Below are 72,089 nucleotides of genomic sequence, written 5' to 3'. Positions count from 1 at the left end.
AACTTGGTCCAAAAAGAATAGTTCTTATCGGGCCAAAGGCCCTCCACCCAAAGGCCCTTCACCCAAGCCCAAGCCGAGCCGAGCCGAGCCGAGCCGGACGGCGGCGGCGGCGCGCGCGTGGGGAGCTCTCTCTTCCTCTGAGCTGTTTAACCTCTCATGTCATGAAGACATATATATACTCCTCAAAATCAACTCTCCCAACCAATGTGGGATGTTGTTAACTTCATTTCATTAAAGCCAACAAGGCTTTTTATAAGAACCCATAGGCCCATTTCATTTTCACATTTTGTCATATATTATTTGAGCCATTAGGCTTAATAATTAGGCCCAACAATCCCCCACATGAATAGAAATGACTCTTCTAAAACATATGCAGACTAAATGCAGACTCGATAGACTCTAAAGAAAAACTATACTTATTCTAATCCTGATTAGACTAGACAGACTTATCGAGAGTGTTTGCGAAAAATTCACTGTGTTTGAGTTGGTGGCATTTTTAAGCCTTGAACCACTCATAGTTAATATCTGTCGGGTTTACTTTACCAGAAGGTGAACATGATGTCTTGAACCAACCGGTGTTTTATGTAAACCGAGACAACAGGCATAACGCAGCTTCATTTTCCGTAGAACTTAGTTCTCTATTGTGTTCATTGTGGCCCTGAACTATTCCTGGTTTTCATGAGTGAACTTAGAGAATATAGCCTTGCATTCATTCTCCTAGAAACGCCCCCATTTCACACTCATTAGGTGTTTGACCATGAAAAGTATTGAGTAATACCCCGCTTAGAAGCTATGGAATCATTAAAAGCTTATGCTTATCCTTCACACATTTGTTAGCACTTTTATCATCTTAGGAGCTGGGAATAGACTACTCTGTCTCAAGTGCTTTGGTTAGATTCTGTTTGATTTTGTTTTCCCCTTGAACCTACGTCTTGGGATCTCCAGTCATGATAGGTAGGGTTGCCATCAAGCATCCTCATTCGTTATAGGCTTTAAACCCATTCCTTTTGATGATTTAGCAACAACATCTTGTGGCAAACCTTTAGTAAATGGATCCGCTAGGTTGTCAGCCGATTTGATGTAGTCTATTGTGATTACACCAGTTGAGATAAGTTGTCTAATGGTTTTATGTCGTCTTCTGATGTGACGAGATTTTCCATTGTAGAGATTATTCTGAGCCCGAGCTATTGCTGATTGACTATCACAATGTATGCGTATAGCTGGCAAAGGTTTCTCCCACATAGGAATATCTTCCAAAAAATTTCTAAGCCATTCAGCTTCTTCTGCTGCTTTGTCTAAGGCTATGAACTCAGATTCCATGGTAGATCTGGCTAACACTGTTTGTTTGGTAGATTTCCATGATATTGCTGCTCCTCCTAGTGTAAAGACATATCCACTCGTGGATTTTGAGTTTTTAGAATCTGATATCCAGTTAGCATCACTGTATCCTTCTAAAACTGCTGGTTCTTTACCATAGTGAAGCCCAAAATCTTTGGTGTAACGCAAGTAATTGAATACCCTCGTTATAGCTTTCCAGTGTGTATGACCTGGATTACTTGTATATCGACTAAGTACGTTTACTGCATGCGCCAGATCCGGTCTAGTACAATTGGTCAAGTACATGAGACTTCCGATCACACGTGCATACTCGTTTTGTGAAACCGCTTCACCTGAATTCTTTGTCAAGTGCATTTGGGGATCTAACGGAGTTTTCGCCGTACTATTAGAGTTATTTTTAAATCTCTCTAATATTGTTTGAGCATAATGAGATTGGGTTAAGATAATTCCGTTTGAATTTCTTGTGACTTTAACCCCGAGAATTACATCTACTAATCCCAAGTCTTTCATCTCAAATGTCCCTTTGAGCATGTTCTTTGTTTGATTGATAATGTCTTTATTCCTTCCAATAATGAGCATATCATCTACATATAGACATATCAAAACATACGCATTTTTGGTAGTTTTGTAGTATATGCATTTGTCACATTCATTTATTTTGAAACCATTTGACATCATTGTATTGTCAAATTTTTCGTGCCATTGTTTAGGAGCTTGTTTAAGCCCATAAAGTGACTTTACAAGTCGACATACTTTGTCTTCCTGTCCGGGAATGACAAAACCTTCAGGTTGTTTCATGTAAATTTCCTCTTCTAAATCACCATTTAGAAAAGCAGTTTTTACATCCATTTGATGGATTTCTAAGTCTCTTAAGGCTGCGATTGCTATCATCAGTCTTATTGATGTTATTCTCGTCACTGGAGAATATGTATCAAAATAGTCAAGGCCTTCTTTTTGTCGGAATCCTTGAACTACAAGCCTAGACTTGTATTTTCCACCAGGTTTTCGTGTCATTATCCATTTATTCCCTAATGCTTTGCAGCCAGGTGGTAAATCCGTTATGTAATAAGTATAATTTTGCATGATCGAATCAAATTCACTCCTGACAGCTTCGTTCCAGAATGGAGCTTCTGGTGAAGCCATGGCTTCTGCCAAAGTTTTTGGAACATTTTCTACTAAAAATGCCATTAGGAAATCTTCTCCAAAAGATTTTTCTTTTCGAGCTCTTTTGCTCCTTCGAGGTTCATCTTTTTCTTCATTTTCTGAAATATCATTTATAGAAATCTCGACGTTTGTCTCAGTTTCCGAGTTCTTGTCATTGTCTCTTTCTTCTCAAGTTCGTTTTGGACCTTGTTTTTCCTTATATGGAAAAATATTTTCGAAGAAAGATGCATTTCTTGATTCCATGACTGTATTTACATGAATGTCTGATATTTCAGATTTATGTACCAGAAATCGATAAAATTGATAAGCATTACTGTTATGTGCATATCCGATGAAGATGCAATCCACTGTTTTAGGTCCAATAGATACCTTCTTTGGTGGTGGTACAGCAACTTTTGCTAGGCACCCCCACACTTTGAGGTATTTATACGAAGGTAAATTACCTTTCCATAATTCATATGGAGTTTTACCAGTTACCTTGTGTGGAATTTTGTTGAGGATATAATTAGTGGTAAGAAACGCTTCCCCCCCACATGTTCTGGGGTAACCCAGATTCCTGCAACATTGCATTCATCATCTCTTTTAGAGTTCGATTTTTGCGTTCAGCAACTCCATTAGATTCTGGTGAGTAAGGAGCTGTAGTTTGATGGATTATTCCACGTTCTTTACAGAATGCATTGAATGGACCATCATACTCGCCTCCTCTGTCGCTTCTAACTACTTTAATAGTTGTTTTAAGCTGATTTTCGACCTCGAGTTTAAATTCTTTAAATTTTTCTAAGGTTTCGTCTTTGCTATGTAATAAAAATACATAGCAATATTTTGTGCAGTCATCTATGAAGGTCACAAAGTACTTTTTCCCACCTCTAGTTTGTAAGTATTTTAAATCACATAAATCTGTGTGAATTAAATCTAGAGGTTTATTAGTTCTTTCAACACGAGGTGATGGCGTTTTCGTGAGCTTAGCCTGTACGCATACTTCACATTTTTGTTTACTTGTTTTGCATTTAGGAATTAGATTTAAATTCATTAATCTTTGTATAGATTTGTAGTTTACATGGCCTAATCTTTCATGCCATATATTAAAAGACTCAACCAAATAAGCAACTGGCTCTTTCTTATTCATTGAAACTTTTGAAGCTACAACTTTCGGAGGGACTGTCATTACATTCAACTTGACAAGTCCACCCTTAACATACCCTCTTCCCAAATACATCCCATTTTTCCTAATCACGAGCTTGTCCGCCTCAAAATTTGTGGCGAATCCATTCTTGCTGAGCAAGGTTCCCGAGACCAGGTTCTTCCTCATGTCAGGCACATGCTTCACATTCGTCAGAGTGACCTCATGTCCAGATGTCATCTTCAAAATCACATTGCCGCGTCCTTCAATCTTGGAGACTGCAGTGTTTCCCATCTTGAGCTTCTCCTCAGTCATGCTTTTCTGATAGGTGCTGAACATCGCCCTATCGGTGCAAATGTGGGTGGTTGCACCAGTGTCATACCACCATTCCTTGGGGTTGTTGCTTTCAACCATGTTGGCTTCAGTCACCACAGCAACGAGATCCTCCTCTGTGAGATTTGCCTGAGCCTTCTCATCCTTGATCTTTTTGCGACACTCAACAGTCTTGTGCCCCACTTTGTGGCAGTAGTGACATTTCCCCCTGAACTTCTCCACATTCGCATTCGCATTGATTTCAATGCCTTTGTTCTTGAAGTTTTTTCCAGAAGCCTTCAGGGCTGCAGCAGTTTTGGAAGGCTTGGCAGGAGAATGGGCGTGTGCCTTTCCTTTGCCTTTGTGCTCAGCCATGTTGACACTGTGCTCCTTAGCAGTGACCTTGTCAGCAATTCGGTTTCTGGATTCCATCTGAAGCCTCATGATGAGCTCCTCGAGCCCCATCTTCTTCTTCTTGTGCTTCAAGTAGTTCTTGAAATCCGCATAGCTTGGAGGAAGCTTTTCAATGAAGCTGAGAGTTGTGAATGTCTCGCAGATGGACATTCCTTCAGCAGCGATTTCATGGCAAATGAGCTGAAGCGCTTCCACCTGATCCATGATGGGTTTTGAATCCACCATTTTGAAGTCGTGGAACTTTGAGACCACATACTTCTGGCAGCCAGCGTCCTCACCTCTGTACTTCTTGTCCAGTGATCTCCATAGCTCTTTCGCCGTGGGGATCTCACAGTAGACACGGTACAATGGGTCAATCAGACGACCCAAAATGTAACCTTTGCAGATGAAGTCGGAATGCACCCATATGTCAACAGTTGCAAGACTGTGAACATCATCTATTCCGTACGGAATCAGGGGCTTGTCCTCCTGGATAAACTTGCCCAGTTTCATTGTTGTCAGAAAGAACATCATCTTCTTCTGCCACATTTTGAAGCCTTTGCCATCAAACTTGTCTGGCATCAGTCCTTCAGTGAACAAGCTAGGTACAGCCGGAGGAGTTTGAACTGCCACCGGAACACTTGCAGATGCTGATACTGAACCCGTCTGATAAAGACCAGCACCAAATAGGCTACGGCGAGTGGTTTCATCAGCAGCATTTCCCGCAGGGAGGATAGTGTTTGTTGTTGCTGCAGCGGTAGATGCTGTGATGTTTGTCGTAGCGGTTGTCATGCCAGTTGCATCAGTTGCTGCAGCGTTGAGTGGAGTCTGAATGACATCCGTGGTGTCAATGGGGGTGTTGTTATCGTTTGTCATTTTTCTGTAGAGAAAACATGAAAAAACGGATTAGTACTCCATTCAACAAATAACATATTATTTTAAAGAAAATAATAGTCTAAAATCGATGTTCATTTTTGGTATTTGAACCAAATCATATCGATATAAGTCTGGAAAAAACGTTTTGCAAACTCGCTTAAAAGCGTTCGCAGAAACCATTTTTATAGACTTAGAATTTTTCACAAACTCGCTTAAGAAAACGGTTACTGAAACGATTCATGTATATAACGTTTGAAGAATGTATCAACGTTTTGCGAAAATGCTAGAAAGCAATCCGCAAAGTGTAATGAAATAAACCAGAAACGTTTCGCGGAAGTGCTCTAAGGCAAATCGGAAACACATTTAGGCAGAAACGTTTCGCGGAAAAGCGTATAGCAAATCGCAAACATCGTTGTGAGATAAGAACAAAAGGTTTCGCGGAAATGCTAGAAAGCAAATCGCAAACACGGTTCCAAAACCCGTTTCTATTAATCGTTTATCAACCCGATTAAAGCTTTAAACATAAAGCGATTTTGAGTTAAGATTGTAAAAGCCGGAAAACCGGACCGATGTAAACGATATAATAAAAGCGAAGTTAAGGAAATAGACGAATATAGAAAAACGAATACGAGGACGATAAGAAACCGTATTCGCAAATAGACATGGAGGCGAGATATGATCTCTTTCCTTAACTCAAAATATTCGCTCCGTTAGTGAGACGGGACTGTACGAATATAGAGTCCCAGGATACAACCATGGCAGACGAATCACGCCTCACTCGTGATCGCCCTATCGAACTATAAACTCTACGAAACACTCTCGCAATATAGACTTACGCAGAGGGATTTTTTGCTGTTGGATTTCGATCAGGAGAAAAAAAAAATTAAGAAATGAAGGAAGAGGAGAGACGATATTTAAAGAGCCGGAGAAGACCCACTTCCCGCAACAGCTGCTGCACGTGGGCGAGAATCTCGCGGAGATCGAGGGAAGTTGAGTTCCGAAACTTTTTCCTCAAGACTCTCTCTTATCTCGTTTTAAATTTTCGAGAGGATAACATGCATGACGTTTTTTAATTTTTAGACAAACTACTTGTCGTTTTAAATAAAATTGTATGCTGTTTTTTTTTCCCGAAATAACTGGCAAAACGTTGAGCTTAACTTGGTCCAAAAAGAATAGTTCTTATCGGGCCAAAGGCCCTCCACCCAAAGGCCCTCCACCCAAGCCGAGCCGGACGGCGGCGGCGGTGCACGCGTGGGGAGCTCTCTCTTCCTCTGAGCTGTTTAACCTCTCATGTCATGAAAACATATATATACTCCTCAAAATCAACTCTCCCAACCAATGTGGGATGTTGTTAAATTCATTTCATTAAAGCCAACAAGACTTTTTATAAGAACCCATAGGCCCATTTCATTTTCACATTTTGTCATATATTATTTGAACCATTAGGGTTAATAATTAGGCCCAACAGTATATTGGGGAGACGCCGATATATTATTGAGTCAACAGGGTAACCGTTTATGCGTGTTCGACACACTAGGTTAACATCTTCTATATGCTCCCGTTTAGGAGATATCACAACGCAAATCCTAAACCGGTAGATATCGAAAGGGATGGTCAAGGCGTTTCCTGTAGCTTGGTATTCGAATTCCCAAGGTATTTCTCCTCCAGGCAGGTATGCACTCATGCGACCTTGTTTCTGGATAATTACACTTCGTGCTTCTGGACACAATTTGAAGCAGTGGGGGAAGAAGAAATCGGTAACTTGAGAGTCAAAAGGGAAATATACTAGTGATAGACAAGTTTCCACTGTTAGTTTTCTCAGCGAGCTAGGAAGCTCTGGCAGTAACGCAAGTTTTGGACAACCCATGAAGCCATGTTAACCCATGAAGATCTTTGATCCAGTCTGGAATTGTTACAATATCTGCGCCTTTTCGCTCTTGCCACCGGTCTAACCAAATTGGTGATATGTTGAGACTGCCATATATTGAGAGCGTCTCAAGGCGAGACCAAAGCCTTACTGATTCAGGCAATTCTTCTAGCATTGTGTCTGCGATTGAGAGTGACGTGATATTCCTGGAAATACCAGGGAGTTTTCTCAGTTTCCAGCATCCCACCATGACTACTGATGTAAGAGATGCCAAGTTGAAGTGATCTGGAACAACTTGTAACTTTATGCACAACAACATCGTCAACTGCTTTAGTTTATGAAGATTTCTAAAAGAGGAAGGGATCTCTACCAAACTCTCGCAACCACTCAGATCCAAACTGTCAAGATTTGATGCATTTGAAAGATCCGGGAGTTCCTTGAAATTCAAGGATCCAAACAAATCCAACTTCTGCAGATTTTGAAGTCTCTGAGTTTTAAAAAAAACACATCAGTACGAATATCTTGAAAACCAAGATGAGAAAGTACATCAACTATTAAAAATAAGAAAATATTTTATAAGAAAAACTAACCTGGGTTCCTTCCCAGAGCTTCTCTAGCTCGTTATCTCTTAAATTGAGTTGAACAAGATATTCAGGATGAAATGTAGGAGGGAGACATTTGTTTGGGTATGCCTCCCAATGTAGTAACCTTAAACGAGGTGGAAACTCTATGTCCTCAGGTATATTCTCTATATCATTTCCACCTTCTTTACTTTTGTAAATCTTGAGGAATCGAAGATTAGGCATTCTTTTAAAAGCTCTACTGCTGATAGATACCTCATCGATATCAGATATGTCAAATAATATGCCAGATACAGCTCTAGAACCCTAAACCAATATTCAAATTATAAAGATAATGTTAGCATGATAGATGTAAGATTTGAGGTTGTTTGTATTAAAATGACAAATGACAAATCCACTATTTTTCAAACATAATTTTTTTTTTTAAATGTATATTATAGGATATTTCTATTTATTTTAAAGTATTTGAGCGAAATTTCTTAACTAAAAGGATAAAAATCCAAATCTCATAAACTTAAATGAGATTTTAGAGTGTTTGTGTGTAGAGTTTTAAAATATTTGATTAGAGTTTCTAAACTAAAAGATAAAAATCCAAATCTCATAAACGAAATGAGATTTTAGAGTGTTTGTGTAGAGTTTTAAAATATTTGATTAGAGTTTCTTAACTAAAAGAATAAAAATCTAAATGAGATTTTATAGTGATTTAACTTCAAGATGCCCCCCCCCAGAAAAAAAGGTCCATATTAGATAATGAAAAAAGGATATCGACATATAGAATACGAAAAAACTTACTTTGGCACGTTCGAGAACATCACAGATATCTGGAGTCTCTATTAAGATCCTGCATTTCCATGGTTCTTCTCTACGAACAGCTTTTCTACCCACTTGTTGTAGTAACTTGTGCATCACTATTTCTCCATCAGTAGATACATGTATGAGAGATCTGCTGACCAGGATTTTCAACCCGTGTTTGATATCCAAATTATTGTCAGCGAACATGGATTTCACAAAATCAACATCATTATAGTTGAAGAAGACAGCAATATGGAGAAATAGAGATAGTTCATTCTCATGTAAACTCTCATAACCGACTTTTAGTACTTCCTCGATGTCTTGATGATCAAGAATAGTATCTAGCTTGAGTATTACCTCTTCCCACTCCTCCTCATTCTTCCCACGTAAAGATGAACCCACCACACGGAGACCCAATGGAAGATTACCACAAAGCTTTGTTACTCTCAACGCAAGCTCTTTGAAACAAATATGTGGATAGCTTTGCCTAAAAGCATATCTACACAAGATTTTGAGAGCTTGTTCATCAGATGGAAACACCACATGGTACGTATAGTTGATACCATGTTGCTGCATAAGCTCATTATTTTCTGTGGTAACTACAATCCTACTTCCAGGGCCAAACCATGTAGTTTCATTAGCCAACGCCTCTAATTGCTTTATACTGTTCACATCATCAAGAATGATGAGCACTCTGTGGTCGCAGAGCCTTTCTTTTAAAGCACCCAGATGGCTTATCCTCATATCATTTTGGTTCAACATCTGTGAAAGAAGTTGGTTTTGTAAATGCAACTTCAAACCGTGCTCATCAAATCCACTATGGTGACTTCCTCTAAGGTTGTTCACAAAACAACTTAGTTGAAAACGGCTCGAGAATATGCTATGTAAAGCTCTGGCAATGGTCGTTTTACCAATCCCAGCAGGACCAGAGATTGCAACCATCTTCACTCCATCATCATCTAAATCTAGCAAAGACAGTACTTTCATCAAATGAATCTCAATTCCTACCATGCCACAAAAATCCCTAGACGGTGTAGCATTCAATTTATCTAAAACATCTTTTGATATCTTCTCAATCATTCTCGCTTCATTTTCCCTAACAAAAGAAAAAAAAATATTACCTATCAAATAGTCAGAGAGATAACATTCCTCTGTTCATAATAATCGGAAATTTGTTTCTATTATTCACTCAACAAAAACATCATTTTTATCATAGAACTAGGTAAATTTAAAAAAAAATAATAATTACAAAAATTTAAAAATATTTTTAAATAATAAGAAAATATATTTAAAATTATTTTAATGATTTGATCAAACTAAAATTGTAAAATAATTAATTTTATCAATCCAAATATATATATTATTTTTTTAAATTGTAATTAAAATATTTGTAGATATTTGTATGGTCAAGTTATATAATCTAATTTGAACCATATTAACATAGGAAATTTTCATGTTTACCACATTGTTGGTACCATTATTCATGTTTAACACTTCTAAAGAGACATTTTTAAAAATATCTTCTTCATTAAGATGCAAAAGACCCTTATATCTTTGCTCTCTATATATATAATAAATAATTATTTAAATAATTATATAAATAAAATTAAATAAATTCAAAAAAAAATATGTTTTCAAATTATACTTTTTTCAAATTCGAACTTTTTTATAATTATTTTTAAAAAATTTCATTTTGAAATTCAAAAATTATTTTTGAAACTATTTTTTAATTTTTTTTTAAAAATAAAATATATATTTATATATTTATTAGAATCCTAAGCTCAACATTCCAAAGTCTAGATTATTTAACCTTAGGATTATAAATGATATTTTTCTCTTTAAAAGTGAGGGTAAAAGTAGTTAAGGTAAAAAAGAAAAATGGTATAATGAATGTGGTATTTTGGCAATTTTCCTATTAAAATAGATAATTTTTAAATTTGAATGTTTATTAAATGAGAATTTATACTCATATGATTTTATGATCATTTATGTTCTTTTTATAACAAAATTCTAAATCATTAATTACAAAATTTTGTGAGTGGGACTTTAATATTTTCAGTAATTCATGGTCGTTTTAAAAATTCTAAATATAACATGTACGATAAAAATCTGAAATTATTATTATATGTATAGTGTGATTGTTTGATTTTTCTTAATATCATAAAAGTAAAGAAAAATAGAAAAATTGTATCAAAAGTGTAGTATTCAGAATCATTAATTTCCATATGTATTTTAAATCATTTAGTAATTTTTTGTGGTTATTATTTAAGGAAAAAGGATAGATATTTTTGTAGATTCCTATTTAATTTTATGGTTTTCAGTAAGATAGATATATTTAGATTTTAAACCAAATAATAAATGACATGTGTTATAATTATTCGACTAATAATTTGGAGACATGAGAATGGCGAATATAAGACAGATTTCTCTTCAGCCCAGACCTGGAACCAAATTCGTATCAGGAAGAATAAGGTCCCTTGGAGTAAACTTGTCTGGTTTTCTCAGGCGGTCCCTGTAGAACCTAAAATCTACACAAAGTATTTGATAGTGATCGGAAGTTTGATCTAGGGAAGACAAATGATGTAAGCAACAATATCTTTATAACACAACGATGTAAACAGTTTCCAGTAGGTAAAAATAGACTTTATTGATGAATAAGATCGAATACAATGAGTTGAACTAGATCGAATGATACAAATGAGATCGGTAAAGAAAGGATCTAAGATTGGGATGAAAACAAGGTCGATGTATGTGTGTAGATCTCTCTAGAGTTTTCAACGTCTCCCTCTTCATGTCGGTTCCTCTTCCTTTATAGTGAGTCGACCTCGTGATCTTCGTAACTGCTCCGCGATCTTCGTGACTGCTCCGCGATCTCCGGGACCTCGAAGTCTTCGTTTTCGAGCTGGATTGCTTGCTATGGGCTTCAGTTCCTTTCGGGTCATATCTTTGATCGCGGTCCATTAATGTACTGACCGAAATTGGGTCCAACAGTCCCTAGGCACTCTTTCATGGTTTGGCTTGCTTTCAACAACAGATTATTTACGGAGGATCGAATGAGGATTTTGGGGATTGAGCAAGTGTGCATGCTGTGTGGAGAAAAGAATGAGACAAGAGATCATCTTTACTTCGCATGCCCTTACTCGTTTACCTATGGATGAACATCACTGGAAGAATATTTGGCCAAGCCATTTCGCCTGACTGGGAAGCAACGATAACAACTCTTATGAACTCCAATAAATGCCGCATGGACACTATCCTATTGAGGCTGAATTTTCACTGCGCTATCTATTTAATTTGGATGGAGAGGAACTCAAGAAGACATGGAGGAATATGGGTCTCACTCGATGAACTCACTTAAAGGATTGGAAAATTGGTTCGTAATCGCATATCCTCTTTACGATATGCATGGCCTCATCCGCTTCAAGGACTACTGAGAAGATGGTTTGAGCTTAATTAAGCATAAAAACTGGGCCACTGTATTCTTTCATTCTTTTTCTAGTTTAGCATAGAATATCTCTTGTAAATGTGCCTTACAGTGATCAATAAATTTGATTTTCAATAAAAAAATAAAAATTATTCTACTAATTTAAACATATTTTTAAAAATCATTCTAGTGAGAGCACATCAAAATAGCACACAGGTAAATAACACATAAGAGAAAAGTTACTTTAAAAATCTTCTCAAATAATATATAGAGGATTCCAATTAAAGTAATCCATCTTGTTCATTATAAAACACCGTCAACTGGTTTATCCGACTTGGCTGTCAGACTGAATTCAACCATGAACTATATATCTAGTTTTTTTTTTTTGATGAAATTTCAAATTTATTGATCATACTAGAAAGAATATATGTACAAACCTATGTGGTTACAATTGAATAATAAGAGCAAACAGCCAAACTAAGTATCATGAGCTCCAAACCACCTTTGCATCAGACCTTGCAACCTTGGCCTTAAGTAATAACACGTAGACATGATGCGGTTACGAACCGTCTTGTCCACCAATCTTGCAATGTGCTCAACCGGCTTTGAAACATGGTTGTGGAGTCTCTCATTCCGTTCTCTCCAAAAGTAGTAGATAGTAACCTGCAGCTCAAGTCTGAGCAGAATAAATGTAAGCCGATCATAGTGACCTGTCAAGAGCCTCGTGATGGTAGTATCCCAATCAGGATCCGGGTCCATGCCAAATAAGTTTCCTGCAACTTTGAGCCAAAGTGTGAACGTGTATGGACAAGCAAAGAATAGATGATCTCGGGTTTCGTCTGGCTCCCCACAGTAGAGACAATATTGTGCTTGACCCCACTGTGCAGTGCGATGTCCAGTTGATAGCCTATCTCTTACAGCCAACCACGTGATGAAAGCAAATCTCGGCACTCCTTGCTGAAACCAAATCAGCCTACTCCACATTACTTGATCCTTCTTCTTTCTAATATTACTCCAAGTGTTCTTGGAGTTAAACCTGCTGCTATAGGTGTCGTCTCCATCTCTCCATAACACCCTGTCTGGCACATTTGCAGTCAAAATTAGTGGGAGCTCTCGAATGTCATGAACCAGATCTTGAAGGAAATGGTCACGACATATACGAAATCTCCACTCACCATCTACGAACACGTCACAGATCCTAGCACTCCTTCCAATACCCAGTTTCTGAGTCCCTATTTCACCCGCTAGGTCAATCAGTCGACCCTTAGGGTGCCACAAATCTGTCCAGAATCTCACACTACAACCGTACTGGATCTTCATACGAATGAAACCTTTTGCAAGAGGACGAAACCGTAACAGCTTCCTCCAAACCCACGACCCTATCACAGTATCTCTTGCGTCCCAAAAGACCTCCTGTCTGAGTAGATAATGATGTACCCAAGTCACCCAGAGCGAAGAAGCCTGAGAGAAAAGCCTCCAGATGAGCTTCAGCACAAAGACAGTACTAACATCCTTTATTCTTCTAATACCCAAGCCTCCTTCCTCATAAGGACAGCACACATCTTCCCAAGCAATCTTTGCGCGAGTAATAATGTTTTGGAGAACAACTCCATAGTGATGCTGGCAATGACCAACTTAATAAGCTGCAGCCTCCCTGCGTAAGAAAGAGCCTTGCTCGTCCAACTGAGTAATCTGTTGCGAATCTTCACAATCAAAGGCTCATAGTCGCTTCTTGTCATAATCTTCGTAGTCAGAGGCAGCCCAAGGTACTTAATAGGTAAAGCAGAGACAGAGAGGCCTACCGCTCCTGCTTCCCTCTCAAGATCAAGCTTCCCTCTACCCGCAGCAAACACTGTTGACTTAGCTACATTTATCTTTAAACCTGATTTTTTTTCGAAATCATCAAACACAGAAAGAACACCACGAAGAGATTCCGGCGTTCCATCCATAAATACAACACTATCGTCAGCGAAGCTCAGGTGAGACAAATTTATTTCCATGCACTGAGGATGGTAACCAATCTTCACTTCAGCAACAGCCTTGTTCAGGAGTTTGGAGAGAACGTTGCTAATAATCACGTAGAGGTATGGAGACAAAGAGCAGCCCTGCCTAATGCCTATATATCTAGTTGGTAAGAGAGAGTATTCGGGTACTTGTTCGGGTTTGGTTCGGGTCTATTTGGATTATGGAGTTATAGATTTAATTTTCATTTAGGTATTTATAAATTTTAGTTCGGGATCGATTCAGTAGTTTGGATATCCAATTAGATTATGTAACTAAAATAAAAAAAAAAATCTCAATATACCTTAAAATATTTAAAATCCAAAACTAAAAAATAATAAAAAACATATAAATTTAAATATTGCAAACTACATATCAAAAATTAACATGAAAATTGGTTTGATTTAGATATCTAGATGTAGAACCAATAGGAATTTAGATTTTTTGGCGTTTAAAGTATTTCTGGATACTTTCAGATATTTTATTATATCTATTTGTCAAGTATGATCTAGATACTTTCGAATATGTTGGATATTTTTTTTTGGAATATTAAATATAAATTAAGTTATTTATTTAATTATTTAACTTTAATTCGAGTATTTAATTTAATACTACACTCTTATACGCGCTATGCATAGAATTTGTTATTTTGCTTTAAATATTTTAAATTATAAGAAAATAATGCATTTATAAAGATATTTTCAGTTTTATTATATATGTAAACGTATAGATATTTCTTAATCTATATTCAGCGTTTGGTTGTATGAAGAGAAATATTTAACACTGTAAATATATATTCATAAATTTTAAATGTTCTAGTTTTATTATAATGAAAACCTATAATTTAAATTTCTATTGTAGTTAAATTTTTGAAAATGTTTTATAAAAAGTTGTATAATCTAAGTTTAATATGTATTGTGAGGATTTAAAATATTTTATATTTTCTTGTAAAATAATATATAATAGATTTTACTTATATATTTAATATTTTCTAACTAAAAATAAATAGATATAATTATTTAATATTCAAATATAATAATTATCTATATAACCCATGAAAATTTTCACTTTTACCTTCTTTGTGGTACCACAATTCATGTTTACCATTATTAAAGTGACATTTTCACAAATATCATCAATAAATAGATATTTTTTTTATTATAAAATTCAGAAAAAAAATTGTATATTTTTTTACTAGAAAATTGCCACAAATACAACATTCATAATATCAATTTTCATGTTTACATTAACTAATCTTTCCTTCACTTTTAATGAAAAGTAAAAGACATTTATACGAGTAGGGTTAACTAATCTTGACTTAGAATTTAGAGTTGAAAAGTGGGGTAGGGTTTTGGAATGTGAAATTTAGGATTCTAATAAATAAATAAATACTTTAAAAAAAAAATTTTAAAAATAAAAAATAATTTCAAAAATAATTTTCGATTTTCAAAAAGAAATTTTGAAAACAAAATCTAAAAAAAAATTCAAAAAAATATATTTATCAAAAACATCGAATTTGAAAAAGTATAATTCGAAAACATTAAAAAAAATTATTTTTTATTTATTTTTATTTATTTTATTTATTTAAAATATCATGTTTACCACTTTCATGATATCATTATTCATTTTTACCACCACTAAATGGACATTTTCAAAAATACATTCTTCGTTAAGTGACGAAAAACTCTTATACCCTTTTTCTCTATATTTAAATAAATAAAAATTAAAAATGGGGAATTTCATGGGAAAATTGCCACAAATATCACATTCATAGTACCACTTTTCATATTTTCACTAACCACTTTTACCCTCACTTTTAATGAAAGGTAAAAGACATTTATACCCCTAGAGTTAATTAATCTAGCCTTAGGGTTTTTAGAATGTGAAATTTAGGATTCTACTAAATATATAAATAAATACTTAAAAATATATATTAAATTTTAAAAAAATAATTTCAAACGTAATTTTTGATTTTCAAAAATAAATTTTGGAAAACAAAATTTGAAAAATTAAATTCAAAAAAAAAATATAAAAAAATTAAATTCGAAAATATAAAAAAATATTTTTCTTTGTATTTATTTAAAAATTATTTATTATATATATAGAGAACAAGGGTATAAGAGTATTTAGTCAGTTAATGAATAAGGTATTTTTGAAAATGTCATTTTAGTCGTGGTAAATATGAATAATGGTATCATGAAAATGGTAAGCATGAAATTCCCCTATTTTAAATTTCACCTTCCAAAATCCACCCCTCAACTCTAAAAGTTTAGATTTGTTAAAACTCTATGATTATAATTGTTTATTTACCTCTTTAAAACTGAGAATAAATGTGGTTATTGTAAAAATAAGAAATAGTATTAGAAATGTGGTAGTTTAAACAATTTCTCATAACCCATTATGCATTAAATCTTTTGACGTTTTCAATATTTCTAATTAAAACTGGTTGATCCATTTTTTATGGGTTAATATATTGGAAATTTTTATGTTTACCACATTGTTGGTACCATTATTCATATTTACCTTCATTAAATGAATATTTTCACAAAATACTCTTACACCCTTGTTTAATATGTATATAAATTTAAATAAAAAAATTAAAATAATAAAAAAGAAAAAACAATTTGTAGTTTCGAATTATACGTTTTCAAATTTGAACCATTTTTTAAAACAAATTTTGAATTTTTTCAATTTTTTTTTTCAAATTTTCTTTTAGAAATTCGAAAATTCTTTTCGAAATAATTTTTTCAAAATTTTTAAAAACTTTTCAAGTAGTTATCTATATATTTATTAAATCTTAATCTCCACATTCCAAAACTCTACCCCACCCATTAACTTTAAAGGATAAATTTCATATTTACCACTTTCATGGCACCACTTTTCATCTTTACCACCACTAAATGAACATTTTCAAAAATATCTTCTTCATTAAGTAGCAAAAGACTCTTATACATTTTTTCTCTATATATAATAAATTATTATTTAAATAAAAATATATATATATATATTTTATGTTTTCGAATTATAATGTTTGCGGATTTGAACTCGGATCCCTTGGAGATCCACGGAACGCCTTGACCATCCGACCACAGACGCGTGGTTTCAACATTATACTATCTTCCTTATAAAACATTAACTAGATTTCTATCCGCGCTTGGAAAGCGCGGGTTTATTTTTGAAATTAAATAAATTCTTGTATAAGAATTTCTATATAAGATAATGTATATGTTTGGACACATTTACCGGGTTGAACTGAACGGTATCAAACTGAAAAAAAATAAAACTAAAATTAAGCTGAATTTCATAACTAACCGAGCATATTCTATATCTTTGGAGCCAAAAAACAGAAACCGAACCGAGAAACAAATGAGTACTTAAAATTTTAAAGTATAAATTATATACCTACAAATATTAATTATATTTAATTTCTAAATAACCATATATCCTAAAAATATTATTTATAAACCAAATTACACAAAAAATGAATTATCTGAATATTATTTATTCAAAATATTAAAAATTATTCAAATTATATTTTATTTTATTCAAATAACCCAAATTCCCCAATATTTAAAGCGCACCATATTTTACATTTGTGAAATTCAATAAAAACGTATGATATGCATTATTAGAATTTGTAAAGTAAATAAACATGTCATATTTAAACAAGTCTTTTTGACTAATTTCATTTCAATCTCCAACCTATTTAGACCCATTTAATATTTTTATGATAAGATTAATCGTTATAGTTCATATATAAGAATTTAATATTAAATCTTAATAATTGATTGCATTCCAATTAATTAAATCAATGTTTAATGGTTGAATAGTTAACATTAAGACTTTTAGCTTCCGTAAATATGTAAAAACTGTTATACACCAGAAGATTCCCCAATGGAACATATATTAAACATAACTAAACCATTGAAAATTTTTTAGTATTAATATAACTATATGTGTGGTAAGGATCATGTCATGGTAAACACGTTTGAGTCATATGTCCGATATTCATGGGGTTATTGTTACGGTGGAATAATAAATGAGTTCATTTGAATTATGTAAACTATTTCTATAGTTAGAGAAATAAAAGGTAAGACCAAATAATAATTAATTTGCTAATGAAAATGTCTAACAACCTTGTTTAAGTAGATTTTTTAAAAATATTTATGTTTTAATAGTATAGATACTCTTTCCCTTATACTATCGATGGTTTAGTAAATATTTGGTCCAAAAAATGTACACCGTTTGAATACTGGATTATGTCTTATATTTTTACAAATAACTAGCACCCATTCATATTTAACCGGTCTTCCTTCTTTTTCTCGAGCAGATATTGAGTTTAACGGTACAGTTAGAGGTCCGCGCTAAATATGAAAAAAAAACTGAATAAAATTAAAGACACATATATAATTATTTTTATAACATAAATATGTAAACTAAATTTCAAAATTAGTATTTAATACTAACTAATACTTTTTATCCAATAATCAAATCCGCGCTTTTAAACGCGGATCAAAATCTAGTTGCTAATTATTCATGAAGCAAAATATTGTGTATATGATACAATTATTAAAAGCTACCAAAATTAAACTAATTACAATTTTTTTTTATCATTACATCATTTCTAAACAAAAAAAAGTTTGATAAACCCCATTTAGAGCCAATTTCGTATACCTCCAACATTGCTAGACTGTGAAAAAGATGAAGGAAATCAAGTAGTACAAAAAAGATTTGACTTGCACCCAAAATAACATTGGCTTCAATTAAGCCAAGCCCAGGCCCATCGTTTTGTCTGGGCTTAAATTAATCGAGTCAAAGTAAACGGTTATTAACCGATTTAAACCGCATAATATGATTGTGCGGGGCACTTAGCTAAGTTCAAAAACAGCGGATGTGGTTGCGGGCGTAGGAGTTTACGTAACCTGGTAGTTGCGGCTTTAAGTGCTATAAAGTATTTACATGACTGACTCAATGTTTGAAAATTGTTACATTTGCGGGTCTTTTTTTAATGGTTTACTTACATATGCAAAAATTAATTAATAGACAAAAAAATTAATTATAAAATTGATAATTTTAAAACCCAATAATAAAATAATAAATAATAAAAATTAAAATTATATATATATACCATATTATTATAATAAATATAAAAATTATATTTATAAAATCATAGTATTAAACTTATATATATATTAGTAGTATTTATATTATCTCAATTTTAAATATTTTTTTTAAGATTATTAAAATTTATTATAAAATTTATATATAAACATATTATTATAAGAAATATATAAATTATATTTATAAAGTCATAATATTAAAATTATATATGTTAGTATTTATATTATCTCAATTTTTAAAAAATTATTCAAAATTACTTATTTTTATATTTATTTAATTTTTACAAAAAAATAATTTTACCCTCCCGCAACTGCCCGCCACTGCAAACGCTAACTCGAACCAGTTTTTTATTTTGAAAAGTTTGGAGTGGTGTAAATTAAGCGGTTTGTAACCTTTTTGTGATTGTTGTAAACCACCAACAACAACCGCTACCAACCACAAAAACTGCGTTTGCGAGTGGTAGCAGAAAAACCAGTCAGACAAGTGCCAATTAGTTATGTCGAATTGGTCGAAATCGCAGTGAATGACCTCTGTTTAGCGTTATAGCGGCAGCAAATTCCATAGGCTGTGCTTTAAATTTTTTACCAATCACCACCATAGTTTTAGTTTCATTGTCTTTTACTTCATCCGTTTCATATTAAGTGTCACTTTGACATTTTTTATTGAGATTAAGAAACTTGTGTAATAGGCTAATATATTTTTATTTAATGTATGATTATTATATAATAAGGTTTAAATAAAAGTTTATTGGTTATTCAAAAGGGTAAAAAATAAATTTAATATACAAAGTTATATTTAAACTGTAGAATGACACTTATTTTGAAACAAAAAATAAATCTAAAATGACATTTATTATGAAACAGATGGAATAATAGATTACATTAGGGGTAGCATGGATCCGAGAAATTTAGGATATCTAGAACCATATATGTGGTTTTAGTATCTGGATCCATGGCTTTTGGATATCTGGATTTTGCATTTTCGTTTAGATATTACACTATATGTGAGTATCTGCATCCGGATCATTAAAAATAATTAAAATAAAAAAAATATTTTAAAAAATACTAAAATTCTAAAAATAGTAATAATAAATTAAATATTCATACAAGATTTATATATATGTATATAATATTTTAAAAACTAAAATATAATATTATAAAAATAATTTTATGTGTAAATATTAATGTATCAAACTTAATTAGTTTAAACATATGAATCTGAATCTGGATATCCAAACTTAAAAATTAAAATATCTGGATCTGGATCTGGATCCACATCCGCTTTTGACGGATCCAAAATTTTACGATCCAAATTAAGATCCGGCACTCCGGATATCCTATTTTCGGAGTGCACCCAAAACCGATCGCGGATCAGATATGGATCCCCGGATAATAAGTCATAACCCTAGATTACACGTTTACTAAAACTTAGTAAATTACTGGGACCAGCTTTCTTCTTAGTTTCATATTATTTTGTTTTAATATAATAAATTTTAAATACTCTTTTTGTCAACTTTGATTTTCAATACTCTTATGTTTTATATCTAATATTTATTTTTACACTTTTATATTTAAATTAAAGTGTATATATATTCTGAACCAAGTTTGACCCGGTCAATCCATATCGAACCATTGCCGGTTCATTATTTGGTGCAGCTTCCGGTTCGTTTTTTGAGATTACTCTAAACATAACTTAAGCAATAAAAACTTAGATTAATTGAACTCAAACCATTTTAGGAAGTCTTCTCCAGCGATGTTGCCCACATCTCTCAACGCTTTGCTCCATTTCTGCCTTTCCTCATCCGTCTTACGTGCACAAGTTTCATTGAAAGCGATCCCAAACTCCCCAGTCTGTTTCCGTACAGCGGATGGCTCCACTCCATAGAAGATGGTCATCACTATCTGCCCTATAGCTTTTTTGCACTCCAGTATCTCCACCAGTTCATCCAAACACCAACTTGATGAAGCGTATTTCTTGGAGAGAATCACTATCGCAATCCTCGATTCGTTTATAGCTTTTGTAAGTGAAGGAGAGATCGTTGCACTTCTTACAATCTTTTGATCATCAAACATAGTGATCCCGTTTCGCTGAAACTGTTCGCGCATGTGACTGAGAAATGTTTTACGAACGTCAGGCCCGTGGAAGCTGGAGAAGACGTTGTAGCTCTAGTTGCGAGACGAGAATGAAGAAAAAGGAGAAGCCATGAGACACAAGATTATGGAAAAGGGTGAAGAGATGTTGAACTTAAGATAATTAGATAAGTATGATTGTATCAACTATATAAAAGCAAAATTATATACATTTTTATAAAAAGGATCCTTCCTTGTATTGAGGCAAAACGCGTTGACTTGAGAGGGGAATCTTCTAATGAAATAATATGAAGGTTTTTTTCTTCGTCACCTAAAGACTTAAAGCGATTTACACAAAATGACAAATAGTCCATATATCTATAGTTCTTTAGTGGTGGTGGTCTTAAAGTTTGTGAATTCGTTAGGAAGTAAAACGATCATTAATATCACAGCCTATGAAGGACAGAATTGGACCGAGAGATAGATGTCGGAAGCCTCTTTGCCTATTCATTCCTTCAAGCTCCGAAAAGTAAATGGATTAAAAAATGTATAAACCGGATCATGTAGATACTCTGAACGATAGAAATTTTTTAGTTACACTTGTATCTATTCTAGCTATTAAAATACAGTCTTTATCAAGAAGTTGTTGATATGCCTTCTCCCCATTAATACAATTGAGATTTCACATTACCCTCTAATATGAGGCAATTGACACTTGCTCGAATTTTCCGGAAGCTTGTCTAGTGGCATGATTGAGAATCAGGGGAGTCCTTGCAGATATGGAGGCCATAAACAAAATGAATAGTTGGGGCCCTAGCAAATTCATGTTTCTCTCTCCTCTCTATTTCTCTTTAGCATCTTTTTAGAACTTTTTTAATTTCTCTTTTGGTCGTCTTTTCCCGGCGACCGCCTTTTTTTCTTTAAACTGCCATTAGAAGCCATAAAAATTATGCGTGTTTTACTGAAAACTGGTCTATCTACCAGTTAAATACGAATTTTTTTTTTTAAAATTAAAATTTGGTTTAACCCAAATTTCGACCAACACAAAAATTAGACCTATATCAGCTATTTTTGTACATTGTTTAGGCTACACTTTCTTTTCATTATACTTATTGGTTTTAGATATTTGAGGAGACGAATCAATATGTTTGAAGAATTTTTTTGAACCATGTCGATTATGCATTATTCACCATCCCTCTATGTTTCTTCTGCTATGTTTGAGTAGTTTATTAGTTAGGTTTAGGTTTTCAAGGGAATTCACGGACTGATTATTATTATTTGCTAGAATTGAGAATAATCTATCGGTTTCTTCATCTATGGTGTTCTTAATACTCAAATTAGATTGATCAACTAGTTTCTGATCTTAGGCTATTTAGCACACTGAAACAGTTTGATTAAATGCTTGAAAGAACCAATAGCTAGAATGAGCAAAATATTCTTAATGAATGGAAACTGATGTTAGGGGGTTTCATGCACTATTAAATGTATTTTTATTGCATGTTTAGAATCTGAAATTCAACAAAATTTAGTCTCTAAGATTCTAATACAAATGGTTTAGTACTGCAAAAGTAGATATGTGTTCTGGAACAGTTCTTATTACGTTGTCTGTCAAACAATCATATATGTTAATGTATTATTTGATATACCATGGATTTTACCACTTTTACACCATGGCATATGACCTATTTAGATTATATTATATGGGTTTGAAGTATGTTTTAGAGTGTTTTCAGGTTCAGGTACGTTTTGGAGAACTTTGGTGCACTACAAGAAAACATCGGTATTCTGACGGACATTCCGACGGAAAATGAAATCCTCGGAATTTCCGAGGAAACTCAAAATTTGGGTTTCCTCGGAATTTCCTCGGAATATACCGACGGAATTCCGAGGAAACATCAATCCGTCGGAATATTCCGAGGAAATTCCGACGAACTAGTGATCGATCGATGCGTTTTTGGACATATACCCATCGATCGATCACATTGTTACGCTTTGGTCCATTATAGTGATCGATCGATGCGTTTTTGGACATAAATACATCGATCGATCAGTTTATAAAAAAAACATTCGAGATTTTGAAACCCCAAACACTAGTTCCTCAGAATTTCCTCGGAATATTCCGAGGAAATTCCGAGGAACACTTGATATCCTTGATCGATCGATGGGATAATCTCATCGATCGATCACATTGTTACGCTTTGGTCCATCTTAGTGATCGATCGATGCATTTTTGGACATAAATACATCGATCGATCCGTTTATAAAAAAACATTCGAGATTTTGAAACCCCAAACACTAGTTCCTCAGAATTTCCTCGGGATATTCCGAGGAAATTCTGAGGAACACTTGATATCCTTGATCGATCGATGGGATAATCTCATCGATCGATCACATTGTTACGCTTTGGTCCATCTTAGTGATCGATCGATGCGTTTTTGGACATAAATACATCGATCGATCCGTTTAAAAAAAAAATTGACGTTTTGAAACCCCAAACACTAGTTCCTCGGAATTTCCTCGGAATATTTCGACGGAATTCTGAGGAAGAAAAGGGTTTCCTCGGAATTCCCTCGGAATATTCCGAGGAAATTCCGAGGAAATAGGGTTTTTAAACCGAAAACAACGTTTTGCTGTTTGAATAACACCTATATAACCCTTATTAAGTGTCTTACGTTCATTATGAAGTCAAAAATTTGTTCATTACCCTATAATAAACACTTTTCCGATTGTATGAACGAAATCCCCACAACATAAGAGAAACACTTATACACTTTAATGAACGGTAAAGGGAATACTTACAATTCGTTTTGAAATTTGTTATTTCATGGTTTATGTTCATTATACAAAGAATCTTCAATGGTATGCATTACAATTGTATAAGAAATGAAATACGGCAAAAAAAAAATTGATGTTTTGAAACCCCAAACACTAGTTCCTCGGTATTTCCTCAGAATATTCCGAGGAAATTCCGAGGAACAATATAAATTAATAGAAATACATGCACATGATATTCTTTTTCCTCGAATTAATGAAAATATTCCGAGGAAATTCCGACGGATATTTAAGTGGCCGTCGGAATTTCCTCGGAATATTTTCATTTAACCGGGCAAACAAGCCGCCAAATATTTCGCGAAAATTGAAATTGAAAATACTGAGGGAATTCCGACGGAAAATATCCGTCAGACCCAAGGTTTTATAAACTCGAACCGCATCTTCTTCCCCATTTCTCTCTTCTTCCCCATTTCTCTCTTCTTCCTCTCCGGCGATCTCTCTCTCCTTCCGGCGTTCTCCACCTTCTCTCGCGACGATCTCTCCGGCGAATCCTTTCCATTCCTTTACAAATCATGTAAGGACCTTATCCCACTCTCTTAGGTCCTATTTGTTAGGTTTTTAAGTAGATTTGATGATTTTAGAAGTTTTTTGATAGATTTTTGTTAGGGTGATTGGGTAGGATTGTGATTTGTTGTGTAATAGGTTTAGAATTGTGATTTGGTTGTGTTGAATTGATTTAGAGCTTTTTTTATAAATTGTTTATTATTTTTGTATTTACAAAACGTTTATATAAATTCGATTTTACAAAACGTTTTTGTATATAAATTCGATTTTTGGATTTATAAAAGATGATTTCATATTTATAAAAATATTTATATTTATTAAAACTAATTTTGTATTTATAAACACTATTTTTTTTATTTTTGTATTTATAAAAACTATTTTTAAATATACAAAACGTTCTTTGTATATAAATTTGTTTTTTGGATTTGTAAAAGATGATTTCATATTTTAAAATTAATTTTGTATTTATAAAACATTTTTTGATTTATAAACACTATTTTATTATTTTTTGTATTTATAAATACTATTTTGTATTTATAAAAAGATGATTTCATATCTATAAAAATATTTATATTTATTAAAACTAATTTTGTATTTATAAAACATTTTTTTTATTTATAAACACTATTTTATTATTTTTTGTATTTATAAAAACTATTTTGTATTTATAAAAAGATGATTTCATATTTATAAAAATATTTATATTTATTAAAACTAATTTTGTATTTATAAAACATTTTTTTATTTATAAAAACTATTTTATTATTTTTTGTATTTTAAATATGTTTTCTATTTCAATTTTAATTTTATATTTTTGAATTTCAATTTAAGAAAATAAATTTATAATTTTTTTTTTGAATTTTGGAAATATTCCGAGGAAGTGTATCCCTCGGAATATTCCGACGACATATTCCTCGGAATATTCCGACGACATATTCCTCTGAATATTCCGAGGAATTTCCGACGAAAAAAGTCCTCGGAATATTCCGAGGAAATTCATTTCCTCGGAATTCCGTCGGAAATTTCCGAGGGATTTCCGAGGAAAGATGAATTTCCGAAGAGTTATTTCCGAGGACTTTTTTCGTCGGTATGACGTCGGAATAGCGTTATTCCGACGACATACCGACGATTTTTTCCCTCAGTATGCCGCTGTTTTCTTGTAGTGGTGATTATGAAGCTTTTGAGGTTCAGAACTGCACAGATGCGTCAGATGTTTAGCTATGAATGGAGACTTTCCCACGGTGCGATTGAGCCCATCGTTTGACACAAGATAGGGCTTTGAGTTAGCTTTCCGATTCCACCGGTTTGAGGTCAATCAGCAGCCTATAGCAGAAGTTATGCCCGTTTTTCTGAAGAGTGATACATCTGCCTCGCGAGAGGAATCTGTCGAGGAGATGAAGGAATGTCGATCGACGGTGCATCCTTGGTGTCGATCGACGGTGATTCCAGAATGCTGACCTGGTATATTTCAAGACCGACTTAAGCCCAGAAGCAACCATAAATTACCAGAAAACCCATGGACGACCTAAAACCCTATTTATGTGTGTGTTTTAAGCCATTGTTGACGACTACGCTTTCTTTTATTCATAGTTCTAGTTTAGGAGAGAAGGGAGGAACTCCTTCAGAGTCCTCTGGGAACTCCATTGGTTTTGATTTTATAATTATTATTATAAAATCACCTGCTAGATTTAGGTTTTTCTAGGGTTTAGATGAACTTGAGATTTATAGAATTGCTAGGGTGATTTATTGTATCCTTCACAGGATTGATCTTATTGCTTGTCTCTAGAGTAATTAACTACATACATGATATTAGGATAGCTAAGCGCACGCGAGAGCTGGTCTACTACCTGAATTGAATCCTGCTCAGCTAGGTTGTTAGATACACGAGAGAGCTGGTTTAGTTAATCTAGTGAACATGTTGATTAGGTCGTTAATGCTTGTCTAATGAAGTGTTGATCGACTCCAAGACATTTGTATCGATCGAAAACTAGTCAATAGTATTGATCGACACTCGATCCTTGTTCGCATGCGAGAGCTGGAACTAAAGACTTAGTCATCTGATTTGTAATTGCTTGCGAGAGCTGGATTACTTGCTTATTGAATTCGAGTTCTAGGATAAAACCTTTACCATCTATATAGTGAGTTCTAATACCTGATTGAAACCCTAAGTCTAGCAACCATCCTCCCATCAAACAACTCATCAATCAATCGAACAACTACCTTGCTCACCATGTTCTGTTTTATTTATTGTTTTACATTATTTGACCTAGCATAGTCTGAAGCTAAAGTCTATTGTGTGAGCTATCGAGTCTCTGTGGATACGATCCTAAAGTACTACAATGAACCTCTTATTTGAGAGAGTAGCTTGAAGGTTAATTTGAGCATATCATGTTTCCTAAGATGTTCAGAGATATGACGCTTTAAACTCATAAGTTTACATTTTTAAAAATCTATATTTATATTCTTGCATCCAAAAACTCCCTTTGGTCTTAGCTTAACTCTTCCCTAAAGTATTTGTAGTCACTACAAGAAAACATGGTAATTTCTAACAAATTTCTGAGGAATATGAAATTTCACCATTCGTCAGTATTTTGTCAGAAATATCCAAAGAATTTACAACGAACAATTTTTCGTTAGAAATAATCAATGAAATACCAAAAATTCCCAAGGAATGTTAAACGATTTGGAGTATAGGTTTGGGGGTTATGTTTTTGTCAAAAATAGGGTTTCAGATATGAAATCAGATATGAAATATTCAAAATAAATGTTAAAATGGATACTTAAAAATTGCCAAGACATATATTAAGTGATAAACAATATGTTGGTAAATAATGCTCAATTATTTTAAAGCTATACATTCTCGTGATGGATGGATCGACATATACATAACCTTTCTCATTAACACTTATATACTTAAACAAATAATTTATGGTGTTTCATCTTACAATCTTGAATTTGTGTGTTTTCAAGTGTTTTCAAACATTTTGTAGATTATAAACCCCTAAAAATCATCAATATATTATCAATGGATATGGTTGGTCTATTTTTTTTATATTTTGAAACCCAATCCACAGTTCGTCCAAAATTCGTCAGAAATTTCTGACGAATTTCTGACATATTGATTTTTCTGGTCAATTACAAATCAGAGAATATACCTTTCCGTCGGAAATTTCTAACGAATTTTCGACAAATAGGTATATCATATATCGTAACTGTCAACTTGCTCATGAAATAATGTTTTCAGAAATTTCGACAAAAAAGATATATTCGAACGGAAATTTAAATTTTCCCGGGAAAAACAACCGCCTACTTTTTCGTGAAGCGTCAAGTAAAATATTCTGTTGGATTCCCAACGAACTTAATCCATCATAATAATTTAACATTAAAACTGAAAAATGTTCTTCTTCTTCATTTCAACATTCTCTTTCTCTAAACTCTCTCTATTCTCTCGCTCTCAACCGAAGAACAGCCGTGAATCTTCTTTTCCCCCCCCCCCCCCCCCAAACTCCCCTTAAATCATGTTAGTCATCTATTATCCTCTCAATAATCATACATGTGTATACGTGTTAGGTTATTTGAATTATTAGATATTAGGGATAAGAATGTTAGAAATCAGTTAGGTTGGTTGATTTAGGATTTTATTTGTTAGATTTGTGTTAGAATTGTTAGTTTTAGGATTTTTCATGTTAGATATAGGATTTGAAAACTTCTTTTATGTTGAGTTAGCATTGTTTTGTCTTCTTCTACGGTTACATTCTAATTTTTAAGATTTTTACTATTTTTAATACATGGCCATGTATGGACTTTTGCTTTTTTTTTTGTCAACTAATACAATATTTTTTTAGAATCATATGGTTATTTACAAGTTTGTTAAAGAATTTCACAAATTTCTTATTTTAATTTATGTTTTTTAAAAATTATTTCTATGATTTTACTTGTTAATCATGTTTGATAACCAAAAAGTTACATACAAAAATTATATGTAATATTACAAATACTTCATGTTTAGGTATATTTCCTTGATTTTTAATTTCATATATTTTAATCTGTTAAATCTAAATTTGTAATACAAGTTATTATTATTAACATTTATATATTTTAAAAAAAATAATACATATTGTAACTAATATATCAAATCTGTTAGCAATCAATTATTATTTTTTAAATAGTAACTTATATTTTTACAGAAAATTTACTACAAAAATTTACAGCCTATACCAAATAATTTTTACTGCGAGTTACCTCAAATTGTAATTTTTTGTAATTTAACTCTAATCATCATGGCACCGGTCGGCGCCGTTAATAACTTTGTCGAAAAGGTAGCGTCATCTTCAAGTAATGCATCTGTATCTATCAGTGAGGCGCAGGCTGTTCTTCTGCCCCCTCAAAGCTCTAGAGAAGTGACTTATGATGATATAGGAAATTTAGGATAGGACTTAGGATAAAACCTTACCTAATAGATAATTATCCTCCAATAGCACTAAAACATGATAAAATTAGCACACAAGAAGTTTTTTTTTCAGAAAGATATTTATTAAATATAAATAAGAAATATATCTCTTATACGTGGGTCAAGGTTTTAGTGTTTACTAATTAGGAAGTGAGGATAGATTAGGGTTTAGGAGTAGTTAGAGTAATTTAGCTTCTTTTTTTCTTAACAAGTGAATGTTTTTTAAAAAAATATATATCGTTAGATGCTGTTTTGTGATAAAATTTGTTTGGAAAATATTTTGGAGATTTTGGAGGTTCCGGATCAAATTTACTTGAATATTAGTGTTGTTGTATTATTTAAATTTGTGTCTTCGTGTAATTTTTTATAGCATTTTTGTTAAGTTTATTCTGTATATTGTTATGTCTAAATGAAGGCGTTCTTGATGCCCGACCGGGATGTAAGAGATCCTGGTGGTAACTGATTAAGCAAGTGCGAAGCATCTCCAGAAAATGAGTACTTGAAGAGTTTGCACAGAGAATAATCCTCAGGGACTCCATTGGCTTTGATAGTAGACACTAGATCCTCGAACCTCTCCAGATGGTCCATAGGATGCTCATGTGGGAGACCATGATAAGGTGTTCGTCCCACTAGTGTAAAGTATGCAGGCTTCAGCTCGAAATTGTGTCTCTGGAAAGTAGGGGACGAATTGCAGATGGACGCGTAAGTTCTGGGTCGAGCTGCCTGGAAATTCTCCTTAGCTACAGCCCGAGCATTGACTGCAACATTCTCAGCATTAGCAGCTTGTGGATTATTTGCTTCAGGATCAGGGATTACAGCCCCCTGATCATCTAACACTACAAGAAAACAGCGATATTCTGACGGACATTCCGACGGAAAATGAAATCCTCGGAATATCCCGAGGAATTTCCTCAGAATATCCCGAGGAATTTTCTCGGAATATACCGACGGAATTCCGAGGAACCAATCATTCCGTCGGAATATTCCGAGGAAATTCCGAGGAAATATGTGTTCCTCGGAAAAAAACCGATGAATTCCGAGGAAATATTATAGCCGTTGGAGAGCCGTTGGGGGATTTTACAAAATTCCGAGGAAATTCCGACGAACTAGCCTTTTCCGTCGGAATTCCGTCAGAATTTCCTCCGTCTTTCTGCAGGATTTAAACTATAAATACAAGCACTCCTCTTCCTCTTCATTCACTCCATATCTTCATCCTCCCTCTTACTCTTACTCTATTTACACACGAATTTGATTCGAAAAAATATGTCTTCTTCAAATTATTTTCGTTCTTGGATCGATCGACCTCATTTGGATCCGAACACGAGATTGCTTACAGAAGAATACCAACGAGGTATAACCGAATTCATGGGGTTAGTTCAGCGACAACCGGAAGCAAAAACAGGTATGTTAAGATGTCCTTGCTCTAATTGTAAAAATAGAAAGGTTATTAAAGAGTGGGATGTTTGGACTCATCTATATTTGAGTGGGTTTACACGAAGTTACAAAATTTGGTATCATCATGGGGAAACTGATTATGAACATGGTAGTACTAGCGAACCTCAGCCAGCGGTTAGATTAGAAGAACCAATTAGAACGGATGTAGATTATGGTGTAGGTACTGAGCAGATGGTAAATGATCATTTTAGAGGGGAAGATTTACCCAATGCAGAAGCTAAGAGATTTTATGATATGTTGGATGCTGGAAAGCAACCATTGTACGAAGGTTGCAGAGATGGTCATTCAGCTTTATCATCTGCTACAAGATTGATGGGCATTAAAACAGATTATAATTTGGCTGAAGACTGTGTGGATGCGATTGCTGATTTTGTAAAAGGTATTCTACCCGAGGATAATGTAGCTCCTGGTTCATACTACGAGGTTCAGAAACTCGTAGCTGGTCTTGGTTTATCGTATCAGGTAATAGATGTATGCAGCGACAACTGCATGATTTATTGGAGGGCGGATGAACAGCGGGTTACATGCAAATTTTGTGGAAAGCCTCGTTATAAAGATACGAGTGGAAGAGTTCCAGTGCCATATAAAAGGATGTGGTATTTACCTTTGACGGAAAGGTTGCAGAGGTTGTATCTGTCTGAACGCACAGCGCAACCAATGAGATGGCATGCGGAGCACTCAACAGATGGTGAGATCAGACATCCTTCAGATGCAAAAGCGTGGAAGCATTTCCAATCAAAGTATCCCGACTTTGCGTATGAGAGAAGAAATGTCTACCTTGGATTATGTACTGATGGTTTCAGTCCGTTTGGCAAGAGTGGAAGACAGTATTCTCTATGGCCCGTCATTCTTACACCATACAACCTACCCCCAAACTTGTGCTTGCGACGAGAGTTTTTGTTTCTCTCGATTCTCGTTCCCGGACCAGAGCATCCTAAGAGATCACTTGATGTGTTTCTTCAGCCACTAATATATGAGTTGCAACAACTATGGGCTCAAGGTGCTGAAACATACGATGTTTCGTGTAAAGAAAACTTTCAAATGCGGGCAGTACTAATGTGGACAATAAGTGATTTTCCAGCATATGGTATGTTGTCTGGATGGACAACGCATGGAAGGCTATCATGTCCATATTGTCAAGATAACACTGATGCTTTCCAACTAAAACACGGAAGGAAAACGTGTTGGTTTGACTGTCACAGGAGATTCCTACCACCTGATCATCCATATCGTAGGAGTAGGAATTTGTTTACGAAGAACAAGAGGGTGTTTGACAGTCCACCTCCGGAAATTTGTGGGAAAGATTTGAAGATACAACTAAGAGATTTTGGTGCAGAAAGGACGCCAGACGTCGGTGGACATGAGCGTTTTCCGGTAGATGCTGTTGGAGAACTACATAACTGGCACAAAAAAAGTATTTTCTGGGATCTGCCATACTGGGAGGATCATCTGCTAAGGCATAATTTAGATGTCATGCATATTGAGAAGAACTTTTTTGACAATCTCATGAACACGATCCTTAATGTTCAAGGTAAAACAAAGGATAATTTGAAGTCAAGACTGGATTTAGTCGATATATGTGCTCGTTCAGAACTTCATGTTGATGAGAATGGTAGGGCTCCTTTTCCCATATACCGACTTGATGCAGAGGGAAAAGATGCGTTCTTTGATTGGATTTCAAACGATGTGGAATTTCCAGACGGTTACGCATCAAATTTGCGTAACTGTATCGACAGAAAGGAAGGAAAGTTTACTGGCTTGAAAAGCCACGATTGCCATGTAATGATGCAGCGCCTCCTTCCGTTCGCCTTCAAGGAACTATTACCACGAAATGTTCATGAAGCAATTGCAGGGATAAGTGGTTTCTTCCGCGATTTATGCACGAGATCAGTGACTCTTGAAGGTATTGAAAATTTGAAGACTAACATAGCCGTGATTCAGTGCAACCTTGAGAAGATATTTCCTCCCTCATTTTTTGATGTTATGGAGCATCTTGTTATTCACCTGGCAAGAGAATTGGAACTTGGTGGTCCTGTGCAGTATAGATGGATGTATCTGTATGAGCGGTATATGTTCCATTTGAAGAAGATGGTGAAAAATTTAAGTAGGGTGGAAGGTTCTATAGTCGCACAGATGATCAATGAAGAAACTTCAAACTTTGCCGAGTACTACTTTCCAGCAGAAGTTCAGACCAAAAACAGAAGACCTGCTCGGCATGATGATAGAGGCGAACGGGCAACATATCATGTTACGGTTCCAGACATTTTCACAGACGTTGGACGACTTAGCGGAAAACCAAAGGACCGTCGACTTACTGAGCAGGAGCGCAGTCATTTGCAAACATATTTGCTCACCAACTGCGAAGACGTTCTTCAATATGAGAGGTAAATAAATGAGCTTACAAATTTTTATTTTAACAAGTTGAAATTTAAATCTTAATTAATTACATTATTGTCATCATATACAGGATTTTCATGGCAGAAAAGCGGTTCGAGTATAGATACGCCACAGAGGACGAACTAGAAGAAATGAAGCAGAGAGAATTTACTGGATGGATGTTTACTTATGTGAGTGCTTTAAACAAATTAAAATATATTTTATCACATATTTATACTAATTCACATTTATTGATATAACATATATATATGTGCTATTAATAGGTGTCTGCTGGTTTGGCCAGAGGTGAAACATTTGACGATTGGATACGTGAGATGGTCGTTGGACCAAACTTTGTTGTGAAGTCATATCCGAGATTTTGTACTCGAGGATATGCATTCACAACTCAGAAGAGGAGACGTTCGAGTACGACTTATGATGCTGGCGTTTGTTCTGCATCAGGAGATGATGTATACTACGGACACATACATGAGATTTTGGAAATCAAGTATTTGGGCATGGTTGGATTGCGCTGTACTGTTTTCTATTGTGATTGGCACGACAACACTCCAGATCGAGGTGTGAGAACAGATGCATTTGGTGTTACATCAGTAAATTCGAGGCGAAAGCTGCAATATTATGATCCTTTCATTCTTGCTTCTCAGGCCGATCAGGTAATTAAATGTTAATTATTCAGAATGATTCATCATCATGTGTATTAATTTATAATTTTTCTAAATGTTACAGGTTTGTTATATCAAGTACCCCCGGGTAAGGAACAGAGATGATCCATGGGTTACTGTTACAAGACTCAACCCGAGAGGCCGAGTTCAGGGAAGTTCTGAGCTGGAAGACCCACTACAACCAAGCACATCCGGCAACTTAAGTGCAGCAGAAGATTTAGCTGGAGTTGGCCTTGTAGTCGATTTAACCGACTTTGGAGAGGAAGCCGTCGTTCACGTAGAGGATGAACCAGTGATTGGAGAGTTTCACCAAGATCCAGATTCAGATTCATCTGGTGATGATGACTCGGAAACAGACTACCATTGATTTTTTTTTTTTTTTTAAGAAATACCGAGGAAATTCCGAGGAACACTTGATATAACCTCTTTCCTCGGATATTAGTTATTTGGTTTATCTAGCAAGGCAAAGCTGAATACGAATTAAAAACTACTCAAAACACAACCAAATAAAACGAAGAAACCATGTAAAAGAAATACGAACTCATAATTAAGAAAAAAAAAACTAAGTTCAAAATTAACAGAAAATAAGACCATAAAACGTTAGAATAGAAAAGAAAATAAAATAGCGCGGTCGGAAATCAAATGGCAATACTGGCCGGTGATAGCTCCTACTCCTCGTCTCCTGCTCCAGATGTTCCTGCATCGTTGGGTCTCTTGGACCTCTTTCTTACCCTGTGTGTACCACTCGAACCCGAACCAGAGCTGGATGGAGAGTTGTCCCGATGAACTACATCATCCTTTTGGCAACGACACGGCCTGATACGTGAAATGGCAGCCCAGATCTTGTGTAGCATGTCGTTGTTTGTCTTTATGCTCTGATCTCTCCAATGTTGTTGCTGGCGCGAAGTGGCGTTCGGTGGAAGCTCTTGCAGCTTGTACTGGCTGGAGTCTGATGGGAGTAGCTGATGGGGTTGTGAATCATCTGGAATGGCTTGTGCAGCCTCATCTTCTCCTTCTTCATCAACCACGGCCTTGCCTTTGGTCTGATATTTTGGCGTGAAGAAGGATGGCTTGTCTACTAGTGCGGTAGCAGGGGGTAGGAACTCAACTGCAGCCTCTGAAAGTAGAGCAGTCAGGCCGATCTGAGGCAGGTGGCAGTAGAGTGTTTTCTTCGCTCGGTCCTGGAATACGTAGACGTAAGGACCATCCCGATCGATCCTCGAGTGGGGACCAGCTATGAACTCCTTACTTACAAGATTTTTGACATCCAGGTAGTTCCAAGCAATGTTGTTCGATCTGTCCAGTGCTACCTGCTGGTTCTCGCAGTCTACACCCACATGTCTAAGGATCCGAGTAATCACTGCACCAAATCCACATGCATTGCTCTTGGATTTGGTTACTTTCCCCTTGTATCCTGCTAAGTTTGCGGCCAGCACCGCTCCCATGTTGAAGGCAGTAGCAGGTGGGAATGTAGAGTTTCCAAATGCCGGTAGCAAATGCCTCACACCTTGGTACAGGAGGCACAACTCCCATTGCGTGACTGATGCGGCTGTGGTTGTCCCGTATAGCAATGAGCCAATGAGGCGTGTGGCATATCTCAGTACTGGGCTCCGGATAAGTGACTCCTTTGCCTGAGAAGATCTATAAACCCCTGTGCCAATCGTTTCCCAGAAGTTCAACAGCTCTGAAGTCCAATAAAGACCAGATGTCCTCTCCCCTGCACTCAATCCAAATAGTCCGCAGAGGTCTGTGAAAGATACCTCATAGTATACTTTCTGCACTACGAATGCCAGAAAACCTTCCTGATGGCTATCATCGGGACGGCTGACGTATGCGGATGCTATGAACTGGCGTACCAACTCCGGATAAGTGGGTTCGTTGAGGTTGCATAGTTGGCCTAGACCCATGTTCTGGAACAGCCCTTCAATGTCTGCTTTGATTCCCAATATTGTCATCGTCTCAGGACATGCTAGTTGTGTAGCCGGAACGGCTACCTTCTTCATGTTGTTGTAGTGGGTGGTATCAGACTTATCCCACTTCTTTGGCCTTTGCTTCTCTCGCTGAGACGAACCCTCTTCTTGTGTGTTCTTCTTTGCTGATGTTTTCGTGCGCTTCATTCTCTACAAAATAGAATCATTGCTCTCAACATGGTTATAATCAATTAAGAACTCAAAGCAACATGAAAATGAAAGGCGAAATCGAGTTGTGATAAAAAAAAAACCAAATTGAAAAAAATTCTCAATCCCTAAATCATCTCAAATCCTGTTCCAAACTCGTTGATCACAGACAATTGTGTTCTATTCCATGTTTAAACATCTGTTTCATGCATATTTGATCAAGGAATCAACACGGAAATAAGAAATTCACAAAACCCAAATATTGCTCAAGAACACGATTTCAGAATGTGGAGATTCGCGGAGTATACCTGTCTTAGGGTGGAAACGAGTGTAGGAATCAGGTAGAGCTCGAAAAATCAAGGGGAATAGAGCCCAAAATTGTTCAAATCGGATGATTATAGAGAGAGAAAGGGGGGCGAATTATAGGGGAAATCGGAGGGGATGAGAGTTCTGAGGTTTAGATCCAAAAAGGTCGGGTTTTGCCTTATAATTCTGTTTCCCGCACACGCATCGATCGATGCGTTTTTGAACAAATACAGATCGATCGATCACATTCTTACGGCCCGGTGCATCTTAGTGATAGATCGATGCGTTTTTGGACATATATACATCGATCGATGCGTTTATAAAAAAACTTACAAGATATTCCGAGGAAATTCCGAGGAATAATTGAGATTCTCGATCGATCGATTGGATGATCTCATCGATCGATCACATTCTTACGGCCCGGTGCATCTTAGTGATCGATCGATGCGTTTTTGACATATATACATCGATCGATGCGTTTATAAAAAAACTTACAAGATTTTCCGAGGAAATTCCGAGGAATAATTGAGATTCTCGATCGATCGATTGGATAATCTCATCGATCGATCACATTCTTACGGCCCGGTGCATCTTAGTGATCGATCGATGCGTTTTTGGACATATATACATCGATCGATGCGTTTATAAAAAAACTTACAAGATTTTCCGAGGAAATTCCGAGGAATAATTGAGATTCTCGATCGATCGATTGGATAATCTCATCGATCGATCACATTCTTACGGCCCGGTGCATCTTAGTGATCGATCGATGCGTTTTTGGACATATATACATCGATCGATGCGTTTATAAAAAAAATTGACGTTTTGAAACCCCAAACACTATTTCCTCGGAATTTCCTCGGAATATTCCGAGGAAATTCCGAGGAAGGAGAGGGTTTCCTCGGAGTTCCCTCGGAATAATCCGAGGAAATTCCGAGGAAATTCCGAGGAAATAGGGTTTTTAAACCGAAAACAACGTTTTGCGGTTTGAATAACACCTATATAACCCTTATTAAGTGTCTTACGTTCATTATGAAGTCAAATATTTGTTCCTTACCGTATAATTAACACTTTTCCGATTGTATGAACGAAATCCCACAACATAAAAGAAACACTTATACCTTTTAATGAACGGTAAAGGGAACACTTTCAATTAGTTTTGAAATTTTTTATTTCATGGTTTATGCTCATCTATACAAAGAATCCTCACTGGTATGCATTACAATTGTATAAGAAATGAAATACGGCCAAAAAAATTGATGTTTTGAAACCCCAAACACTAGTTCCTCGGTATTTCCTCAGAATATTCCGAGGGAATTCCGACGGATATTTTACTATCCGTCGGAATTTCCTCGGAATATTTTCATTTTACCGGGCAAATATTTCGCGAAAATTGAAATTAGAATTCCGACGGAAAATGTCCGTCGGACCCTAGGTTTTATAACCACGAGCCCCTTCTTCTTCCCCATTTCTCTCTTCTTCCTTTGCGCGACTCCTCTCTTCTCTCCGGCGATTTCCCCCTGAAATCCGACGATATCTCCGGCGATCTCCCCCTTCTCTTACACAAATCATGTAAGGACCCTATCCCACTCTCTTAGGTTCTATTTGTTAGGTTTTTGTGTAGTTTTGATAGATTTTTGTTAGGGTGATTGGTTAGGATTGTGATTTGGTTGTATAATAGGTTTAGAATTATGATTTGGTTGAATAATTTGTTTTGTTGAATTGATTTAGAATTTTTTTATAATTTTTTTATTTTTTTGTATTTATAAAATCGAGTTTTGTATATAAAATCGATTTTTGTATTTTACAAATCGATTTTTCTATATAAATTCGATTTTTTGGATTTTACAAAAAAAAGTTTGTATATAATTTCAATTTTTTGGATTTTACAAAACATTTTAAATATCTATAAAACTTTTTTTGTGATTAAAAACTATTATTTGGGATTTAAAAATATTTTTAATATATATATATATATATATTATTAAAACTATTTTTTGTAATTATTAAACTATTTTTATTTATTAAAACTATTTTTTGTTTATTAGAACTATTTTTATATATTTATTAAATATTTTTAATATATATAAATCTTTTTTGTGACTAAATTATTTGGGATTTTAAAAAAAAAATTAATTTATATATTTCTCTATTTTTTAAATATATTTTTTAATTTACAGGTCTCATGATGATCAGATCCGGCCTCGACAGCGTCGTGGTCGTGGTGGTACGGGGAGCCAGTCTCGGGATTCCAGCCATTTTCAGGATTCCCCTTCGCCCCACAGCTCCAACCATACATCTCCCTCTGCTGCACCCGCTCCTGCTCCTCTCGCTCCCGCTGCTGCATCCGCTCCTGTTCCTCCGGGTCCTCCGGGAGTGATGCGTGTTGCGGAGTTGGTTCAACAGCCCGGTCGTGACCATCTTCCGTATCTCACTCCGTATCCACATGGACGGGGTCAAACATGGTAATTAAACATTTTTTTCTTTAAATTTGGATTCATTATTAACCGTTTATTCTTTTTATTAGGTTCAACCGATCCGGGAACGGGATCAGCGCATGGATCAACCGTATGATGTACTCGGCCCTCGACAGTGGACATCCGACTTTCACTCACTTCCCTACCGAGAAGCAGGTTCTGTGGTTTCGTCAGTTTGCGGTAAGTATTCTAATTTTTTACTTATATTTTTAATCTTTAATATAAATTTTCTACTAATTGTGTTTTTTTTTCAGCAAGAGTTCAACTGGAATTCCGATGAGACGATCATATCTATCACCACTTCGTCCATAAAGTTATGGACAACTATGGGAAGCAGATTCACGAGTGGAAGAAGAAGTGGGAAATCAATAAGTTTCGATTTAATTTATTAAACAATTTTTTAATTTATTAAACTATTTTTTCATTTATTAAACTATTTTCTTTTCTTTTTTTATTAAAAGGTCCCAAAGTCGATGAACGACACGGTCTGGAAGGAGTTGTGAGCGCATTGGGATAAGGAAGAGACGAAAGAAACTTCTTCCACCAACTCCACCAACCGCAGGAGCGACCGTAAAGGGAAGGGCATCTACAAGCATAACTTGGGTGCTCAATCTATTGCCACTCTGGGAGATCGCATGGTAAGTTCAACCGTTTTTTCTTCAATTATTTGAGTTTCAGAATTTTAATTTATTGTGCATTTCTTCTAATTTCTAATGTTTCTTTAATTTTTGTTTTTTTTCAAGGCGGAAGAAAATGATGGCGAGCCGGTTGATGATCTCGCCCTAATGAGGAGGGCGTATACCAACAAGAAGACCGGCCAGATTGATGACGGTCTTGTGAGGGTCGTGGTCGACCTGGTCCAAACTTAGGTGGTAGACGAAGTGTCTCAGCTTCAAACCGAGGATGACGCTTCGACGGCTTCGACCAACTTGTCCCGGTTTCGAATCAACGAAATCGTTGAATCCATAAGTTCTTTTTTTTTTAAAGTTCAATTCATTTATTTCTTGGTTTAAATTTGTAAATTTGGCTATTTTCTATTCAGTCGGTTCCAAAGAAGAAGGGACGTTTGGTCGGTTTGGGTCGTCGCACCCGGTCGGTTCCTCCTTCTTCTGCACCACCGCCCTTTGTTGATCCAGAAGTACTTACGGCTCAGTTGAAGGACAAAGATGATCGTATATCTTTGTTGGAGACCCACACGGCGGCTCAACAGGCGGGCTATGAGGCACAGAGGAGGCTGAACCAGCAAATGATGGAGATGATGCAGAGGATGTACCCGAACGAGGTGTTCCCGGACGTGCCAGACCCGTAGTTTTTTTTTTTTCCAAAAACTCTGAATGTTTTATTTTTATTTGTGATACTTTGAATATTAATTAATGTGATTTCAATTTTAATTTTAATTTCATATTTTCCAATTTAAATTTCAGAAATTTTATTTTTTAAAAAAAATTAATATTTTTTACATTCCGAGGAAATTAATTATATTTTTTACTCGATCGATCGATGCGTTTTTGGACATAAATCCATCGATCGATCTGTTTACAAAAAAACGTTCGGAATATTCCGAGGGAAATGTCCCTCGGAATATACCGTGGAACTGTTCCCTCGGTATATACCGAGGGACACGTTCCTCGGAATATTCCGAGGAATATGTCCGTCGGTATATTCCTATCGATCGATGTATAAATGTCTAAAAACGCATCGATCGATGAACGTCCGAGGAAATATCCCGACGAAGTTCTCCCTCGGTATATTCCGAGGACCTTTCCGACAAACTAGTGATCGTCGGAATTTCCTTGGAAGTTTGTTTCCTCGGAATTCCGTCGGAAAATTCCGAGGGATTTCCGATGAAAGAAGAAATTCCGAGGAATTATTTCCGACGACTTGTTTCGTCGGTATATCGTCGGAATAACGATATTCCGACGAAATTCCGACGATTTATTCCCTCAGAATCCTTGCTGTTTTCTTGTAGTGTAAACTCTAACCTGCTGCATTACGCAGATGACCATCCTTGTCATGTATGTCTCCATTCTCGTCCAGAATCAACACTAGAGTCGCAACCATGTCTGCTCGCGGATCGATGTTCGGGAGAAGTGTCGATCAGGTATCGTTCACGAAGTTGAGTTGATGTCGACCGACGTTGCGCACCTCTCTTTTCGGATTAAAAATTCCCAACGTGCAGGATTTGAGAATAACAAATATTTCTCTTTGTTGCTTCTCGTACTGCTAGGTATACAACTGAAAAACAAAACAAAAATCGTAAGTAACTAAAAAGAAAAATTACCTTGACTAAATCAAATATATTGAGTCTAATGGCGATCCAATGCTCCCCAACAACGGCACCAAATTTGATATCACTCAAATTACCCTATGAGCAACTTTACTCTCTCAAATAAGAGGTTCAATTGTAGTACTTAGGGATCAAATCCACAAGGAGCGTGGGCACACAATAAACCCAGTATAATAACGATTAACCTAGGCAATAGATTATTAAAGCAGTAAATAAGTAAAGCAGTTGGTTGTTGGGTGGTTTGTGAGTATGAGAACAAATAACTAGTTCTATGGTTTCAGGCAATCATAATTATAATGATATAGAAGCTAAGGGTATGTGAATGACAATCCTAGAACTCGAATTCTAATGTAAAGATATTCAGATGTCGATGTGAGTCTAATAAAGTGTCTAAATCCAGTGATCCATATTTTTCATGTGAACACGGATCGAGTGTTGATCGACGCTACATTTCTAGTGTCGATCGATACTACCTTAGGCCGGTTTTATTGTCCTATTCGATAATTTCACTAGTCTCCCTCGATCAACTATCGCATGTTTTTATCAATCCTAGCTCAAGTGAATTAATTCAGGTGAAGAACCTACCGTCGTAGTTGTCTACATTCTTGGGTTCTAGTTAGCTACTCTAGAACAAAAACATTAATATCAATTCTCGGGTTGGTTTCTGAACAACTATGAATTTCTTCTATCTTATCCCCAAAATGCTCCATAATCTCCATATATCTCCAAAACATACATGAACCAGAAAAGACTCTAAAAAAACTCCAAAACAAATATAATAGATTCTAAATCAATCATATACCATGGCTAAAAACTAGTAAAATCCATGGTGTATCAGTATTGTCTGTCGTCATCTTCGTAAGCTGCACTCCCTGTCGTCTTGGTGGCTAAGGTTTGATGTATCCTTTTTTGGGCCTTTTTTGGTAATTTTGCTTGTGGAATGTTCTTTACTGATCCCATTAGAGATTTTTGGGGTTCTGTTCCTTTGTTTTTATTTTTCCTTTCTGCATCTTATATTCAAAATCCAAAAAATAATGAATATGAAAATGTTTCAGAAAAAAGATAATTTATTTCCATCTACTAAAACTCCTTATGAAAAAGTACATGCAATGAACTGCAACGTGTTTCAGCAAGTTATGGATGCTCGATAACAGAAGAGTGTTCCGGAGACCCTATGCCAGATAAATTAGAAAAATCATTAAAATTAGAAGATTGAAGATAAACAGAGCTCCAAGTTATGGATTGGGCTAGGCGTAAAAACCAGAACCAAAAACTTGAACCAGCACATCTATATGCAAAATCACCAGTCCAGTTCAGAAATCATTATTCCATTATATTTTTTTATTTTCCACGTATTTTTGTCTTATCTGAAAACTTGTCTTCAAGAAAACAAAAAACTTATAAACTTCTAAATCTTAACATGTTTGTTTCTGACAATACAATTTAAATGTAGCAAACTCTACTAACTTTAAACCCTGATTAGGAGCTGTCAGCAATAATAATACAAACTAATATGATTAATGTCTGGTAAAAATGCAGGACCGCGAAAATCTTGATTGAAAATTACGAAACATAAAGCATATGATTGATAATATAAAGACTGGAAAACGTTTAAAAAATTATAAGGAAATAGACGAAATTCACGGAGTCGAGATTTGATCTCTTTCCTTAACTCAATAAATCGCCCGTAATGTGTGACAGTTTTATGCGATTTTTGAATCCCAGGATACAACCGTGATGAGACTGTTTCGCAACACCCGAAATAGAATCTACGAACTAACTACTACGATATACTCTCGAGACACTTACTTTAAAAAAGAAAATCTAATGAGTATTTTGTTTTTCTTTTCTAGTGAGGGAAAGTGAGAAGAGAGAGAGATCAATGTGAATTATGAGATTATGGAGAGGGCATAAGTATATATAGTGATGATGGCTTGATCACCAAGTTGGCTTAACTTGGTGCACCAAGTTGGCTTAACTTGGTCCCAAGTTTTCATTTAAAAAAAAAAAATTCTGAACCCCAAAACCGTCAATTTGCTCAGTTCATTGGGCTTACAAAATGAGCCCAAAAATCTCCATAACCATTCATATAAACACAATTTTTTACTCAGCACATTGGGCTTATAAAAAAATTTCTATTCACACAACCAATTTATTACACAGCCCATTGGGCTTATAATATCTTGACCCAACAAAAAACGCATAGATTTTGATTGAGAAAGTAAATCTCTTATATATTAATTGAGAAGCATTAAAACATTTTTTTGTAGCCATGCGTCATCACTAGAGTGATTATTAGAATCCCTAGAGAAATATGTTGGTCAATCTAAATATATAATAAGTTTTTTATTAAACTAACCATAAATACATTATTAATGTGCTTCATTATTTCTTTAAATAAAATTACGAAATTGCCTAATGTGGCTAAAGTATATATGACAATTAATGATTTTGAATAATAAAAATTTGATAAAAATAAGTGTATCTTATATTATATTTGTTTAGTTTTAAACTATTAAAATAATTAAACAACCATATTAACTATATAATAAAAAAATTAGATTTTTCTGTTTATGTTATATTTTGAATTTTTTAAACGAGTATAAATTACTAAAACTGTTAAAACTCTCACATTAAAATTTTGTGATCCATGGTTTAAAAATTTTGTTATTACATGATACAAATGATTACAAAATCGTATAAGTCAAAAGTCTCATTTAATAAGTATTAAAATAAAAAGATATATAAATATATATATCATTTTAAATTAAACTATATGTCATATAAAAATACATTAATATTTAATTTTGAAATTTATTTTGAACAAAAATTTTTTTGATAAAAATATATATCATTTTAATTTTTTTTTAAATACTATAAATTACGTAAACTATTAGTCCCACAATAAAATTTTATTATCAGTAATTTAACATTTTTGCTATAACGGATACAAATGATCAAAAAACATACGAATAGAAAGCATAATTTAATAGATGTTAATATTAAAATATACTATATATATGTTACTATCATTTATATTTAATTATGTACCATATCAAATAGAAAAAAAATATTTGTTTGGATTATAAAATTTATTTATATGTTCACACCAATTTAATTATATAAATAATAGTTACTGACTTTTAATTATTAAAAATATATTTATAATTTCATAATATGTTAAAAAAAATATAATACATAAAATAATTTACATATATAATGTTCATTACGCGTTAGGCGCGGATCTTAACCTAGTGGATAACTAAACCCTTTGCAGGAAAATAAGCTGCGTGTCTTTGTGATTCTCAAAAGCTTAGCAAAATTAGAATCAAAGCGATTTTTTATTTTTCTACAGAAAAAAGGAATAACGCTTTTTGGCTTTAATCGAACAAAGCTTATAGCTGAAGCCACTAGAGCTTGTTTTCACATAAAGCCAACCAAAAAAAAAAAGACGAAACTTGTTCGTCCTTTATTGTACATGTGAAAGACTAATATTATGCCCATAATGCTTTCCTTTGCCTTTTTTTTTATTGAAAAAATGGACCCAGATTGTGGAGGGCTCATAACCAAGAGATTATGATTTGTAATCTTTCCATTTATCTATGACGGTGTAATCTCCTATATACGGAACCTCTATGTTATGAATAAAGATAGACTTTTCCATTACTTTTATAACACGTTATCAGCACGAAACTCTAAATCTCTAAGCTAATACCCAAATCGAAAAACCCTAAAACCCTAACCCTAGCCGGCGATCCGACGAACCCTAAACCCCGATAGCGTCTCTTGTTCCCGCTTCTGTTCCAGCTCGCGTCCCCGATCAGCTTCAGCCCAAGACGTTCCTGATCCTAGCTCAGACGTTCGCGACCCGAGAGCAGCTCCAGCACGCGGCCTCTTCCTCGTTCGCGACAGCATCAGACAGCTCGCGTCCGACGATCAAGGCGTTCCTGATCAAGCAACAAAGGACGTCCGCGACCCGATAGAAGCGACTCGATCCATTCCAGCTCGCGTACCGTTCGTGTCCAGCTCACGGCTCAACTCCTTTGGTGGTCCGATTCAACAATCATCTAAGGTTAAAAGGTAATTCAAAACCTAAGAACCCATAATCGAACATGGATTGATTGATAAAGAATGAAACCCTAAAACCCTAATCTTTATGAATCAAAACTATAGGGTAATAGATCAAAAATCCTAATTGAGTAAATCGAAGCTCTAAAAGTTTGATACCCCAAACCCTAAATCATGTTCCTACATGATTAAAACCCCAAATCGGTTTTTACAAGTTAAAATCCGATAAACCCTAACCCTATATCTATAAACTCTAAATAATATAAGTATCAGAATTAATTATACTATAATTATCAAATCACATATTAAAATCATAATCGAATATTTTGAAATCAAAACTGTTTTCGGTTTTGATCATTAAGGTTTTAAATCTGATTGAATCTGATGCTATGTTGCTAGAATTGTTTGACCGTTAAATTGATAGAATTATTTTCTCATCCTGCTTGGTTAATTGTTCATCTGATTTAAAATTACTTAAACCGACCAGCCTGTTAAACCATTGATTGAATCCGATAGGTTGCTAACTTGTTTTGCTTATATAATCCAATAGGTTGATAGATTGATTGAGGTTTACTTGTTTAAAATCCGAATGATCTGATTGCATGATTCTTAAGGTTTAATATCATCTGCTAGGATTGATAGTTTTGTAATCTGATCTGTTTTAAATAGAAACCCTAAATAATCCGTATGATAGGTTATATTGATCTGATTTGGATGTCTTTGAGAATTGAGAATCCGTATTCTAGGTTGATAGATTCATGATAAAATCTAATGTCTTGAGGTTTAAGATTGTATGCTAAGTTCGATTAAATTGATTGATCTGATTATATGTTTTTGAGGTTTGATAAATTCGGATACTAGATAGATTATTTACACACGGTTTATGTTAAATACCAATCAGTCTTGAAACTGATTCATTGAAATTCATGTTTGAAATCTATATTCTAGTATTGCTAAAATCAGCCTTGAAACTGATTGAGTGATTAATAAATATTTTTACTAGTCTTGCTAAAATCCATTGATTGTTAAATCCTAATTGCATGATTAATTGAATATGTTTTTGCTAGTCTTGATAAACCATAATATTATGAGCACATAGAAATATAGTATTGCTGAGACTTGCTAGAAATTGACTGATTGATTAAATGCCTTTAAGATTGATAGTTTCATTGTCCTCACAAGATTCAAATCCGAATTGATTGTTTTTAATAATAAGGCCGCATGAAAATTATACCTAAATATTGAGTGATATATGATTTGAGATGTCGAAAATCAACCTAGATTTTGCTGCCCTAAATCTCTCTGGAGATAATTATTTACGGTGGGCATTGGATACAAAGATTATCCTAAAGTCAAAAAGACTTGGTGAATGTATCATAGAAGGAAATAATGCCAATGAGAAAGATTGATACATGACAATATTAATTATTAGCCATCATCTTATTAAGAGTCTCAAATATCAGTATCTGACTATAGAGAATTCTCTAGACCTTTGGACAGAGTTAAAAATCGAGATATGATCACCAAAGAACGGTGTTATTACCAAAGGCCCTATTTGATTGGAAGAATCCCAGAATCCAGGACTATAAGTCTGTGCATGAGTCTATTGCTAGTTGGGCAAAATAATGGATTACTGATGAGAAACAGTGAATTGAGACCTCCTGGATTAACCACATTACCTGATAACAATAAGACCGCAGAAAAAAAAATGTAACTACGTACAGAATGATAGACCACACGGCCATGGCCGTGGAGGGTGAAAAGGACGTGGCCATGGCCACTATAACACTTTTGGCCGTGGGAATCACTATGGAAGAGGCCGTGGGTATCAATCCAATTTGAGCCATGGTCAAGGCAGTGCCCGTGGTATATCCTTTAAACCACAAAGCTCGACCAAATCAGCGTGCCATAGATGTGGAATGGGGAACCATTGGGCTAAGATATGAAGGACTCCCAAACATTTTTGTGACCTCTATCAAAGAGAGTCTGAAAGGGAAGAATCCTGAAACCCACTTGGTCTATAAAAATGGTGAAAATAATTTCGAACATGATCAAGATGATCTTATAGAATATGAGACTTATGATTGCCTAAAAGAATCAAGTTGATAATCTGATTTAGACATCAAACTTGTGTGATTGCTTTGCTTGTATGCTTTCTCTGATTTTTATCTCCTTGAATTTATTTCTATTACATTGTCTGCTTAGATTAAATGAATGAATGATTTTTTCTATATGAGTACACTGAAAAACGCCAATATAAGTACTAAAGCAGATATCGTCAGTCTGAAAGAAGACTATGGCTAGGCTAATATATTATTGCCTAAGGGTATGCATCTAGAAATCAGTGATGCCTTATATTCACCCAGCTATAAGAGCAAGAGCAGCCTATTGAGTTTTAAAGATATAAGAATGAATGGTTTCCATATTGAAACAATGGGCGAAGGAAACAAAGAGTTCCTTCAGATATATGTATAAAATCGCCCAAGGCCATAATAAGTCCTAAAGACTATACTTGCATTCTCTACTGACCTAGACTATGCATAGATCAGTATGATAGAGGCTAAAAGCCTGCGAAAATATACACTTTATGGCACGACCGGATTGGCCATCTTGGTCCAAACATGATGCGAAAATTGATATTCAAAAGGCACACATTAAAAGATAAGAAGAGTTATCCCAAAGAATCTCACGTGTGTAGCATGTACACAAGGGAAACTCATTAGGCCATCACCAGTAAAACGGCTACAAGCCCCTTTTTCATAAATAAACACTATATGTCTAGATAATACTGGTGAATACATGTCCCAAGCGTTTAAATGATTATGGTATGTCCATGGGGGTAAGTGTGGACAATTCTGTGATACATGTCCATACCAAGAACGGCTTGGCTGAAATCTTTTAAAACGCAAATAGCTGATTGATAGACCATAACTTATGAGGTCAAAACTCCCATTCACAGCTTGGGCCACACGAAATTTACATGCACCTAAGTTAATACGCATCAGGCCATTTAGTGAGCATTTGGATGTGTTGTCTATGTACTAATTGCTCCACCACAGAGAACTAAGATGGGACCTCAAAAGGAGGATGGGGATATATGTTGGATATGATTCTCCCACAATAATAAAGTACTTTGAGCCAACTATGGGTGATTATATTTGAGGCCAGGTACACAGATTATTTTAAGACCAAGAGGAGAGAAAAATAATAAACTGGTAAAAGAATGGTAAAAGAAATAGAATGGAATCAACCATCAATGTCTTGGCAAGATCCTCGGACTAAAGAATATGAAATAAACGTCCAAAGATTATATATTTACAAAGCTAGCTAATCAAATGTCAGACACATTTGCTGACCCGAAAAAGAATGACTAAATCATATATAAACCAGCTTGTAAAGCACCAACAAATTTGATGTCCAAGAAGAGACACAGTTAAGTTGCTACAGAGTCTAGACAACGTATGAAACGTGGCAGACCAAATAGGTTCCAAAAGATAAGAATCCTCGGAAACAAAAGAAAGGTGCAGAGAATGATAATCAAAATCCAAATCCGAGGTTACTAAGGAAACCATCCCAGACATGGAAACAAAGCCGGCCGGCTCTAAGGTACCAAACACTGAGGCTTGGGACGCCAAGCTTCAGGGTATTAATGGTCCTGATAATAATGAGTTTGTAATCGATTATATCATGTCTGGAAGATAATGGAACACAATAAGGAATGTCGACATAAGATGATTTATTTGCATACAAGGTAGCACTTGAATTTATGAATATAAGCGAGGATCATGAACCTACGTCAATATAAGAGTGCGCACTCGTAGAACAGATTGGATTGAATGGAAATGTGAGGTTAAATAGTTTAAGGAAGAAAGGCGTATTTGGCCATATTATTAAGACGCCATATGGTGTTAAAACCAGTGGATATAAATGGGTCTTGTGAGGAATTGAAATCGTGAGATATAAAGCTGATATTCCACAAGGATTCTCACAAAGACCAGTAATAGATTATGAGAAGACATACTCTCATGTGGTGGATGCAAATACTTTTAGATTTCTCATAAGTCTGGCTATATAAGAGAGAAAATTAGACTTGCAGCAAGTTGATGTAGTGACTGCATATTTATATGGTCCACTGGATAATGAAAGTACGAGAGGGTATTGAGCTTAAAGTACAGCAAGTTCTCGAGAACAATATTGATAATTATCAAAGTATATGATCTGAATATCTTAGGAACCTCTGAATACAATTTCCCAAACAGTTGAATATCTCAAGAAAGAGTTTGAGATGAAAGATCTTGAAAAACAAAGTTTTGTTTGGGATTACAGCTTGAGTACATTAACAATGAAATCTTTGTGCATCAAATAGTATATACAGAAAAGGCTACTCAAGAGATTTAATATGGAACAGCCTCACTCATAATCTAGTACATGGGTGTGAGATCACTTGTTTTGGACACTGATCCATTTAGTCCAAAGGTGGATGATAAAGAATTCCATTTAGTTCTGAGATGGACGATGCAGAAGTCTTGTTTTAGACACTGATATGATTGGTCCATAAGAAGGACGATGAAGAAGCCTTTGATTTTGGTTTATTTTATACTAACCAGCCCAAAGAGGGGTTATTTGGTTTTGTTGATTTGTTTTTCAGACAGGTTATGTTTTACACATGGTGGTACACGTATATCACAGCAACATCATCCAAGATTTTGTGTGTGTGTATTTGAGGTCGATGACTCAATTTGTTCAATCAGATTGTGGCATGGCCGATGGTAAAGAAGAACCAACTATCATGTTCGAGGACGAAGCATATTCTGCCCAAGATCTTCATTACCCACGGATTGCAGACAATTGGAGAGGTCCAAGGGACCTTCAGTAATGTCCAAATTATGGGGAGTAATGTGTGTTGTACTCTTTTTTCTTCACCATAGTTTTGTCCCAATTGGGTTTTTCTGGTAAGATTTTAATGAGGCAACATTAAAGCACATTACAAGCTCTAAATGGTTATGGCATCAAAGGGGGATTGTTATGAACCAGGCTGTGGATGACTCATAACCAAGAGATTATGATTTGTAATCTTTTCATTTATCTATGACGGTGTAATCTCCTATATAAGGAACCTCTATGTTATGAATAAAGATAGACTTTTTCGTTACTTTTATAACAAATATTTCCTTTGCTTTTTATATTCACTTTAAATCATATATGATCCTTGTTTCTTTTGGTGCATGGTATAACTTGTCCAAATATATTACAAAATTGATTCTAATTGATTGATAGTTGAAATGAGTGATTCGAAATTTCGGGCAGAAACTAATTTGATTTGAAATGTATTCCCAGTTTATTCTATATTTTTATCACCTATAATATTATTATATGATATCTCAAGCAAGCTCACTAATTTCTTTTGTCATACAATTTTATATTAATAGAACTGAATGAAATACAAGATGAGATGTACATAAGCCGGGTTGAAGAATTAAAATCCGATAAGACATAGTGGCAGGCACACACACAATAGAATACACATACAAACAAAGAATAACTTCGGAGCAAACACTAAACGAAAGCTAATTCTCCCTGTAAACCCAAAAAATCGTTCAACCGATAAGAGCAATTAGTCTCATTGGCCTATAAACAGATGGAATTCTCGCACTGAACCAAAATCAGGCAAAAGAGCAAGCAATGCAGTGGACATCTCGAAAATGAGTACTCAAATTCATTTGAACCACCCTTTGTCAGACAAAGCCAGAACCATGCAGATTAGCAAAAGAACTTTGAGACACGTTTTTTTTTTTTTCATTTGAAATAAATCAAAACCATATAGAAAATTAATGTGAATGCTTCTTGTTACTAACCAAGCATTAGGCAAAATACAAATCCAGGTCTTGAAAAGAAGAGAAGAGTCTTGATTCAAAAACTAAAATCTCCAAATAAAAAAGGTATCTTAAAACTTCAACATAGGTCGGTCGCACTGACATATGTCCCGTCCCAGACTCGAAGAGATGTTTAAAGGTCTTGAACACTCAAACCTGGAGGAAGTGACTGCTTAAGCTTATCGGCCTTCTCTTGGTCGAAGACGCAGAGTGTGTAGAGGTACCTCGAGCACCTGACCTTGAACTTGACTATATCCTTGCTTCTCTTGATCTTCACTGACCTCGCATCCTTCCTCCTCGCCGTCAGAAGGAAGTCGATCTCGTGGATTTGCTTAGGCATTCTCGCTGCTTCTGATGTTGTCGCTACAACTTTGAGACACGTTAATCAAAAAGAAATGAATTAAACATCCCAGGAAATTTTCTTCTTTACCACATTGTTAGTACCATTGTTTACGAGAAAAAGACAAAAATAGCACTAAATCAAGTTTATGTTTCCAAACTAGCACTCAAGGTCAAAAGTCACAAAAATAGCACTTAATGTTTTATCAAAAGTCACAAACTTAGGGTTTAGAGTTAAAGGGTGGGGTTTAGGATTTAGGGTTTAGGGTTTAGGGTTTAGAGTTTAAGGTTTAGGGTTTAGATTTTAGGGTTTAGGGTTTAGGGTTTAGGGTTTAGGGTTTAGAGTTTAGGGTTTAGGGTTTAGGGTTTAGGGTTTAGGGTTTAGAGTTGAGAAATGAGGTTTTGGAGATAAAATTTCAAATTTTGAAAAATAAAAAAATTAAAATTTTCAAAGGATAAACTTAGAAATGTGCTATTTTGGTCATTTTGGTTTTTGAGTGCTATTTTTGTGATATAAACTTAGAAATGTGCTATTTTAGAGATTTGCCCATTGTTTATGTTTACCGTCATTAAAGAAACATTTTCAAAAATACATTATTCATTAAGAAGCAAAAGACTCTTATACTACTGCTCTATATATATATATAATAAATAGTTGTTTAAATAAATAAATAAATAAATTATGTTTTAAAATTATACTTTTTCAAATTCGATTATTTTATAAAACAAATTGATTTTTTTTTCAAATTTTCTTTTTGAAATCCTAAAATTCTTTTTGAAACTATATTTTTTTAAAAAAATGAGTATTTATTTATATATTTATTAGAATCCTACATTTCACATTCCAAAAATTCTATCTTACCCATCAATTCTAAACTAAGTCTATATTAGTTAGTCCTATGGTTATAATTGTTTTTTTCCCTCTTTAAAAATGAGGGTAAAATTGGTTAAGGTAAACATAAAAAGTGATAATGTGATATTTTTGGCAATTTTTCCAGAATAAAACCCTTTGCTCAGCCGCGCCTTCAACCGGAATATTTGTAGATATTATCAACATATTATGTAGTTTATTTATAGTTATATCATTATAGTTTAATAAATCAGTAATCGAACCATACATATATATATATATATATATGATTTCTATAAATATCATTCACGGTATCACTAAAACCAAATCAGTTATTTCAGTTCGGTTTTGATTTATTTGGTGTTACCTGATTGACCCCGCCTAAACCTTAACTCTTTGGATTATTTCTACAAGAAAAAGCCACCAAAAACTTAAAAGATCAGAAAACAAATCGAGAATTACTTTCAAAGACAAAGCCCGTGAGAAAGAATCCTTTGCAGCTGCGGGTTGGAAGAGACATGCACCTGTAGCTAAGAAACACATATTTTTTTCTGTCAAGAGAAACACACATATTTCCGCACTACAGTTGCAATTTAAGACAATATACGTGTTGTGATTCAAACTACCTAGCTATGGTATTAAGACTTACACTGAATAACAAAAATTTCTATATATATCTATATATTTTTGTTACCGTTAATACCGCACCACAATTATTTCATGTTTGTTTTACATGTTATCATTCAAACCCTAAGTCTGTCTCACCTGCTTCTCCTGAAACCGATTTAACTCCTGAAATACTTGAATACTGGTTTTCTCCGCATGCTATTAGTGATGGTTTGGACTTCGGAGAAAACCAACATTTTCAATAGTGCACAATCCAAAAAAGAAAAACATTAAAAGTACGTACTACATACAATAAATTTATTACGTACTTAAATTTATACACGCATAGTTTTATTTAAGGGTGATTTTGTTCTATATTCATAAGAGAAAAAATTAAGAATATATCCATGTTACAGTTAAAAGCAGCGGATGGGGCAATTTGCGCACAAACATGATCAAACTCTTCTTTAAGACGCGTACGCGTGATATTGACACTCCAAAGTTAAAGCTGTCATACTGTACTACATACCATATAGTATAGTTATATAAATGATTAATTTAGTTACGAGGTTGAATTTCATCCATTACGTGACTATAGTATATATGATTATGATATAGTATGGAATACTCGACACAAATACATAAGCTTTTCATTTCTGTGTATGCCCATAATACCTAATTAATTGAGGGATCAAAATTAGTGTGATAGTTTGGGAATGTTATACTAAACTATACAATATCCATTAAATAGATATGAATGAACAATCTATTTACACCAATAGTACATCACGAGGAGGAAGAATAAGAAACAGCGAAAGAAAAAGAGACGAAAAAGAAGATGAAGAGAGGAAAGGGATGAAACACAAAGAGAGAGAAAGTTATATTCTTACATATATGAAAGTTTTCGAGCATTTTTCTTAAACTCAGAAAAAGAGATCGTAAAACGACAGTTTTATTCTATTTTTCAAATAGAATAACTAAAAAATACTAAATTTGAGTGTGAAAAGTGAATGTTAAGAATCATGAAACTTATGAGAAAATACAATTTGCAGAGGGATTGAAGGGTGCTGCCATGAATGGAGAAAAACTACCACGAAAGGTGGAAGAGGAAAAGAAGATATATTGGGAAAAAGTAAAGAGATTAAAGGTGACGATGGTGAAGAAGGAGAAGATGGTGGTGGTGATGAAACAACTGAACGTGGCGATGCTACATGTGGGATCTTTTGTAGTAACTGATGGTGATGGAAGAAGAGGAGGAGTGGGACAAGACGTGGAGATGATGTAACAATACATGTTGCATTGTACTATATTATGTTTATCAACGCAACATGTACTGTTCATCTTCTTCCAATAGTTTTACGCATTCTCTGTTTCTTAATTCACATATATCGAAAGTAGTAAAATTGTAAACTCAAACAAAGATACGAAGAAAAGTGATCAGACATAGTTCTTGGATCAGATGATTGCACGGCATGCGAAGTATCACTTTCCAAAAATTTCATAAAACTCGTAAATTATCATGAAAAAAAAAGAAAGAGAACAAAGACGAAACTTGGAAAAGAAAAAATAGTCTCAGAAGAATGAAATCAACGATGTAAGTGAGAGTGAGAATGAAACAGTGGAATGAAAGATATTTTTTGTCTTTATACATATTATACGAATAATATCATAGCTAAAGAATTATTATGGTTATAAATTTCATTTTTGGTATTGATATGTATATGCATTCCAATTTCTCTTTATTTAATTAATTAATTCAAATAACCGGTAAATCATGCATGGGACCCTACTCTTGAGTATATAGATTTAGATATTTGTTAGAATTCAATTCTTGCATATGATTGTAGTGGCATCTGATAGATTAGACACATATAATGTCTTTATAAAAAGATTTGAATAATCTTTCTTTTTTTCTTTAAGCATGAATGATATTGAATGTCAAATTGGTATATATTTATCATCAGTATATATGTACTAAACCATATATGTACATCGGGAAAACGGCTTATTCATGCCCGCACTATGAAGCCAGGGAAAATACATACCCAAATAATATTAACGTGCTAAAACATTCCTAAACTAAATAGGAATTTGAATTACATACCTAAACTCATAATAAATAGCTAAAACATGCCTCGTAACTGACACGTGACAGTCCATTTTAAAATATATTGATTTATTTTTTTAAATTATTATCTTTTAGTTTTTGTCATTTTATTTGTTTGCAAAGTGCCACAAATAATTAAAATCATCAAATTGGCCTTATTTATAATTTCAAAATTGGAAATAAATTTTAATATATGGTGATATTTTTTTTTGTCAACAATATATGGTGATATATAAAATAGAAATATTTTTTATCAAATAAAATAGAATTAATAATATAAATATATTATTATTTCATATTAAATTTTTGATACAAAAAATTTAAATAAATAGAAAACAACATAAAAACAGTATCATAATTTAAAGCATAATTTAATCTCACTAGTTCTTAATCGGGAAATAGTTTTGTAAACTTTTTGTGTATTATTAATATTACATAGTAGTTTTGTAGCAAAATAAAAATAATGTAATATGGTCTAGTGGTTTTGTGCGATATTTGTTTTCTTGAGATGCTGCGTTCGAAACTACTTTTGGTTAACTAGCCATTCTTTTCTTTTTATTAAGTAAGGGTAATATTATTAAAGATCTCTACTTTAAAATTAAATTTCTAAAGAGTATTTTTAGTTATGTTGATTAAAATTTGAATGACTATATTTGTAAAGAAAATTTTATATAAATATAAATTGAGTGGTATTTCCTGTAAATATTGCATATGAATAAGATTATTTATAATTAATTATCATGTTTTAATAAGGTAGATAACATACTTTGATAACTAAATTAATTAATATATTGTACATGATAACTACCTAAATTTTTTGATAAATAATTAAATTTATTATTTAAATTTAATTAAAATCTGGTAAAAAAAATAAAATTTTACTTTTCAAATTAAAATTATAAATACGATAAATTTGATTATTTAAGTTATTTAAGGCATATTAATAAAAAATAGAATTATAGGGACTAAACTACAAAAAAATTAAAAAAAAATAGTCTAAATCATCATATAACCCGGCTATAGGCATGTTTTAGCTATTTATTATGAGTTTAGGTATTCAATTCAAATTCTTATTTAGTTTAGAAATGTTTTGGCACGTTAATATTGTTTGGTATATATTTTCCCTGGCTTTGTAATGCAGGCATGAATAATATTGTTTGGTTATGTATTTTTCCAGTACATTCAAATCATAGAGTAGGAACCCAGTGGGCCTGTTATCTACTGGCTTCCACTATCAAATTTTCATAATGTATAGTTCTAATCGAACGATTAAAAATTTCAATCTATGAACATACATATATTTGTTGATATGTATGAACATATGTACATTATACCATAATTAAAATTAGGATTTATAAAGCATTAAACATGTTCCGATTTAAACCAGTTATAATAATTGATATAAATATTTGCAGTATTGTTTTTTAAATTGATGTAAAATATTTTCTTTACCGCTTTCTAAACTATAAATTACAAATTACAAATATAAAATAAATGATGCAAAATATTCTAGTGAATTTTTCTTCCGTATTTCTGCATTGTCGTTATTTTTTTGATAAAATATTTCTGCATTATAGTTGCAAGTAGAACTTTAGGTAAATTGTAATCTACTCTACAAGAATGAATCGAAAGCATCAACGTGAACTTATTTACAATGGCATGCAATTGAAGTTATTAATTAACTTATTTTTTATGATTTTTTGTCTTTTCTTTTTTAATTAATTTATTTCCAAAATCAAATTCTAATTAAAATTTTATGGCAACAATAATTAATAAACCTAGGTTTTTGTATTCTTTGTCTTTTACTATTATTTTACATATGTGTGTTTGAAAATAATTAATTTCATATATAAATTTAATAATTAAATACATCCATTATACGGTAACTATTTTACTAATTCGAAAATACATAATATATAGTATATACAACAATTTTACTATACATTATCATAAAATTTTAATCCATAAATAGTATATACAAAAAAATTATTATATATTATCATAAAATTTTGATCCATAAAAAAAAACTAAAAATACATTTGTTCAAATATACAGATCATATTCTAAATATATTGATCGTACAATTGATGGTTTACAGGATAAAATAAAATTATTCAATATAAACAGTTAAATTATTGTGTTTCTAAATGTCATATTAAACAATTATTTGAATGGGTAAATTTTAAAATATATAATATAACTAATATAAATAAAAATTTATTTATAAAAAATATAAATAAACAATCCATGCGGATACGCGGATCAAGCTCTAGTTATTGTTATTTAATCATCGTAGAAATTTGGGTTTGGAGCGAAATGTCAGTTTATACACTTACGAATCAGAAACAAACTAAAAGTTTCATCTTTAATAGGTGACTAACAGAAATAGAACCAACTGCAAAAATATGTATATTTTATATATTCAAGAACAAGGACAGGAACAAAAGGTTCTTCAACATAGAAACAACCCATATCTGCTAAATTCAGCAATAAAACCCCCTACAAAATATTAAATTAAAATACTAAAAAAGAAAGAGAAAATACATTAAGATTATTGTCCATGCTTTGAAGTCTTCAAGCTGAATTTAGCATATATGTTCCCGTCCGTCTTGACAACTACAACTCTCTCTCTCTCTCTCTCTCTCTCTCTCTCTCTCTCACTCTTTAATCACCTAAAAGAATAAAAAACAAATTCAGCTTTGTTAGCTATATATCTTTTTTTCTAACATAGAGCCTATTAATGTATAATAGGAATAAAATGTATAATGGGTAATCCTATTTTTCTAAGTCGTAAATCATTCTTTCTTTTGTAGTTGGTCCCCTCCAACACCATTGTTGCCTCTGCCTACCTTTGAAGAGTCATCATTTTTCTACTATCTCTACTTTTTTCCAAGTAATAATTCAATCTTTGATCATGACGTACGAATTTTATTTTCCTTCTTTATAATTATTATTTTAACCAATATTAATGAGTATCTTGATGCTAATAAAGAACCGTTTAATATACGTTCATCTACTATACCTGAAACTGTTGCCCCCAAACGTTGGTGTCCAGAAGTCGGCGGTTGTTTCATTAGCCACCGGAAAAGTGCTTGATATGGGAACGAGACACAGACCGTGTGCTCTTAGTTCTAGATTCTCGTTTCCATCTTGACTCTTACCAGATTTCTGCATGAATCCATACTAAATTAATACTTAATTACCCATGATGGCTTTTTCAAAAAAAAAAATTACCCATGATGGCGTGAAACTCCAAAGTTAGACACAAATCACACACTAGATCGAGTAGTAATTAAACCTGATGTTGTTGTTGGACGGAAGCACCTTGTTTCATGTATGGAGTGCTTAGAACCTGTATTTAAAAATATTTTTATGCTCAATTATTGATCATATCTTTTTAACAAATTATTTGATTATTTCTAGGGTTTCTTGACTTAGAAAAAGATTTCATGAGAGAAATCACTAGAAACGTACAGTGACTTGATCATGAAGAAACTTGATGTACTCTATGGATTCTTGGAGAACAGATGCAGTATCTGTCTGAAAATTATCCCAAAGAACAGAAAAAATTAATAAAGAGGCTCAATACATAAACCTAACCAAGAGAAAACTTTTGTTCCTCTATCTTACTAATCCAAATAAATAAATAAACACATAAATCTTTCACCTTTCCGAAAGGTGAAACTAGCTGTTGTAATGAAGTAATCTGGTCCCTTAGATTCTCTTTTCTCACCTGTTACATTTACAATCCATTTTATCCACCAAGAAATGGAAATAAAATGTTAAATAAACAAATCTTGATTTATGATTATGTACCTTAAAAGTTGGCAATGGTGAAGGCGTGCTAATTCTCTGTTTCTTCGACGCGGAATCATTATCCTTTGCTCTCTTCAAAGACTCGCTCTGGCCTTTAGTCTTCTGATTCTTCAACACAAAAGAAAAAATTCATAAATTAGCAACAAACTTATATATCACCAAAACAAAACTTATATATTAGCAAATTTTGACATAAATGTGATTAATTACCTTAGTTTTGTCCTCAAGACGAGTAGGTATTATCTGCGAAGTGGTTACAAAACTGTTATGCGGCGTGTTGTTTAAGTTAGTGGTTGATGAAGAACTCCAAAAGGGTCGAGAGTTTGTGCTGTTAGAGAAGTTGTTAATTATTCCATAAGCAGCTTGATGATGAGGACTTGTCTTACTACTAGCCCAAGAGAGCTGAGGATTGTTGATTGAACAGCTAGTGGTAGAAAGGAACCTGTACTGACTCGGTTCCGGATCGTAAAAGGTTTGTAACAAGCTCGAGGAAGGAGGAGAAGGTGACGAAGATGAAGAACAAGCTGGATTAAGAAGATAAGGTGAACTAGTTGTAGATAAGAATCCTTGGCCATGATAGTGATCTTGTGAGCTTCTGAAGCTTGAGTTTAAGTCTTCTTGTCTGAAACATAAAGCAATAAACAAAAGTGGTCTTGTGATTATTATTGAATGTTTTCAATATCCTCGAAAACTAGAAGAACTGAAAGAAATTAAAGTTAATGTTTGTTCTTAAGAAGTTTACAAAACGGTTTGGTTCCACTCTGAAGAAGAGTTTGAGGAAAACCCTAGACCCATCATTTGCAACGTCGAGTCAATACTCACGGTGCTTCCTCCACTGTCGGAATCAGCCTCTCGCTGTCCGAAACAAGGCGACAAGAGATGATCCGAAGGGGACATAACGCTCCTTGGCGAGTTCCACCACGCGCCGCCTCCGCTGCCGCAAATTGCTGCCGTCGCTTGAAACTCCTCAGCCATAAAAACAGAATCAGGAAATTTTAATTTATGCTTACTCCAAAGTTGTTATTAGACAAAGGTCAAGAGTTTTATATGTGTGTGTGCTGTGTGATATGAAGAGTATTAATGTGAATTTTTGATACATGTTTTATGAGGGTGTGTATATGTTTATATAGGGAAGTACGGACAAGTGTGTGGAAATTACCGGAATTTAGTTGACAATTGGCACAGTTTAGACTAAAAAATTATATATCAACATAAGTGAATTTTCTTTTGTTAAGAAGTAATCTTGAGTTTTTTTATTAATGCTTTTTTATATACTTTTTTGAAAGAAAGATGTTGTAATAATAGCGGTTCCTAAAAAGGCATTAATAAAACAACTGTCTGGATGAGATTTGTTTCATTGCTGCTTGGTTTTTATAAGAAGCGATGATTATCCTCTTAATTTTACTAATTCAATATTTAATTTGAGATTAGATAGGTGTTTGGTATTATGCAAGATGCCAAAAGAGGGATGATATTCAGACATTATATCTAACGGGAACCTAAGATTGGTTGACATCAAATTCTATAACCGATAGTTTACTAACTGGTCGGAAATAGAAAACTTCTCAAGGTTTTGATCAATTACTTTTTTTTAGTAATTAAACCCCTCAACTAAAAATAAATCGTAAAAAAAACCTTCAACTAAAAATCTTGTGAAATAAACCTTCAACTTTAATTCCGTTAACATATGTTACCCTCTATCTAAAAAACCGTGACGGAGAGTGACATATGTTAACGGTTTATAAGTTGAGGATTTTTTTTACGATTCAAAAATAGTTGAGGGGTTTTATTACTAAAAGTCATTAAATGTTATTAAATTATTCATTATCATTTATAAATTGTTTTAGATTGATTTATAAACCTTTAAAACTAATTTATAAATTTTAATACATTAATCTATTATAAAATTAATTTATACATCTTAAATTAATAATTTCCAACACTACTTACAACTTCAAAATATTAAATTATTTGATATTTGGCAACAGTAATATAAAAAAGTTTGTGTGTTTATATCGTCATTGTTAAATATCAAATAATTTAAAGTTTCTAAGTTATATTAAGTCTTAAGTAGTGTCGAGGATAATTCATCTATGAAGTCAATCTTTCTATTTAAAGTATGACGCACTTTTTTTCTATTTTCATGATTTATGTCATTCGGCTCATACTTCCCCCCTCCCCTCCAAAATAATGCATGATTATTTTTATTCTCATTTATTTCTGAATAAATACTGTATATTTTTATTTTCTTGATCAGTAATATATTTGAAACATAAAGTAATACAATAAATCAAGAACAATATAGGAAAATAGGAAAGTATGAGCCGGATGACGGAAATCATGAAAATATGAAAAAGTGCGTCCTAATCTAAATAGAAAGATTGACTTCATGAATGAATTATTTTCGACGCTACTTAAGACTTAATATAACTTAGATACTTTAAATTATTTGATATTTGACAATGACGATATAAACACACAAATTTTTTTATATCACTATTGCCAAATATCAAATAATTTAATATTTTGAAGTTAAAAAAAGTTGTATGTAGTGTTGAAAATTATTAATTTAAGATGTATAAATTAATTTTATAATAGATTAATGTATTAAAATTTATAAATTAGTTTTAAGGGGAAATTACATATTTACCACTTTCATGGTACCACTTTTCATTTTTGCCACCACTAAATGGACATTTTCAAACATACTTTCTTCATTAAGTGGCAAAAGACTCTTATGCCCTTGTTCTTTATATATATAATAAATAAATATTTAAATAAATAAAAATCTAAAAAAATAAAAAGTAATTTTTTTTCTTTTTCGAATTATACTATTTCGAAATTCAAACCCTAAACCCTAAAACTCAACTCTAAACCCGAAACCATCAATCCTAAACCCTAATTTTTTTGAAATACGAACCCTAAACCCTAAACCATCAATCCTAAACCCTTTTTTTTTTAAATACGAACCCTAAACCCCGAAACATCAACTCTAAACCCTAAACCTTCAACTCTAAACCCTAAAACATCAACTCTAAACCCTAAACCCTAAACTTCAACTCTAAACCCGAAACTATCAACACTAAACCCTTAACCCTAAAAAGTAAACTCTAAACCCTAAAAAATTTACCCTAAACCCTAAAACAATAACTCTTAACCCTAAGCCCTAAACCTTCAACTCTAAACCTTAAACTCTAAACCCTAAATCCTAAACTCTAAACCCTAAACCCTAAACCCTAAAACACTAGAGTTGATGTTTTAGGGTTTAGATTTGAAGGTTTAGGGTTTATGTTTAGGGTTTAGAGTTGATGTTTTAGGGTTTAGATTTGAAGGTTTAGGGTTTATGTTTAGGGTTTAGAGTTGATGTTTTAGGGTTTAGTTTGAAGGTTTAGGGTTTTAGGGTTTAGGGTTTGAATTTCAAAAAAATATAGGGTTTAGGGTTTACGTTTAGGGTTTAGAGTTGATGTTTTAGAGTTTAGATTTGAAGGTTTAGAGTTTAGGGTTTAGGGTTTAGAATTGATGTTTCATGGTTTAGGGTTTAGAGTTGATGATTTAGGGTTTAAAGTTGATGTTTTAAGTTTAGATTTAGGGTTTAGGGTTTACGTTTAGGGTTTATAGTTGATGTTTTAGGGTTTAGATTTGAAGGTTTAGGGTTTAGGATTTAGGGTTTAGAGTTTAAAGTTTAGAGTTGATGTTTCGGGGTTTAGGATTTAGAGTTGATGTTTCATGGTTTAGGGTTTAGAGTTGATGATTTAGGGTTTAGAGTTATGTTTTAAGTTTAGATTAGTTAACCATATGTTTTTTTTAACCAAAAGTTATAAATGTATTTTACCCTTCGTTAAAGATGAGGGTAAAAGTGGTTAGTGTAAACATGAAAAGTGGTATTTTGAAAATAGTATTTTTGGCAATTTCCCTAGTTTTAAAGGCTTGAAAATCAATCTAAAACAATGTATAAATGATAATAAATAATTTAATAACATTTAGTTACTTTTAGTGATAAAATTCTTCAACTATTTTTGAATCGTAAAAAAAACCATCAATAAAGTTTTCAACATTATAAACCCTCAACTTATAAACTGTTAACATATGTCACCCTCTGTCACGGTTTTTTAGACGGAAGATAACATATGTTAACGGAATTAAAGTTGAGGGTTTATTTCACAGAATTTTTAATTGAAGGTTTTTTTTACGATTCATCTTTAGTCGAGGGGTTTAATTACTAAAAACTCATTACTTCACTGTAAATTAACTTCCAAACACAATCCTTGTTGTTAAATCGTCTTTATTCGATCGTCAATTGTAAATAACGCATTAGAATATGTTGTAATTGAATTTAATACTAGTAATCATGTTTAGAAAATTTAAAAAAAATTCTGTTGTGATTTGAAACACACCAGTAAAATCTAAATCTGGTGCTATTTAAAAACAGAAAAATTGAATATGAAATTATGACGAATGATTTTTAGTAGAATTCCATAACTGAAACAATAAAAATAATCCAAATATAATATAATTATTTTAGAATTCATACAAATGTTATCAAAATTCTAAACATCAGAAAATAACAAACAATTGTGTTTTTATTTTGCACTAAATAATGATACTTACATAATAAAAGTCTTTTTTAGATAAAAAAAAAAAAGAAAGAAAGTTGCCAGTTAGATTTTTTCGGGCGTAATTATAAAATAAGATTTGTTCTTGTGGTTTGAGATTGAGACTATGGATAAATGGAATATGATGACGATCGTCGTTCGATGCTAAGTTTTGATCTGTGTGTCACGTCACAGTTCCTGGACCTATTGTGTTTGTGACTTTTTTCCTAATCTCTTTTTACCAAACGGTCCATATTCTTTTGAAGTAGCTTTTTCTAAATTTCATAAATATTTTATTCTTCTTACAATTATGATAAGTCAATCAATTGTTGCACTTTATTGATTACAATTCATAGATCTGTATTGCCCCGGTTAGGCATGGACACTTTTGCCGATATCCGAAGCTGCATCCGAACCTGATCCGAAAAACTCGAACTGAAATCCGAACCGAAGTAGCAAAATACCCGAACGGATATTGATTTAGGAGAGATTAGATATCCGAACCCGAACGGGTAATATCCGAACCCGAATGGATACCCAAAAATAACCGAACATAAGTATATATAACCTTATATTTTTAATTTAAATCTTTTATTTTATTTAAAATAATTATATTAATGTTACACATACTTTAAAATCATATAATATACACATAAGTACATATAAAATGATTTGATACTCACTTAAAATGCATGTTAAGCTTTTTGTTTTATGTATTAACAAAAGTTACATCCAATTTCTTTTTAAAAATGACCAAATTAATGTTTATTTATTTTTGCAATGTTATCTCCAAATCTATTAATCACTCAATCTATTAAAAATAAAAAAAAATCAGTTAAGTAAAAGTTATATTTTTAAATACAAAAAACTTAAAACAATGAAAAAATTAATTTTTTAATTTCAAAATCTAAATATCCGAACCCGATCCGAAATAACCGAATCCGAACTAAAAATACCCGAACCCGACCCGAAATACAAAAATACCCGAACGGGTTCTATATCCCTATATCGAAATACCCGAAAATCCGAAATACCCGATCCGAACCCGAACGGGTACCCAAACGCCCACCCCTAATCCCTATCTTAATAGTTTTACCTTTTTTCCCAGAACCCAAACATTCTAAATAATTATTTTCAACAAGAATTTAGTCTGAGCATTATAAATAGTGTCTATTAGACACTCTTTTACCATTGGTAAATCTTAATTGTTTTTCGTTAAAGCCATTTTCTTAAATTTTAATATTGTATGATGCGAGAGCCACATAAATTTAAAGTTGGTTTGTTGTTAAATTTGAAAATGGAATGGTATAACTTTACCTGCTCATCGTTATCCTACCGATGAATTGAACCGGGCAGTGGCACATAGATATTCCATTTGCATTCAAACAAACCAGGTGCACAATATTCGTTTTTTTTGTCATCCGCACAATATTCGTATCCGATCTATTTTAAATACATAATCTTATTCGCTCAAATATTCAAATGTAATTGTTGGTAAATTAATGTTTGTTCAGTCAAAAAAATATAATAATAATGTTTGAACTAAACCATAAAATAAAAGTTTTCACAGAAGAACACTCGCTTTATCAGTCCATGTTTGACGTCAAACACAAAAATCATTTAAATATATATAGCTAGAATTAATCGTTTTTAGTATCCAGGGAAAAAAATCAAATGGAACTGATGTAATTACTTATATTGGATAATGGTTACTGGAAAGAAAAAACTAAGACCTAAGATGTCGCAATTAAATCAAGAATGAATTACATTGAGAGAGACAATTTTAAATTTCTTATAACATCATAAGGCAGTTTATGCTGACGATCATCTTTGTCTGTAGTATCAAACAGCGAGACCACCTGCCTGAGCCGCTACACTCGTCGTCTTCCAATCGCATTCGCAAAGAGAAAGCTCAATCAACAATGGTCTACTCTCTCGTAATTGCATAATTAGTCCATTATTTTTAGGTTAAATTTGATTTTGTCTCAAACATTCTGATTTGCAGATACATCCTATCTAATTGACCCTAGATTTTTGAATTACAATTTAGATCTTGTTTGATGGAGAATCTTGGTTTTTTTTTGAACATTTGACCTCTAAATTGTTACATCATTTTGTTTTTGAACCCAAAAAAATTCAAATTTACATTTGTATCTTTTAAGATATGCAATAAACAAACATATTGGAATCATAATTGATAAGTAGACAGCCATGCGTTAGACATATTGGAATCCACAAAACTACATTTTTCTATTGTTTATGTGTGTCCACATGTACGCTGAATTTACATTATCAATGTGTACAGAAAACCGTGTGTACACCTAAATCCCATAAGAGACTAAGCTACAAAATCAATTGAAAATGATAGAGAGTTTCTCAAAGTGAGAGCATTAGAGCTAAAATAGTGAGACAAGCTGCTTTCAAACCAATATTTTCTACATTTGTAAAGCCACATTTGTTATCTTTTCTTATACATCCACCTTGCATAGTTTCTCATGGACAACAATATCAGAATGTACATGTGTACTAGATCTATCCGAATGTACAATCTCCTTCTTGATGAGCCACTTGTATATTTTTTAAAATACATCCACCTTACACAATGTATACATCATAGTGTACATGTGGACACTGTCAATAAAGTGTACATATGTACACTATGTATCCAAATGTAAACTAGTGCTCAAAATATTTTCTACATTTGTAAAGCCACATTTGTAATCTTTTGTTATACATCCACCTTACATAGTTTCTCGTGGACAACAATATCAGAATGTGTACGTTTACTAGATGTATCCGAATGTACAATCTCTTTCTTGATGAGCCATTTGTATATTTTTTAAAATACATTCATCTTACACAATGTATCCATCATAGTGTACATGTGGAGACTATCAATAAAGTGTACATGTATACACTATGTATCCAAATGTACACTAGCGCTCAAAATTTTTTCTACATTTGTAAAGCCACATTTGTAATCTTTTGTTATACATCGATCTTACATAGTTTCCCGTGGACAACAATATCAGAATGTATACGTGTACTAGATGTATCCGAATGTACAATCTCTTTCTTGATGAGCCACTTCTATATTTTTTTAAAATACATCCACCATACATAATGTATCCCTCATAGTGTACATGTGGACACTATCAATAAAGTGTACATGTGTACACTATGTATCCAAATGTACACTAGTGTTCAATATTTCACATCTACATCATTTTATTTGTACATGATACACAAGTTGAGTGATATCTCATGATTTTAATGAGTTTTAATATTTGTTATTTGTTCATTTAAGTTTTTTTTAGGACTCATTTAGAGTTATTTCAAGATTTTAATGGTACACAAGTTGAGTGATATCTCATGATATTTAACATCTAATGATATTTAACATCTCATGATATTTGCAAATCAGAAATATTTGGGGTATAAACAAAATGAAACAAAACAGCAGGGACCAATGATGCAAAATCAGAATATTCGCTGGTGTAGATTGTACAATTAAAAATATTGGTGGTAATTGTAAAGAAACTTGAACAAGATAAATTAGAGAATAAGCAAAAGTTGGAGGACCATATGTTGTAAATAATAAAAAGTTCACCATTGTTGCTCCTATCAAGCTTTCTCTCGGATCTGCGGCTGAAGCAATGATGATTCCAGTAGCCACAACTACGATCTCGAGCATGACGACCATGGCGAGGAGGAGACATGTTGACCTTTAAACGTATTGTCGTAAATGGAACTCACGGTTTACATCAGCTTGATGTGGAGGAGACCGAAAATCTTGGCCGTCGTACATTTCGATTCACCGTCGTACATCCGCGTTCTCCTCTGACCATAGCTTTATGAGTTTACTCGTCATCTATCTCATTTAATCAAAAACGAAATCAATATTTTTTTCTCGGAACTGATTTTATCCTAATATATACATGTAAGAGATAAGATAAAATAGAAGAAAAAAATAATTAATAGGTTTTGGTGGTTGTCGAGTCTCTTCGGGTCCACCAATGATTTTTAAATTTCAAAACACCAGCGAAATGAAAACCACCTAACTAAAATTCAAAGGACCGGTTACACTTTTTAGAGGGGTAAATTAAATAATTTTACTTAAAAACTATCCAAATAGCACAAACTGCCTTAGAATGTTAATAAAACTTGTAAACTGCCTTAAGGTGTTAATAACTCTTAAATCAATGATCATATTGAAAAATACAATTAATTAATTAATAATGATTATTTCATGGTTTCTCTCTGTGACAGAATTTATTGACATTGATTTTCTAGTAAGTAAGACTTCAGAGGTTGAAATTAATTCAGAGACAGTTAGGTCAGATCCGTGTGACTAGTAAGACTCTACTAAAAGAAAAAAAAAACAAAAAGATTATATTAAGCAAATCCAATTATTATTGTTTAAATGTAATTAAGCAAGAAAGTGCCGAAACCAATTTGATCAAGTTGCTTAAGCCCATCCGAGTCCACCCGCCAAAAAAGAACGTCATTAACCGATAGGTTAAAAGTTAATCCAGAGAGTCGACTACACTAGCTTCTTTATTATTCTATAAACCCACTTGTTAGTGTTGACTTTGGATAAAAATAGAACTATTGAAGCTTCGAATAGTAACACAGATAAAAAAATATAGATAAAACAGATAATGTAGATTAAAAAAAACAAATACAAATTAAAAAGAATATTATACAAAACAAATGCAGATACAATTGATCAAACTAATTTGTCACATCATTTTCTTTATTTAAGTATTGAAAAAATTGGAATGGTGTAAGTTAAATATCTAAAACAAAATACAAATACTAGTTAATATATATATATATATATATATATGTATATCTCATAATATATTTGTAGACAAAAAAATTTGTTGAATAATATTGAATATAAACCTCAGTTATTTTTAGTATATTCACTTTGTTTAACATATAAGATGTTTTAAAACGATGTTTTAAAATATAATATATTTGTGTAACTTTTCACTTTATTAATAATTGTGTAAAAATTATATTTTATAACTGATTGAACTGATTTTAATTTCTATTTTTAGTGATACTTTTGAAGTAAAAATAACTTTGTAAATATTTGTACATTCACCTAAAATATCTTATATTTTGGAACAGTGGAGATATTAATATTTTAATAATTAACTGAACCTAATTAATTAAAAAAATTGTTTTAGAAATTATATTTGCATGCCTATTAATGACATATATTAGAAAAATAATACATTTAGAACAAAAACAACATGTACTCCTTATTGCAAATAAATAATATAAAATATGATTATACAAAAATAATATATATAGTTTGTTATACATATATTTATATAAGATAAAGTATATGTTTTCTATTTAATTTTAAAAAATATTTTTTTCTAAAAGTAAAATACTACACAAAAGTTAAAAATTACTAAATTTATATTTGAAAAAATTGTATTTGGTGTGGAAGTGATTGAATAAATTTAAAAGTGAGATTTTTATAAGTAAATTAATATATAAAAACTATATGCATTGGTCCTCTCCAAACAGTCTAACTCATTTTCTTTCTTTTTTTTGAAAAAAAACTCATTTTCTTTTTGTCTACGCAGATCAATAACTTAACAGTATCTTTAATCTGCATGCAAATTTTTGTTGTTTTACAATGTTTTTTATTATGTAGTTAAAATGTTGAATGACAAGTAAATGCAATATTTTCTACTTTACAAACAGACTGCATTTATTCGGTATTTGGCATGCAATTCGATTCAATACCTAAATTAGATTTTAATTTTTAAGCACTATAATATGACACAGCCATGAACCATCGTATGACACCCTAAACTAGATCTGAAGAATCTTTGTCAGTCCATCAGATTTCTTTCTAACGAACGGTCTGGTCGATCCCATCTATAAACCGTCACTTCTGGACACATGTGCCAAATAGTCTTTTATGTCAAAACTCAGTTTCTTTTTTCAACTTTTTCATTAGGTTCCGGAACATAGCCAATTTTGTGGTTTGTGTTCACAAGAGGAAAAAACTAACATCCCTAGACTTAGCATTGCGAGCCAAAGAATCCGTTTAATCAAAATGGGATAAAATCTGTATGTCAAATATAAACAATGCATGCCCTTTTTCAAAAAAAAAAAAAAATATATATATATATATAAACAATGCTAAAGTTGAAATTGATACATTAAGAAAATCACGTGAAGGTGATATATAGTTGAGATGTTGAATTAATATTTTCTGAACTACATTTTCTTGTTTATTGGAATGCAACGCAAGTGTACATTTTTCGATAATACGAGTAGAAATTGATAATGAAAATTGAGATTTATGCACTTGTTTTATAAAACAAACTTAGTTGATTATGAATAGACCATTGCTCCAAAATACGTATGTAATTTTGCTATATACACAAATACAATCATATACAATATATATACCGACAAAAAAATAAATAAAACACAATATAGATGAGGAAAACGTACTGAATATGGCTGATGCAATATGAACATGAATGAAATTTTAAAGTGGGTGAGGGAAAACGACAAATAGTCAAAAAGAAGGACCCACACGGCAAATATGAGTGGATACTTTGTTTGGCACAGCTAGTCGGATGACTGTCAGCGACTCATTCTTTTCTTCAAACCTCAAATCATCATCTCGACTCCCCTAACAAATTTGTAAAGAAATCTTCCAACAATTATTTATTTTCTCTCTTTGCAAAAGCAAAAGCTTTTTTTTTTTGTTTATGATAAACAACTTTTAACACTTAAGCATAGGGCTGGACACGGATCGACACGGATCAGATATCCGGATATCTAATTTTCGGATTTTTTTTGTTTCGGAAAAATACGGATATTCAGAAAAACAGATATCCGAAAAATAAATAGATATTTGATTATCCGAAAAATAAATAGATATTTGAGGATATTTATGAATACTGGTGGATATCTCATCCATTTTGATTAATATAAATAATCTTAAAATTCGTTACAAATTTGTTTTTAAAAATATTTTCTTTGCATGACATATAAAATAAAAATTAAAAGAAGTAATGAAACTACATATTTTGTAAAAAAATTAAACTTATTTAACAATTATAATAACACAAAACTTAAGAAAAAAGTTATAATTGTTATAAATGTTTTCTCTTCTTTTTATGTGATACTTTTATATAAGTAACAATGTGAACATAATTTGTTAAATCAGATGTTAGAATAATAATTATAGAAATTTATACATTTAAAACTTTAAATATAATCAAGGTATATATATTGTCGGATCAGAGCGGATATCCGCTTCCCAAAATTTTAATATTTGTGATTTGTTTTGATTTTAGCGGGTATTGATTTTGAGTATTTGCTTTGCTTCGAAAGTTTACGGATATTCATAATTTTTAGATCGAATCGAAAATAGAATCAAATTTAACAGATATACATAACGCCGTTTCTCAGACGTACGAGAGCTAACAAGTTGCAAATATTTTTTATTTTCATGGAGTTCAAACAAGCTCGAAATAAAATACAATCTAGAAAGAGTTCTCTTGACAAAAGAAAATTAATAATATTAGAATGAGTCCTAGTATATTATGAAATAGAAAACAACCAGTTTTTTTAATTATTTTAAACACAATCACAACATCCTAACAACATATTCACTTTAAAAATCAAGCTTAATCTTTTTTTAGAACAAACTATAAACATATTTAATTTTAATGGGAATTAATCATGACTTGTTACAGCAGGTCATGATAGAGTATTGTGGAGACATGATCACGAGGTCTTCAAACCCGCATTCTCAGCTGCACAGACCTGGAACTACTTGCCTAACAAGAAGACACTACAAGAAAACAGCGACATACTGAGAGAAAAAATCGTCGGTATGTCGTCGGAATAACGTTATTCCGACGACATACCGATAAAACAAGTCCTCGGAAATAACTCCTCGAAAATTTCATTTTCCTCGGAAATTCCTCGGAATTTTCCGACGGAATTCCGAGGAAACAAATTTCCAAAGAAACTCCGAGGACCACCAGTTCGTCGGAAATCTCCTCGAAATATACCGAGGGAGAACGTCCTCGGAATTTACCTCGGAAGTTCCGACGAAATGTTCCTCGGAATTTTCATCGGAAAATTCCGAGGAAATGAACCCTCGGAAAATTCCGAGGAACAAGGGTCCCTCGGTATATTCCGAGGAACATGTCCCTCGGTATATTCCGAGGGTTCATTTCCTCGGAATTTGAACGCTCGGAAAATTCCGAGGAACTAGTCCCTCGGTATATTCCGAGGAACTAGTCCCTCGGTATATTCCGAGGGTTCATTTCCTTGGAATTTTTTTTAAAAAAATTAAAATTTTTGAAATTTAAATTCGAAAATATAAAATTAAAATTAAAATTGAAATCATATTAGTTAATATTCAAAGTTGTACAAATAAAAATAAAACATTCCGAGTTTTAGAAAAAAAAAAACTACGGGTCTGGCACGTCTGGGAACACCTCGTTCGGGTACATCCTCTGCATCATCTCCATCATTTACTGGTTCAACCTCCTCTGTGCCTCATAGCCCGCCTGTTGAGCCGCCATCTGGGTCTCCAACAAAGATATGTGATCATCCTTGTCCTTCAACTGAGCCGTAAGTACTTCTGGATCAACAAAGGGCGGTGGTGCAGAAGAAGGAGGAACCGACCGGGTGCGACGACCCAAACCGACCAAACGTCCCTTCTTCTTTGGAACCGACTGAAATAGAAAATAGCCAAATTTAAATCAAGAAATAAATGAATTAAACTTTTAAAAAAAGAACTTACGGATTCAACGATTTCGTTGATTCGAAACCGGGACAAGTTGGTCGAAGCGTCATCCTCGGTTTGAAGCTGAGACACTTCGTCCTGCACCTGAGTTTGGACCAGGGTGACCACTTCCCTCACAAGACCGTCATCAATCTGGTCAGTCTTCTTGTTGGTATACGCCCTCTTCATTAGGGCGAGATCATCAACCGGCTAGCCATCATTTTTTTCCGCCTTGAAAAAAACATAAATTAAAGAAACATTAGAAATGAGAAGAAATGCACAAAAAAATAAAATTTAAAAATTTAAATAATTGAAGAAAAAGCGACTGAACTTACCATGCGATCTCACAGAGAGGCAATAGATTGAGCACCCAAGTTATGCTTGAAGACGTCCTTCCCTTTACGGTCGCTCCTGCGGTTGGTGGAGTTGGTGGAAGAAGTTTCTTTTGTCTCTTCCTTATCCCAATGCGCACACAACTCCGTCCAGACCGTGTTGTTTATCGACT

At 33.3% G+C, this 72,089-nt stretch overlaps 3 protein-coding genes across 13 annotated transcripts; all 3 read right to left on the bottom strand.

The window, feature by feature from the left end:
* Positions 1–5,005: 5,005 nt before the first annotated feature.
* LOC106391983 (disease resistance protein RML1A-like) lies at positions 5,006–10,273 on the bottom strand. Its single transcript, XM_048770074.1, has 3 exons — positions 8,444–10,273; positions 7,661–7,957; positions 5,006–7,557 (listed from the first exon to the last, which is right to left on the bottom strand). The coding sequence occupies exons 1-3, from the start codon at positions 9,521–9,523 to the stop codon at positions 7,030–7,032; spliced, it is 1,905 nt and encodes a 634-aa protein (XP_048626031.1). The 5' UTR covers positions 9,524–10,273; the 3' UTR covers positions 5,006–7,029.
* Positions 10,274–12,344: 2,071 nt separating this feature from the next.
* On the bottom strand, positions 12,345–21,094 carry LOC111208498. Its single transcript, XM_048767683.1, has 3 exons — positions 20,718–21,094; positions 13,397–13,934; positions 12,345–13,328 (listed from the first exon to the last, which is right to left on the bottom strand). Exons 1-3 carry the CDS (start codon positions 21,092–21,094, stop codon positions 12,345–12,347), a joined length of 1,899 nt encoding a protein of 632 aa, XP_048623640.1.
* A 29,325-nt stretch (positions 21,095–50,419) lies between these two features.
* On the bottom strand, positions 50,420–59,322 carry LOC106386137 (60S ribosomal protein L38). 11 transcript variants are annotated; one of them, XM_013826030.3, is made up of 10 exons: positions 58,947–59,322; positions 58,647–58,826; positions 58,415–58,532; positions 58,205–58,312; positions 58,056–58,121; positions 57,863–57,928; positions 57,687–57,740; positions 57,411–57,556; positions 52,138–52,205; positions 50,420–50,855 (listed from the first exon to the last, which is right to left on the bottom strand). In XM_013826030.3, the coding sequence occupies exons 1-10, from the start codon at positions 59,177–59,179 to the stop codon at positions 50,620–50,622; spliced, it is 1,275 nt and encodes a 424-aa protein (XP_013681484.1). In that variant the 5' UTR covers positions 59,180–59,322; the 3' UTR covers positions 50,420–50,619. The 11 variants fall into 11 exon arrangements, 9 of the variants coding, with proteins under 9 accessions (XP_013681484.1, XP_022564180.1, XP_013681483.1 ...); XM_022708459.2 differs by having other exon boundaries at positions 58,205–58,306; XM_013826029.3 differs by having other exon boundaries at positions 58,205–58,306; positions 58,415–58,826.
* Positions 59,323–72,089: the final 12,767 nt, after the last annotated feature.

Source organism: Brassica napus, chromosome C9 (assembly GCF_020379485.1).
Source record: "Brassica napus cultivar Da-Ae chromosome C9, Da-Ae, whole genome shotgun sequence".
Lineage (NCBI taxonomy): Eukaryota > Viridiplantae > Streptophyta > Magnoliopsida > Brassicales > Brassicaceae > Brassica > Brassica napus.
Note: the sequence above shows the minus strand (reverse complement) of the source record. Positions and strands in the feature narration are given on the sequence as shown.

What these genes read in the sequence shown, in the direction of transcription:
- LOC106391983 (XM_048770074.1), bottom strand. Translation starts at nt 9,523, where the DNA reads ATGATTGAGAAGATATCAAAAGATGTTTTAGATAAATTGAATGCTACA. An exon ending in ATGTTCTCGAACGTGCCAAA is followed by an intron (nt 7,958 to 8,443) that starts GTAAGTTTTTTC and finishes ATATTGGTTTAG; the next exon opens with GGTTCTAGAGCTGTATCTGG. An exon ending in AGCTCTGGGAAGGAACCCAG is followed by an intron (nt 7,558 to 7,660) that starts GTTAGTTTTTCT and finishes TTTAAAACTCAG; the next exon opens with AGACTTCAAAATCTGCAGAA.
- LOC106386137 (XM_013826028.3), bottom strand. Translation starts at nt 59,179, where the DNA reads ATGGCTGAGGAGTTTCAAGCGACGGCAGCAATTTGCGGCAGCGGAGGC. An exon ending in TTCTTCATGATCAAGTCACT is followed by an intron (nt 57,741 to 57,862) that starts GTACGTTTCTAG and finishes TTTTAAATACAG; the next exon opens with GTTCTAAGCACTCCATACAT. An exon ending in CCGTCCAACAACAACATCAG is followed by an intron (nt 57,557 to 57,686) that starts GTTTAATTACTA and finishes GGATTCATGCAG; the next exon opens with AAATCTGGTAAGAGTCAAGA.
- LOC111208498 (XM_048767683.1), bottom strand. Translation starts at nt 21,094, where the DNA reads ATGCGCGAACAGTTTCAGCGAAACGGGATCACTATGTTTGATGATCAA. An exon ending in GGAGAAGACTTCCTAAAATG is followed by an intron (nt 13,935 to 20,717) that starts GTTTGAGTTCAA and finishes CGTGATTATTAG; the next exon opens with CAACGTTCTCTCCAAACTCC. An exon ending in TTATGAGGAAGGAGGCTTGG is followed by an intron (nt 13,329 to 13,396) that starts GTATTAGAAGAA and finishes CTTTTCTCTCAG; the next exon opens with GCTTCTTCGCTCTGGGTGAC.